At 56.0% G+C, this 54,647-nt stretch overlaps 1 protein-coding gene and 1 long non-coding RNA gene across 2 annotated transcripts; both read left to right on the forward strand.

Moving 5' to 3' along the window:
- The first annotated feature begins 1,476 nt into the window (after positions 1 to 1,476).
- On the forward strand, positions 1,477 to 4,818 carry LOC128153813 (uncharacterized). Its single transcript, XR_008239110.1, has 2 exons — positions 1,477 to 3,386; positions 4,003 to 4,818. It is a non-coding gene; the product is annotated as an uncharacterized LOC128153813 (long non-coding RNA).
- A 4,070-nt stretch (positions 4,819 to 8,888) lies between these two features.
- SLC16A2 (solute carrier family 16 member 2) lies at positions 8,889 to 44,473 on the forward strand. Its single transcript, XM_052813537.1, has 6 exons — positions 8,889 to 9,269; positions 34,968 to 35,112; positions 39,226 to 39,688; positions 40,157 to 40,300; positions 40,881 to 41,109; positions 42,410 to 44,473. The coding sequence occupies exons 1-6, from the start codon at positions 8,909 to 8,911 to the stop codon at positions 42,628 to 42,630; spliced, it is 1,563 nt and encodes a 520-aa protein (XP_052669497.1). The 5' UTR covers positions 8,889 to 8,908; the 3' UTR covers positions 42,631 to 44,473.
- Positions 44,474 to 54,647: the final 10,174 nt, after the last annotated feature.

Genomic DNA, 54,647 nt, shown 5'->3' on the forward strand with positions numbered 1-54,647 from the left:
CACCCTTGGGGGTGGGGGGTGCCTGCCTGCAGCCTGCTTGTGGGGGTGCCCTGGGCTGGGGGGTTACCGGGGGGGGGGGCTCCAAACCCCAGGGAGGGCCCTGGGCTGGGTGGGGGGGCCATGCGTGGCAGGTGCCACCGGGCTTCTGCCCTGCTCGGCCCTGTCCCCTCCGCTTCCCCAGCCTCACACCAGGCTGCAGCCCCCCCCCCGTGCCCCCCCATTCCCCAGCCAGGGGGTGATGAGCCCTGCCCTACGCTGGCTATAGGTGCCTCTCCCTGCACAGGCGACCGCGGCCCCGGCTTATCGTCCACAATGATGTAAAAATGAAAAGCAGTGGTGGATCCTCCCTCCCCAAGATGCAAGGATGTAAAGTGATGCTCCCACCCGCCCCCCCTCAACGCAAGGGTGCAAAGCAGCCAGGTACCCCCCCTCTCCATGCAGGAATGCAAAATGACAGCACCCCCCCCGCCATGCAAAGGGGCCTGACCCCCCCTCCCTTGCAAGGTTGTAAAGCTGCTAGGATTCCACCTTACCAGAACGCCCCCCCCCGCCCCCCGTGCAAGGATGCAGAGGCCCAGAGCACCGCGATGCAAATGTGCAAAGTGCTTTGGGGACCCCCCCCTCCCTGATGAAAAGGTGCAAAGCAGCCTGACTCCCTCCCTTCCACGCAAAGGTGTAAAACGGTGGAGGACCCCCCCACACACCCGCCGATGAATAGGTGCAAAGTGAGGAGGACCCCCCCCCCCCAAGGATGCAAAGCGACACGGACTCCCCCCCCCCCCCCCCATGCACGAATGCAAAGCTATAGGGGACACCCCTGCAATACAGGGGTGCAAAGCAGCCCGGACCCCCCCCAACGCAGGGAAGCAAAGCGGTGGAGGACCCCCCCTCCATGCAGGACCCCCCCCTTCCATGCAAGGATGCAGAGCGGTGGGGGCTCCCCTCCCTGCAAGGATGCCCCCCCCCCCCATATGGGGGACCCCAATAAAAAGGCTGCAAAGCACCTCCCCGCCGCCCCGCGATGGTGTGTGATCCCCCCCCCAAGTGTGAGCTTGCATTTTGGGGGGGGGGGGGCGCGGGAAGACACCCCCCCCCCCTTCCCCCGTACCGCGTCATTCCCGCATCCCTCCCCCGCTCACCTCCGCCGGTTTTTTTTTGGGGGGGGGGGGGGGGAGCGGAACGGGACGGCGGCTTTGGCCGGGGGGGGGGTCTCTCTCTCGGCGGCGGCCCCCCGGGGCTGTGCAGGGCTGCGGCCGCCGCCGTCCCCGCTCCGCGCTTCTCCGCGCTTCTCCGCGCCGCTCCGCAGTGCGCGCACGGCGCATGTGCCCCCTCCGCCACCGCCTCCGCCCCGCTCCGCCCCGCTCCGCACGGTCGGCCCCGGTACGCGGGACCGACCGTGCGGACCCCAGCTCCCTCCCTTCTAATTTTTTCCTGTTTTAAATAAATACCGAAATTTTCCCTAGTTTCGCAACCCGGACTTGCCGCAAACCGCGATGGAAATCCTTCGGTGGGCGAGATTTAAGAGCTGAAAGGATGCTCCGGTACGAAGGGCAACGGTTTGGGCATCGCCTTCTCCGGTTTGGGCACCGCCGTGTTTTCGCTGCGCCCTGTGATATATCCTTGGGTCTCCCCGCGGTACTGGCAGGCAGAACGGCACGAGGGTGATGATCCGGTTGGTAGCCGAGCCCAAGAACCGGAGCGAGAAAACCCTCGTCCTCCCCAGCTCGCCACCACTACCAACTGGTATTGCCCGAGGATTTTTCGGTCCTCTCCTTGGTGGTGCCCCAGGGCCAGCGCTGGACCACGCTGAGATGCCATTTGGTGCGAACGCTCACAAGGGCTTCGTCTCACCGTTTGGGGGTCTCCGGCAGTGGGGCTGGAGGTCCGATGCTGCTACCTCCAAAACACCCCCCCCTCTTCCCACAGCCCATGGGTGCCCCTTAGTCTCAGACCAGGTCAAAGCCTTCAGCTGGAGCTAACAGAACCCAAGCCTGGGTGTCCAGAAACGACCCCACCTCAGGGCTCTGCCCTTCTCGGGCCACTCCAGCCCACGCAAACCCCTTGCCCGGGCTCTGTCCCCACTCCAGCCCCGGTGACCGGCAGGGATTTTCCAGGCCGGCCAAGGAAGGACATAAATGACTCGTTCAGGGGCTAGGACTGTGGGAAAACGGTACGGCTCTGCCCGTGCCGGCTGCGCCTCCGTGCCAGGGATGCCAGCGGAGCCAGGGCAGGTTCTGGTGTCCCTCTACCCCTTCCCACCCCCACGGCCGTGTCCCTGCCCAGCCGGGGCACCCAAGGGGCAGCTGAGGGCCGGAGGCTGGCAGTGCACCAGGGCAAGGCACTGCACAGAAAATGCACGTATTGCTGTAAATCCAGCTGCTACTAGAGGGCAGAGTGAGCCAGGCGAGACCGGTTTTTTAGCTGTGCGAGGAGCTGGGATGTGGGAAATCGTGTTTGCTTCCCCTTTCCCCTTCCACTGAGGCACGTGGGGAAAGAGGGAGAACTTCAGCAGGGCGAGGGATGATCTGTGACATGGTTTGAGGTTTGGAGTGGGATGACTCACGCTTTGATTTTTTTTTTTTACGGAGTGCTCCAGGGCTGGATTAAGCCGTGTTTCTAAGGAAGGCACCGCAGCGAGCACTGTGGAGGCAGCGGGGCTAAGCTCCCCGTTCCCCACCACATCGGGCTGCTGCGCCCCAGCCCTGACGCTGCTGCGACAGCTCCCCATCCTCGTCAAGAAGAGAAAACAAGAACAGACGCACGGCCAGTGCATCCCACAAGGGACAGCCGCTATCTCCTGCTAACTCACTAGGCTGGACGCAGGGGTCTGGCACGAGGCTTTGTCTTGTCCCAGTGCCCGTCTCCTTTGCAGGCAGCAGCGTAAGGGCAGCTTTGACGTGCTCGGGCAGGTCTGCAGCCTGCGCCAGCCCCGGCTGCTGCACCCTGGTGCCAACCCCACCTGCGGGTGTCCGCAGGGACCTTCCTCGAGCGGCCGGGACAGCTTGGCCGCTCAGGCCGGCTGCTTCGGATTCAGCCTGGACTTCCTTGGTGGGCTGTGCTGTCCCTGTGCTGCTGCACGAGCTGGTGCTACAGGAGGTGTTTTCATCTCAAAAAAATGAAGTAAAAGTTTTCCCTGACCTGAACAGGGCCAGAAGTGCAGCCGGTCGGGGCGAGACAGGCTGATGCTCCTCCCAGGACCGGCGCAGCCTGCGTCGGCACCACCTCGTCGCAGGGACAGGGATTCGGAGGACTCGCCTTCGGCCGGGAGGTGTGAGCAGCCCCTCTGCCCAAGAGCTGCCCGACCCTGCCTGCAGCCGTCGGTCACATCCAGCCCTTGCTTGAAGCAGCTCCGGGGCTCTTCGTGCTGCCAGAGCTGGCAGGAGCAGGTGAGTGTCATGAACCCGCAAACTGCCAGGAGCAAATCCGATGGGTGTCACAACCACCTCGGGCCTCAGCCCCAGGAGCCCCTGGACCACCTCCCGTCCGCCCGGGCGAGCGTGCTCACAGCCCCTGAGCTCGGAGGGCACAGGCGAGCGAGCGGGCAGCGTGCCCGGGGTGCCCCATGCAGCTCGGCCATCTGGTCCACACGCTGCGGGGACGGGCAGAGAAAGGCAGCACGCCGCTCCTAGCGCAGATAGATGGAGAGCCAGGGAGCAGCAGCTCCGCTTCTGTGCGCGGGGGGGGGGACCTGTGCTGTGTCACCGCAGCCTCAGGTGGTGGCCAGGCCACGTGCTAGGGGACATTTTGGCAGACGGTCGGTCGACGGAAGGTCCTTGCAGGTCTTCTCTGCCTCTTTACCGACTCTACAGGTTAGGAACTTCTCTTTCTTTGCCCGCCCCGGAGCTGTGGGAGGGGATGCTTTGTGCCTGGTGTCTGTGCCGGTACCAGGGGTGCTGCCACTGGGTTCAGGGAGGGTGCAGGCAGCCTCCGCCCAGGCTCTCCCTGGCTCTGCGCAGCAGGCGTGGGGTTTTTACCCAAGTTTTTTTCCTTTCCCACTTGCAGGTTGGGTCTTAGACCAGCAGTGCTCTCCTGCTCGAGCTCAGCTGCACAAACCAGCTGCACTGATGCTCCTCTGCTCCCGGAGCTGCTCTCCCTGGAGATGTTTGCCCTGGCTTTGCTCCGGGCCATGGGGCAGGAGCAGGCAGCCCTCCTGGCCACGCAGCTCTTGGAGATGCTCCCGGCTTGCCGCAAACAGCGTGGGGCCCACCTCGTGCCGTGCAGGATCTGGGATGTGCCCCCCAGCCTCCAAATTGAGGAGCTGATGGGGAATTTACTCTGTCCCCAGATAAACTATGCAATTACCAGTTACCACCACTAATTAATGTACCATGGGAACAGCTTATCCTGGGGGCACATCCACAAACTTCTCTGCTAGCGATGCCCGGAACACCTCGGGCTTTTAACCTACTTGGAGTCGACGATGGCTCCCGCATCAGTGGCACTGGGGACAAACAGGCGCGCGCTGGCACAGCGGTGCCGGGGTAAGCACCAGCCAAAAACCCCGCGACTCCAACCTCCATCACACTCAACTCAGCAAACCAAGCGCCGTGCATCTGGAGTCGGATGCCGGGAGGCTGCCAAAACTCGGCTGCTCTTTGGTTTGGGTCGCAGACCCCCAGCCGGCGCAGGAAAAGGTGCCGGGTGCCACGCCGCCGCCGCCGCGCACGCTCACCTCCCGCGCAGGCTGCTGCAAGGGGTGAGGTAATCCTGGGTAATTCCTGACTTCCATGGAAATGCCTCCAGGCCGTGATGATTATCGCTGTAATTAGCCTCTCTGATTTTTCTTGGTGTTCTATAAAATATTAATTTACAGCTGGATCCTTGCCTCCTTTGTGCGCCGGCTTGAGCTCTTCCCGTCAGCAGAGCATCTCTGGCACCTCTTGCCGAGGTCCTGCGGGGTTACACGGCAGAGCCGGGGCGGCCGCTGGCAGCTGGACGGTGGTTGGGGTTGGTGGCTCCGGCCAGGAGCTTCCACTTCTCTGCAGGAACATGCCCTCGTAGCTTCTATTTTAAAGGGAAGACTCAAAACCAGTGAAGCACTCTCAGAGAGTGCCTTCACACCTCTTCACCTGGACAGTGAAGGCGAGCAGGCAGCTAAACTGCTCCGGAAGCCCTTTAATACAACATAGATCCATCCCATTGCTCCGTTTGGGCCAGAAATAGTGTTTTTGCTCAACCGCGTGGTAAATCAGGTCGGGCAGCAGCACGGCTGAGCCGGACCACATTCCCCACCCAGCCTGCAGCCGCTGGAGTGAACACGGTGCTGCGATTTCCACCCCCAAAACGAAGCCAAACGCGGAGCTCGATGGCGCATCGTGCCCCGAAAACCCTCTGCTCACACCAGCACTTTTGGGTTGCCTCATTTTTCAGCCAAACCAAGCAGAATCGACTTTAATCTCGCTAACGAGGCGGAAAATGCCACCTCTAATATTTTGATCCCAAACATTGGGAAGGTCAGGCGGAGAAAGGATGCTACACCGTGCGTTTTGCCTTGGCTGGGTATAACAGGCGGCAGCCCCGTAGTGCTGCCCGCGGCCCGGCTGCCTGCCATCGGGGTTGCCCTCCTTTGAAGGCAGCGCCGGCAGCACCGCGAGCCCTGGAACTCTCGCTGCCTTCTCACCGTGACAAGGTTTGGGTGCTGGACCCCGTGTCCCAGCATCCCTGCCAGTGGGTGACCGCTGCCGTGTCCCTTCAGGCTGCTCCTGAGTTGTTTATTCCTCTGGGATGATGTATTTGGTGCCTCTGTCAGGCCAGATGTAACAGCTGTCTTAACTACGGCTGAAATCTAAAGAGAAATGTGTTGCTAATGACGGGAAAGGCTTGTGCCCAGCATGCCAATGTCTCTGCCGGGAGCTGCTCGTTACTGGAGCTGTTTTCCCGGCACTTTCAGCCAAGCAGCAGAGGTCGTCAGCGACTTTTTGTCCTCAGGACGGCCTCATGTGTCCCCACGCTGCTGTGCAACGCCCACCAAAACAAAGCCAGGTTGCAGAGCCGCCAGGAATTTGTATTCTCCTCCGAGGCCACATCCTGCCGCGACGCTTCCCAAGGTGTTTGCATAAGATATTTCCATTCGGTCACTCCTCCCCTTCTGCAAAACCAAACACACACATTTTGTAGCTGCCAATCCCTTTGGCAGAGGCGCTGACACCAAGTTTCGGAGACAAGCCACAAGCTGCTGACAGCCATGCTTTGCCCGGGCAACCGGAGGCCCGTCGGCCGCGACACGAGGTGCTGCCTGCCAGCTCTCCAGGGATGTCAGCTGTGGGTCCCCGAGAGCCCGGCTCGGCCGCAGCCATCCGTGCATCCCTTACCGAGCCGGCAGGCTGGGGGTTTGAGGAAAGCCGTGCTGCGGACGCAGAAGGGTATTTTATTGTCGAGTGCAACCAGGGAAGAGCAGCTTTATCTGTTTTTTCTCACAGTCTTTCGTTCAGCTTGTGGTTACAGAGCTGCAAACCCTCTGGGTACGATGCTCCAATCTAAATAAAAGCTGGTCTTACACCAGCGGGCAGAGCTGTTTCAGAACTTTCCAGGCTGCAGCTCCCTCCTGGTTGAAGCCTCCACTAGCTCACCCAGACCAACCCTTTACCCCATTAACCCACCCCCCTCTAATTTTACCCCCCAGCCCCAACTGGTGTTGTTCGGCCCAGCCCAGAAAGGCACAGTGACGCCCGGCACAGCCGGCACCAGAAAATGCTCCATCAAGACACGGTGCAGCCAACATCCAGGAGAGATGCTGCTCCGTGGGTTTTGTGCCCGGCTCAAGGTCCACGGTAATATTAACCCCCCGCTTCCCACTCCACGAGAGCCTTCTGCAGCTCCGGAGGGGAGAAGTCTCTGTGAGACGGCGTGTGCTACGGCAAAGGGCTCTCCCACCTCTCCCTCTGCTCTTTTTAATCCAGCCCCAGCTCCGCTGCTGCGGGGAATTAGCATTTTGGGGGGCAGCTCCCCCGCGCGCCTACCCCCCTGGGGTAGCCCGACCCAGATCTCCAGGGTTTAACAAAATAAACTCAGCGGGCCAGCAACCTCAGCTGGCCCTATGGAAAAATGGTTATTAAAATTCATCGCTGCGGCTCCTCGTGTCGGCAGAGGGCAGTGGAAGATGCTCCCAAACCTCCCAAGCCTCCCCCGGCCTCGCTGCGGAGACGGGGATCCGGGGAGGAGACTCTACCAGAGAGGAAGGGAAATAAAAATGCAGTTCCTCCAGCAGCGAGGCTGACCCCAGCGTGGCGTTACCGCCGGGCACCCCGCCGGCTAAAGGGGATTTGGGGCCATCGATCGGCGCGGCGGCCGAGCGGAAAGGCGAGGGCAGAAGGCCGCGTCGCCCACCGTCGCGCCCCTCCGGCTCGGGTCTCGCCGACGCACACGCGGGCTGCTCGAAGCCCGGGAGAACCACTGCTCCTCATCCCTTGGGTGGGAGAGGAAGCGGATGGCGATGGAGCAGTCCTTGGAGCCGGCGGCGATTTGCAGTCAGGAGCGGGCGGGCAGGCCGAGGAGAGGTTTTTCTGGCCGTAGCGATGACCCAGAGGGTCTTCGCCAAACCCGGCGAGCCGTAGCACGTAGGCAAACGCGTTCCCAGCCCGCCTGCCCGTGGCCGGGTGCTGTTCTCCGGCGGCGGGGAGAAGCGGGGAGACGGTGTTGGCGGTGCGGGCCTGCCTGCCGGCTCCCTGCCGGCTCCGCACCCTGCCCTGCTGCCTCGCCAGGCGTTTGTAATTAATACCCCTGAAGGTAAAGAAAGAGCAGCGTGAGGTTGGGATGTATTATTTTACTCTGATAGGCATCTGACACTGACACAGCCATTAGGGTAAAGAAAGAATAATAACTCAGACTTGGCATCTATTAAAGTGTAAATACCTTCAGCGTGTGAAAAGACAGGCTTTAATATATTGGTGGGTTTGTAATTATTTATTGAAAGAAGAGAAAAGGCAGAGCTCGTCGCGAAACAAGGGAGAGGCGAGAGAGCAGCTCCCCGCCGGGTTCGGATCGCCCCGCTCGGTGAACCCCAGCGCCGGGGCGATGCGGGGTGACCCGGGTCCCCCGGGAACATCCCGCAGCGGGGATCAAGCGGCAGGCTCCTCGCCTCGCCGCCCGGCAGCAAGAAGCCTCCCCGGGTGACGTGTTCCAAAAACGCCCCCGAAACTTTTCGGGGTGGGGGATGCCGGCGAGCCCCAAAAATCCACCCAACCCCTCCCCGGGCGTGAAATGAAATGAGTCCCCTCGCCGGGGCTGCGTTTTGCCACCCGCTCGGCCCCCTCCCGCTGCTTGATTTCCCTCGGCGGGGGCACACGGGAGGCACCGGCATCGGCCCACCGCGGCCATCGAGGACCCCCCCCTCGTGTCCCCCCCCATCCTCAGCGCTTCCCCACCGGGCGGTCTCCCCCCCCCCCCCCCCCGCCCTCCGCGGGATGCTCCCGCAGCCGGGGAACGGGGCCGGGGGGGGGGGGGTGAGACGAGACCCGGGACTGTCCCGAACCGGACCGGGGGGGTGTGTGCGGGGGTGTGGGGGGGGCAGCCGGTGTCTCCCTCGCCCCGGCCGGGCCCCGCGGGGGGCGGTACCGGCGGCGGCCCGCCCCGGGGCTGTGCCCGCCGTAGGATGCGGCGGCGGCGGCGGCGGCGGCCCGGCGGGCGATGCGGGGCCGCGGCCGGGCCCGGGGCCGCCTTTAAGCCCCGGGGGCGAGCGGCGAACGGGGTGGACGTCGGGGAAACGCCGCCCGCGGGTGGCCGGGGAGGGGAAGGGGTGGGTTAAGGGAGGTGGGGGGGGGGGAGTGCGGGCCGCAGGTAGGGAGCTGGGGGCCGAGCGGCGAGATGGAGGAGGAGGATGGAGGAGGAGGAGGAGGGGGGGAGGCGGGGAGTGAGGCTGCGGCAGGAGGGGGCGGGCGGGGGGGCCGGCCGGGGGGGGGGGGCGGCGGGCATGTGGGACCGGCTGCGGGGCAGTCGGGCGGCGGGCGGCGGCCGGAGCGCGGCCGCGATGGCGCAGCGCGGAGAGAAGGGGCCGGCGGCGGCGGGGGAGGGCGAGCCCCGCACCGGGGCCGGGGCCGGGGCCGGGGCCGGGACCGCGACCGGGACCGCGACCGGGGCCGAGCGGGGAGCGAGCGGAGCCGCCGCGCCTTTCCAGCCCCCCGAAGGCGGCTTCGGTTGGGTGGTGGTCTTCGCCGCCGCCTGGTGCAACGGCTCCATCTTCGGCATCCACAACTCCTTCGGGATCCTCTACATGATGCTGCAGAGCGACCTGGGAGAGGGGGAGAAGGACCCCGCGTTGGAGTTCAAAACAGGTACGGGCTCTCCGGTCCCTTCCCGGCCCGGGCAAGGGGGGGGGGGGAGCGGGTGGCCGCTCGGGGCTTCCCAGAAGCGGAGCGGGCAGCCCCGCCGAGCCGCCTGCGCCGGGGGGGGGGAACGGAGGGGGGGGCGGCTCGGCCGGCTCAGCCTCCCCGAACACACCGAGGAGGCGGCGGGGCTGGAAGCTCCTGCTCGGATGCGTCGAACCGCGATGGCTCCCTGCCCCCTCCATCCTTGTAGCCGTGGCTATATTTATCTGCGACGGCATCATGTGTTTCTAAGCTCCTGTGTACTCAATTAAAAGTAATTCATCTGAAAAGCATGCCCTTAGCTTGTCCCGCCTGGTGTGTTTTGGAGTAAGGAGGGCAACGCTGGTGAATCAGCTGGTGCGTGTGAGCCGCCCCCTTTATTTTTCATTATTATTATTGTCGTTTTGTTACGGGTTTTTCAAGCTGTCTGCCTTATCTGCCGGATCGCGCTCGGGGGGGGCTGCGGGAGAGCATCTGCCTCGCCGACACGCTTCCTCCGAGTCGTATCCGTTCGGTGGGAAAGCCTACGTAGGGCAGGTCTGGCAGTGCCACCTGCACCGTCACACCGAGGGCAGCGCGGGGTCTCGAGTGGGTAACATCCGTTAATAGCAAGACCCGCAATCTGCGCCCAGTTGTGTGTTTTGGTAGGACCTACAGGGCTCGGCCAGGACGAAGACTGTGTAGCGTTAGCACGGAGAAAAGGGACGTTTCTCGCTGCAAAGACCCCGCTCTCCAGGTAGACTTGGCAGAGGGACACCAGCCTGCCGGGGTGACATCCCAGCGGGTCCGTGACGGACACTGGTTTCGGGAGGCCCAGCCTTGTCCCAGGTCTTGGTATCCTCCCCGAGAAGGCCATATCCATCCCCGCGGTGGACACCCATGGCCCACCTTGCTTTTATCTGGCGGATAGGGACAAGCACTTGGCGTTGAGGGAACCTGCTTGTGGTGGTGTCCTGACTCTGGATGGGAGGTGGGCAGCAGTCAGCAACCGAAGCGGGAGCGTGCTGCGGAGAGAGGCAGTGCTGGGGGGCGGGCGAGGACCTTAAAGTCTTATTTTGGGGACAAGTGTTGCCCGTGTTCCCTCCGCTCAGCTGACGCGTGACCGGTGATCACGGCGCTGAGCGCGCCAGGATGAAACGCATTACGAGATACACCACATCTACAGATCACAAATTAACTCCGTGATACTGTTACTGGAGAAAGGATGTGATGGTGTAATTACGGGCAGTAACGGAGTGCCACAGAGAGCTGTGGACGTGTGGCCGGTTGTAATTAGGGTGATTGATGGGCTGTATGAGCGTGCGTGTGATTGCTAGGAAGCTCATCTCGTAGCTCTCTGTTTCCTGCTCCCTGTGATTGTATCTAGAAAGCCTAAGGCAGAGCTCTAAAGGTAGAAGCGGTAACAAAAGAAATTAAATACTGCAAGTTCTGGTGGTTTAAAGGCTCCGTGCCCAAGACAGAGGTTGTAGGAGTCAGCATCTGCCTCTTGTTCCTGCGATCTATTTATTTATGGCTATGACCGCACAGAGGCCTCGAAAAAGAAAGGCGTGTGGGTGTGCGAGGTGAACCCGGGCTCGGTAATTAAATTGCCCGGCTGACGAATATATGCATTTTGGTCCGGGCGCTTAATGAAGAGGCCGTTAATAACCCCTGCGCTGCGCGACGCGCCGGCTGAGTGCTGCCTCTGCGCCGGGAGGTTGCGGTGCAGGGGCTCCGGCGGCGGCGGAGGGGCGAGGGGGCCGTGATGGAGCCCATCTGCCGCGGGGAGCGCGGTACCTCGGGGGCTGCAGCCGCGTCGTCTGGGGCCGAGGGCAGTGGGGTGCAGCGTGGGGGTCCCCTCCAGCCCTTCCTCCCTCGCTCCCACCCCTCCCCGCGCCGGGTTGCATAATTTCCCCGCGGCGCTCGTTTGCGTGCAAACATAATCAGGAAAATATCGTAGCTCCTTTCCAAGCGCTAAGTGATACGGCCTTCCTGAAAAGACCGGTGCTGTCTGTTTGTCCTCCGACGTCGGTCTGCTCCTGCCGGCTGCAAGCAATAGCCGGATCGTGGGGTCCCCCGTCCCCCTTGTCCCCCGCCAACCGGGAGCAGGTCGGGGGGATGAGGACCCACTCCCCGCTCCAACACCGGCATTCGGCACGGCCGTGGGCGCATCGCTTAGCCTTTTGGCTCTGCTCTTGCATCTCCTCTCCGTTCTCGGGAAGGTGGGTTTCTGTCAAAGAGGGGGTTTGGAGGCAAAATGGGGAGAAATGTTGTAAACTGGTCAGGCATCCCTTTAAAAATAGGGTTATGTTTATGCTAAAGCGGGTACTAGTGTGCACTAAACAATAGCCGCCCCAGCACATGGCTATAATTATCAAGGTTTATTTCTTGTTTGCATTGGTCACGTTTTCTCGCGTTTGATCTTGAGAAACGCAGGATCCGCGGAGTTCAGATTTGGGGTCAGGCTTTGAAAACAAACCCTCTCGCAACAATGCATCGAATGCATAGGCTCCTTTGTTTAAAGAAATATACTGCGCCGCGTATGTCAACAAGCAGCGCCGGGCTGAGGCGGGCTGGCTGCTGGGACCACCGCGTGCCCCTTCACGGCGGGACACCAGAGCCGGGACTTTTGCAAGGCACACTCTGTGCTTTCGGGTTTGTTTTCTTTCGGGGGGAGCGGAGGGCTGGGGGGGAACGCTGAGACTGGAATTAAAAAAAATAATATACATGCGAGCACTCAGCCAGGAAAAAGAAAATCAGTCTCCTCTGCCGGAGAGGTGTTGAGTGATGCTTGAAAGCATTTGCTGGGAGATGAATGGTAGTGTTTCCCTCCGGTTGTACAAGGCTCGTTCTGGTGCCAAGGGATCCGCGGGGCACGGCCGCTCCGGTGCCGGCCCTGCCAGGTGCAAGCTGACGCTGAGCCGAGGGACAGATGAGCCATCTCGGCACGCTCGTCTTCCCCAGCTCCAAAAGCCAATTTGAGTGGCAGAACAGTCCTGGTAAGCATTAACTGAGCATTGACCCTCTTAAATCGATGTCTGCTCTTCCGCTGCTTGGATGCTCTCCCAAGCTCGGGAGAGGTGAGCCGGTCCCCGGCCAGGGCTCTGCCCTCAGCTGAGGAGGTCCCGCTTGCACCCAAGGCACCCGAGGGTCCCGGCGGGGTGCTGTGGCTACCCGGGTAGGGCCGGGAGGGTGGCACTTCTCGGTGCGTCTTGTTCCTCCAAACGCATCCTTGCTGCCATGCTTGGGGGTCTGGCAAGCGCTGGTGGGGCAGCCTGGAGAGGCACATTGATTTTTTTTTTTTTTTTTTAAAGTTTATTTATCTTTTTCTTCTCCCCTCCTCCGCTTTGTGTCAATATCCCAGGTATAGATTAACTCTCTTTGCTTAATATTTAATGTTTCGGTTGCTGGAAACGGGAGCTGCAAGCACTTGGAGAGATGGCCTGAGGAGCTGGTCTGGTTTGGCCGCAGCTCCTCCAAGTTTGTCCGTGTGTCCGGCAGCGTCCTCTGGTCTGTGTGTGGGAACTTGGGGAGCAGCTTCCCCCCCTTTAGTCCAGCCCCAGCTGCGGAGCAGAGGCTGCCGGAGCGCCCCGTGCCCGGGGAAGCCGGGCCGGTGCATGGACCATAGCCCTTGGCTTATCGTACCTCATTGTGCCCACGAGGCCAAGGCAGAGATGATGTCAGCCAAGGCATAGCTGATGTCATCTTTATACCTGAATTCCCTTCTGTTTTGGTGAGGAACTTCTTCGTGAGCACTGATTTCACATCCTTAGCACAGGTGAGCTTAGCTGAAAAAGGCTATTTTTACTCCAGCATCGTAACAGAGGCTTGGTAAGAAAGAGTGAGTTTGTTTCTTGGAGAAAATAAAGGATTTCAGTGCTAATAGTCATAGTGAAAGATGGGGAGGAGAAGCCATGGACCCCTCTCTGGGCTGAGGAAGAGTCCCAGGGCGGGTGAGCGTGGCTGGAGCACTAGGACCCGAGAAGGGAAACCCCCAGGAGAGTGTAAATCGCAAGAGGTAATTCTTGGAAATGGTCCCAACTAAATTTCAGCAATACTCCATGGCCCGGGTGAGGCCAAATGGGGGTGGCTGCCACAAAACTGCACTTTATTTAGTCTGCAACAATGGAAGACATCTACCCCAGGTGTTAGGTTTGGGCTTTGGGAAGGGTGAGGGCACTCTTACCGACACTCTTAAATACAAATTACCAACCGGTGATAGATCCGAGACCTGCGATGGGTGTTATCGCCCAGTGCTGGTGCTTGGGAGGCTTCCATCTCCTGAAGGTGATACTGTGGTTATTACCTTCTTACCCAAATCCGCAGGATTTGGTGGTTTTATTAATTGCCAGGGAGCTGCGCTGGCCCCATTTCACAGATGCGTTGGCCGAGGGCGCTCTGGACCTCGGCATTCCTGGGGTTTTCCCCACATCCATTGGGGTTTCCAGCCCTCCTCCGCATTTCCTAACCCCATGGAGGGATGTGCTGTCATGAACAATATTTGCATAGCCTGGATGGGGATGTAAATCTGGCAAAAAAAGCCAAAAAAAGCCTTTTATCACCCAGCCCTGCTAGCTGGGGAGTGCAAAGGGCAGCGCGGAGCTTTCCCAGCTTTACTGGGGGTTTCCCGCAGTGGGGTGCTGGTGTGCCAGCGCCGGGCTCTTCCCCAGCTCAGCTCCCACCATTTTGGGAGCTGGAGCTTGTGATCGCAGGGGAATGGGGGCAAATTTCGGAGGAACTGGATTTTCATCTCTTGAGCTGAGTGCAAGCTGCCGTGTGAGATAAAGCAGCCTGAAAAGCAAACAAAACACAGTCATGTCATTACACCTGGTTCTTGGGGCCCGTCGGGAGCAATTAAGGTTATTAGGAGGCCAGAGCACCGTTTCTAGGGCAGGTTCTAGGTTCTAGTTTTTAAAGACTGCAGGGGTCCTCTCAGCCAGCACACTTGCCATTTTAGTGGGTTTTAATTTATTTTTAAGTGTCCTCCACTAGCCAGCCAAGGAGATGCTCCAGTCTCGGTTGTATTTTCCAGCGGCCGTCGTCCTCGAGTGGTGGCAGCCCCCATGACCTTGCTGTGGTATATGAAGAAGCAGCACATGGGGTTGTGCAGTTGGTTTGGGAGGTTTTGTTTTTTTTTTTTTGGTCCTTTCAGTTACAACAAAACAAACCGCCCCACCTTGCGGGGATTTGATTGTAGTTTAAACTTTGAAGGCGCCGGGTTTCGAGACTGGGCTGGGAGGAGGAGGGGGGAATCGCGGGGCTGATGCTGCAGGGTGCGGGGCCGGGAGGGACGATGGGGTACGATGCGGTGCAACGTCGCGGGGCTTGGGGGGGGGGGGTGTCAGCAGCAAAGAAGCAGTTTCGTTTCCCCTTTTGGGGAGAAATCCGGGAGTTTGACAAGTCACCCTTTAATCCCCTTAAAAACCCCCAGCAGCTGGAAGCCGACCATCAGCTGGGGCGGTTGACATCCAGCACCTTAAAATAGACCTAACCCATCAGGTTGGGCGAAACCCCGTAGCCAGAAGGCGCCGGTGACCTCGCTGGCAGTGCCCGTCGGGCCGGCTGCGCATAGCTGGCGCGGGCGTTGTCACCGGCATCCTGCCTCGTGTCCCCGGGGCAGCTCCTCTGCCTCCCTCCCGCCTTATCCCGGGTGTTACGGACACGTTCTGTTCACGGGGTTCATCCCTCTTGCGGGGCGGCACCGTCAGGCACCCCGTCCCACCGTGTACCGGGCGAGCGGTGGGAGAAATCGTCTTCCCAAAAATCCGGTGGTGTGATGGGAGACCACTGGGTTGGGTGGACGTGGAGCCGGGGCTGCCGGATTCCCCGTGGGGTTTGTAGGGCTGTTTGGGGAAGGAGGAATAACCTGGGTTTCCACCATCCCAAGGCTGGTTTTGCGCCCTGCAGTGCGTGGGGAGAAATTCCCGCTGGGGGCATGGGTGGCCATAAACAAGCCCTGCTCCTGCCGTGCTAACGGGACGCTAATCCCGGGAGGACGGGGGCACCGGTACCCGCTGCACCCAGGGGGATTTGGATCAGTCGGCACCGTCTCGATATAGGGCCTGGGTAACCTTTTGCTTTTTTATCCCGGTGACTCCTTGGGACCTCTGCCAAAGCAGCGTGGCGTGCGTGCCAGCAGTGGAGTGACAGTGTGGCTGGGCAAAGTGATGTGCGGGCTGACGGGGACCTCGGCGGCATTTGGGTCGGTGCCACGTGCGCTCGCTCTCGCCCGCCGCTCCCCACGTGAGCTCCCAAAGCAATCCCCCCTTGCTGGAAACAGCTGAGGCTTCACCCCGGCTCAGTAGTTGGAGTTTTGCCCACTTTTGGCTGGCGTCCGGGTGCCATAGGGAATTTTCTGGCACATCACCAAATACCTCGGTCTCTCCCACTCACTTTTTTGGGGATGATGACCCCTCAGGGGTTTCCTACGAGCCGGGCAGGGCACCGAGGAGGATGCCAGCATTTCCCGACTGGGACACTGGCCGTGCACCCACGTCTTGCAGCCAGTGGTTTCCCTGGGGAATCGCTTTTCCCCAGCTTTCCGCAACCACGAGCCCGTGTGTCCATGGCATCACCATACCTGCTCTGGCAACGAGGGGCAAGGGGACTGGGTACCCCCCCCGTACGCCGATATAACACGCGTGCAAAAATGCTGCGGCGCCCATTACGGCCGGGATTTGTTGGGTTTTCCCTTCCTCTTCCTCAAAGGATAGATTGTTCCCTATTGCAAGGGAAGGAGATGCTGCCTTTTGGCATTTATCCCTGCGGAAAAAGGCCTGGTGGAGGGATGTGCGCCAGGCTGGGCATCACCCGGGGGCCCTGCCCGGCTCCCGCGCCGGGGCGTTGCCCGTGCCCGCCGTGGGTGCTGGGGAGCTCGGTTCACTCCGGGCTCTTTCCATTCATCCACCCCGAGACAGTTGGGGTTGGGGCGGTTGCAAAACCCACATGACGTGCGCTGGGAATTGCTGCAACACGCTCGCAGGCGCGAGCCGTCCCAGGCACCTCGTACAACAGGTCCTGCCAGCTGCTGGGGCAGGCAGCATGCGGGGCTGCCCGCAGCACCCTGCCTGCACCGCTGCCCGCCCGCGGCACGGACCGCGGGCAGCAAAGCTCCTGCCGCTGCCTTCGTCCCCCGTCAAGCGCGCCCCGCGGGGCAGGGGTGCAGCCGTGGAGGGTGGCACAGCCCTGGGTTCCATTAGCGCATTTTCAGGCTTTTTTTTTTTTTTTTTTCCTCCTTTGCCCTTTTATTTGTAGATCCCTACAATATTACCTGATGCAACAGCTTCCCCCCTGCTCCCAGCTCATCCCTGGAGAGCTGGAGTGGGGCAAAGTGCGGCAGGGGGGGAAAGCCCTCGGGAACGGCTGCCAGGTCACAGCCCTGTGCCCGTGGCGAGTTGCTTCGCTGGGACTCGTCTTGGGCACGCCTGGCAGCCGTGCCGTGCCGTGCCGTGCCGCCCGCTGCCCTCCGTGCGAGGAGCAGCTCGGGGTGCTCCCAGCAACCTCCTGGCCTCGTATGGGACCGGCGGGAGGACGGCGGTGGCACGCTGGCAGCTCGGCCCCATCGGCCCTTTGCACCTTTGCTTTGCACACCCCAAGGGAGCTCCAGCCCGGAGATATCCCGTACCTACATCCCTGCATCCCGCAGGGCACAGACAGAAGAGCATCGCACCACGCTGTTGTAATAGAAGCTCCCGGCGCTGTGTCCCGGTGCAGGCACCTCGGTGAGAGATGGAGACGGTATTTTGGGGTCGGCGCTGCCGGCGGCGTGGCTTTGCGAGCATCTGGTCTGCAGAACCCTACGGTGGAGGAGGCGAGCTCACCGGCCACTGTTTCTCCCAGTCTTTGGGGGTTTTTTTGGCTCTGGGTTTGGATTTAGCAGCACGGTGATGGTTTTTAGCTTGCTTTCCCTGATGCAGAGAGCAGGACCGGCAGCCGACCTTCCCGGGATGGGGAAGCCCCGCGTGCTGCATGGGCTGACTTGTTGGGGTTCGCCCCGGGCAAACACCGGAGCCCTTCTTGGGGAGGAGAAACAACCCTCCCGCAGCGCCTGCAGCCAAGGAACCTGCTTTGAGCTCCCACCCATCACCCCATCCCTGGGGACCAGCTGGGACGGGGACCCCCAGGGCACACAGCCCCCCCTCCCCGGCCCTACCCAGCGGCATCCCCAAAAGCCCCTTTCTTGGCCATCTCGCATCAGGCACCAAAACAAAGCTTTTGTTTCGAGCTCTTGGCCTTAATCTGTCCGCCTGCAGATCTTGTGCGTAAAAGGGAGGTGAAATCCTTCCCTCTCGGGGGGATGTTGCGCGAGCGGGTGTGTTGGTGCTTGCCAAGGAGTCGGGCGTTTCGGCCGGAGGGTTTGTACAAACCCCGCGCGAAGCAGTGGGAGCTCGCTTAATAAAGCTGGAGCCCGCCGAGGTGGAAATCAAATCTAATGGCAGCTCCTTAAGTGAGGCTTGTGCCTCCTGTGCACCGTCTGAATCGGGTCCGATGGAAAAAAATCATCTGTGATTAAAGATTGACGGTAATTACATAATGGGTATGCACCAGATGATGCCCAGACAAGCTCCCTCCTGGGATTTCCCAACTTTTGGAGTGTTTAACTTTGCAATCATCCTAAAGTGTTTCTACCATGGGGGGTAATTATTGATATTACGGCAGCACCCGGCGCGATTGCACAAGGCTCAGCAGCGGCACCGCGGCCCCTGGAGCCGGGCTCGTGGGTGAGCTTGCCACCTCTGATAGCCGGGGCAGCTCTGGGGCACGCTCAGGCACTAGAGGTGGATCTCCCCATTCCATACCCAGCATTGCAATGGCAGAAAAGAATAAAAAATAGTAAGAGAGAAAAGCTGCTTTTTGGGTCTGTCAGCGAAGCGAGCGGGGCAGCCGGGGACGTGTGCTTGCTCCGTGGCCGACCGGTGGCGAAGAGGCAACGTCAAGACGTTCTCGATGGCGGGCCAGCTATTAATCCATGTATTTTAGCAAAACCCCGTTTATTTCTTAAGGTTTGTGTAAGCAATGGAAGCGGGGAGCACTGGGGGTGGGGGGAGCTTGTCTGGGATTAAACTCGCCTGAAAGCCAAGCACGCCAAGCTCGCGAGCCCGGGGAGAGCTTAATTAAAGTCAAAGGAGAAGCGTTTCCAAGAAAATAATACGGGGTATTTAAACGGGATATTTTTGTTCTGGGCCCAGAATGTCTCCTTTCCCTCTTCGGTGTCAGCTTTAATAAAACAAAATGAGATCTCCAAGAAAAACAAATTGGAGGTCTTAAAAGGCGCTGCGGAGATAAAAATCAGTAACACTGTTGCTGGTAACACCTTGGGTTATTAAAACGGAAAGAATGCTAACGATGCGATTTGCATCGGCCTTTCTTGTGGCTGCACCCGGGCGGGAGCCCGCTCGCCCTGGGAGGGGGGCACGGGCATGGCACGGCCCTGACACCCCTCACCGTGGCCTCTGGGCTGGGGTGGGGGTGCAGGGAGCGGGCAGCTTCGCTGGCTGGGCGGATTGGGGCGTATTTGGGAACCGTCACGCGGGCTGGATTTCGGAGGGCTTTGTTTTTCTTTCCTAAGGCCGGGGAATACTGCTCGGCCGAAAGCTCGCGGGGTCGGGAGCGGCGCTGAGGTCAAATACTAAAAGACTTGAAAAAATGGCAAGAGTGAGGATTCAGGGGACACCAAACTTAAAAAAAACCAAATCAGGTCAGGGCTGATCTTGTTGGAAAGGATGCCGTAGCCCATCAGAGCTCTTTCAGAAGCGACAAACGTGTGGGTGAAAATACCAAGCTGGACTTACGGCCTGAGAGCTGCCCGGTGCGGCTTTGCTTGGCACGCCGAGACGCCGGGCTGGGGAACTGGGGTCCCCTCCTCTAAAACCAGTGCCCCGATCCGGCTGGTACGGCTGAGCGTGCCGAATCTTGCACTGAAGGGCTGCTCTCAAAGCGCTCCGGCCGCTGGCAGGCTCTCCCGGCTGCGTGGCCACCGGTTGCTCCCCGGGATGCTGAAGCAGGGATGTGGGGAGGGCTGGGGAGCAGCCGGTGACGTGGTTTTGCACTTTGGTCCCTCAACCATCTGCTTCTACCTTCCCGCAGGAAGAGTGGATTAAAAGCTGCCCCTATTTTTCCACGTGCTTCCATCCTGGCCAGAGCTGACCATCTCCCGGTCGGAAGGTGGCAGAGGCCACCGGTGCCTTCCCTGGGTACCACCCGCGGTCTGCGGGGATGGAAGCGGGGTACGGGCAGGCACGGGGGTGATGCTGCTGACCCAGGTTCGTGGCGAGGAAGCCCCCCCAGCGTTTCCCCGGTGGGGTCCTGTCTGTCCGTCTCGTCTGCCAAACAGGAGGATGCTTTTGGAGAGGGTGGCTTTAAAATGCCTGGCGTGATGCCGTCCGCCCCGTAACCCAACCTGTCCCTGCCAGCGGGACGGGGCTGCAGAGGCCAGCTCCTGCCTCGCTGCCGTGCCTGGCTCCATCAGATAAGGCTATTATAGCTTTATCGCTTAATTGCAGAGTATAATAATAGCAAGAGCGTTACTGAGATAGGACGTTGCCAAGGGGTGAATATTGGCGGTGTTGGGGTTTTGGTTGTTTTTTTTTTTTTCTTTTTTCAAAATAAACTCGGCAGGGCCTGGGCGCTGCTGGAGGTGTGAGGTCTTTGCGGGGCTCCTCCTCTCTGTACCCCACCGCGTCCCTTGCCCGCGGGGAAATTCAGCATCAAATAAAAGCTGTGCCGACCTCCCCGATGCCAGGGAAGCTCACCCGCCGTCGGCGAGAAACCAGCCTGGGAAGGGAAAGGGTGAGGACCCACAGGGGTGTTGGCGACCACTTTCTGGACGCCTTTTCCCTTACACCTTGGGAATGCGGTTTCCATCCCTTGCAGGTTTTTCCTGTCCTGCTTGGCAGGGTACGGGGTGCATGTTCGCTGCTGCACGCGGGCATCGAGCTAACGCTGGGTAGCCGGGTGCCCTCGGGAGGGAGAGCCTGGTGTGCATCCGAAAACCCTCGCAATAGCCTTTTCCACTCTCGGCGTCCTGTGTAAAATGCTCGACCGGTGCCCCTGCGCCGAGATGGGCAAAGGAAAATTTCATATTTGGCAACTTTTTCTCAGCTTGCTGGGGCTGGTGTGGGGGAGGTGAGCGGGGCATCGGCCCCGATACCCGGAGCTCTGCTTGTCCCCGACCCACGCGGTCCCGGTTTTCCACGGTCCCCATGGAACCCTGCGGCCGTCGAGGTGGCTGTGCGCTCCCGGCGTTGGGATTTGGGGCATTTCCCTGCCCAGACTGGCCTCACTGGGGATTTTCTGCCTTGAAAATGGGGATTTTTGAGACAGATACTGGTGCGGGGCGGGTTTCTCACCAAGAGCTGAAGTTTTGCCGTCTTTGTCCTGATGTCTGCAAGGTAGGGTGATAAAAACTCAGGACGTCTGGGGACAAGGGATGGTGCCACAGGCTTTTAGCTGGGAGAGCCTGGCCCTTGGGATCTGCATTTTGGGAGAGGGCCTTCATTAAGGGAGTTTCATATAAAATCAAATGTGTTGCCCAAAGCTAAGAAATCACAGCAGATTTATTTTTTTTTTTTAAGCTGTTAAACTCTGCCCTGCTTCAGTTCATCAACCAAAGCGTGAACCAAACAGCCCAGGAGTGGAGGTACTTCAGGTCCTGATTTGACCTCTGTGCCTGGCTGTTAACTCTCGCTGGCCCATCCTAAACTACACCCAGAGATAAGATTAGCCCCAATCTGGATTTCAGAGCTTGTTTCCCTCCCTTGGGACAACATCCCCCCATCCCCAGGTTTTCCAGCCACCCCATCTGCAGCCTCCCCCTGCCTTGGTTTGTGCCCCACTGGTCTCATAAAACACCACACACTGCAGAAAAAAGCAGAAAGCAGTCTTTACGGCAGGGTGGCGGAGAGTTTTTCTCCTCAGTGAAGGCAGTTGCTTAGATTTTTATCGCAGGATGAAGAGGGAAGGAGGAAAAAACAAACCCCCAAAAGCTTTTGGGAAGATGATGCCAGGCAGAGCAGCACGAAAAGCAACGTCTTTGGGGGTTTTAATGTTTCCTCTGCTTCCGAAGCAGGAATTAGCTCTTGCAAAATGTCAGGCATGGCCGGGGGCTGTTGGCCCCGTGGCCACAGGCTGACACTTCTTGCAGCGGATAGCCCTTTCTTTTATCACCCGGCTATGCCGGGGCAAAGCTCAGGCTTTGTCCGAGCATTTGAATTTGGGAAGATGATGAAGAGCCGAAAAAGCAGGATGCCAGGGCTGGTGTGCAAGCGGCAGGTTGTTGGCTGGTTTCCCCATTAGTCAGGACTGGTGACGAGTCGATCTCCTTTTCCATTTTCTTCTGAATGAATCAGTTTTGGCTCAGCCCGATGGTCAGACTGGTTAAGCGAGAAGCAGCTGGTATTAGTCTCAGACAGAAGCGAGCCTCTCCCCGGCTCTGCAAATGTCAAAGCCCACAGCCGCCGTCTCGGTGCCCGGTGGGACTGGCGGCAGTGCGGGACCCCCGTGAGCCCCGACTTGGGGGGGGGTCAGCTTCTCCATCACCTCTTTCCCTTACACCTCCGTGCACCTCCCGGCTCCTCGACGCACTGAAGCTTCGTGGCCAGGTCAAACCAAGTGGTCATGCAAACGGGGATCTGCATCCCGTGCTTTCTGCTGTCTTGGTGCGTTTGTCCTTGGTCAGTGCTGCAGCACAGATTTTTTGGGGGGGGGGGGGGTGGAGTGGAATTTCAGCTTCAGGTTGCCTGCGGTTCCTGCTGCTCAGCTGCGGCCTGGGAGCACGGCTCGGCTGCATTTACCGTTCCAGTCCCAAGGCAGCCCCAGTTCAGAGTTGGTCCTGGGCCAGCAAAAAGGGCTTAACATTTTGCCGTGACTTCGGCTGTGGCGGTTGGGTTTCGGGAGCCCTTCCCGCCCCGGGGAAGGCAATCTGCGGGCTGCCTCCTCTCCGCTGCCTGGCTGCGGACCCCGGGGTGCAGATTTACCCCGGTCCCACCAGTCTTGCCTTCGTTGCTGGCACACGGCACAGACACTTGGTCCCGCGGCGGCGTTTGGCATCCCTGCCCCGCTCCGCTCATCCCTAACGCCACCGCCACGCGCGTGCACCAGCTCGCCGCGGCCAGGCAGGGCTTGGGAAGGGAGAGCCCCGTGTCGGGGTCGTTGCAGAGGCTGAGCAATCTGACGGTGCTTCGGGGAACAGATCATCCCCAGCGCTGTCACGGAGCGGCTGGTGGGCTGGTGTCCTCCGGCAGATCTCCACGGTCCGGTCCTGGGGCGAGCGGTGGGGTTAGATCCACCCCGCGCTCGGGGCTTTGCGTCTCGGGGCTGCCTGTGGCACCTCGCATCCCTCCTTACCCCAAAATCCCGGGAGGCTTCAGCTCTACGCTGCTGAAGCTGCTTGGCCCCTGCTCTTCCCTTTGCCTCTGGGCATGGATGGGCTTCATGGGAGAAATTGGAGCTCAGGTGCTTGAAAACGAGCCCGGGGACTGCGGCGGGTGTTGCCTACAGCAATCCCACACCTGGCACCTCTGGGAACAGGGTAATTTTGATGCCTGCTCCTACCCCAAAATGCAGTATTTCCATGGAGAGGAAGAGGAGGCTCCCTGGCCATGGAGGTGGGATGTATGGTTTTTAAACCTGAATTGCAGGAGGACCAAAACTAACCCAGTAACTGATAGAAACCTTCATTAACCCGCCCTGTTATTTATTCCAATTTCAAAGCCCTTGATGCAGCAAAAAGTGAAGGCATTTCTCCGGGGAAGCGCATTAATGTTTCACTGGCCTTCGAAGCACTTTGCTGCCGAGGCACTTTAAATGGTACGGGCTGTCCCCGATTCCCCTCGGTCTCGTTAAATATTGCGTGGCTCCGAGGAAGCCACGGCGCGGCTCTGCCTGCAGCCGTCATGTGGGCTAAAGCCCTCCGGAGGTTGCTTTTTTAATATATATGTATATGTGTGTGTATACAGAGATGCACACAGGCATATAGGTATGCACATATATGTATATGTGTGTGTGTATGTATTATGGATCCCCATTCAAGGTGCGTCAGCAGGAGCTGGAGGGCTCGGGGCTGGGTTGCTGAGATGCTAATGGGGAACACGGGGCTGGGTACCGTCCCGCGCAGGAAACCCCGACGCCTCGGCCGTGGCTTTTCTCCACCCGCCTGGAGCATCAAAGGGCAGGGCTGGCCCTTCCCCGCACTGCGGGGCGGCTGCCGAAGCCACCCGGCGTCTGAAAAACTTTCAAATGAGAGCAGGTCAGCCAAAAGTAACAGCCCATTGGCAAAGGGGTATAACCTGTTTTTTGTTGGGGGGAAAAAAAAAAAAAATATTGCTGTTCTTCAGTTTCCTTTAGCTACCGGATTTGCTTAATTACAGCATGGTCTATTTTTCTGAGGTATCCAGTTGTTCCAAATGTGTGCTTTAATGTAAGGAAACTCCAAGAGATTAAAATTACATGGATATTTTACCCCTCTTTTGGCCTCTGGGTGTTTGGTTTGATGATGATACACAAGTTTGGGGATTTTTTTCCCCATCAATAGGCTTCAGGAGCACTATCCAAAGGCATTAGTGTCTCTGTGCTGGAGACCCAGGGTAAGCTCTCCAGCACCGGAGAAGGAAATGATTTCCCGATGGCCATCAGGAGAAGAGCCCAGATCTTCCACCGTGGAGCCGTTTTGCTGCACAGACACGGCCGGGGCAGCCCGGGATGTTGCCCTGGCTGTCTGCCCGCTCAAGGGCTCTGCTCGACCTGCTTCCAAACAGCTTTTCTTCCTTTATTTTGATTTTTAAAGATACTTGCTCAACGGAAGAGACTCCCCAATGGATCCCCCAATGCGGTCAGTCATCACCTTGCGCTATTCCTCACGCCGCGGGAGGGTTTGGGCTGGGACAGGGAACGGCCGGTGTGGTGGAAGAGCCCCGATGGAAGAGGCCATTGCAGGAAGGTGTTATCATCTCCTCTGTGAACAAAGCTCGAGGGCAAAACAACTTAAAAGCCGACTGGTGCAGCCTGGAGAGGGGCCTCCCTTCAAAAAGCGCTGCTGCATAGATTTTCCCTTTCATATTTCTAGCCCCGTATATAGTCTGGTATTGAGCGGACTTTGTCTTCGGGGAAACTGGGGCCTTGTTGGGTGTAAGCAAATAAGTAACATAACTGAAATATTTTGATAATATTCGGGCGGGCGGCTCTGCTCGAGTGCCGTAGGGAGGCATCGCTGCCGCCCCAGCGCTCTCCGTCTCGGGGTGCTTGCCCCAGCGGGGGCTCAGGCTGAGGTTGCCGCAGCGTTTTTTTGCCTCGGAGCTTGGAGGGGGCTCTGGTGGGCTCTGCTGAGCACCACACACCGGGAAAGGGTTGGGCCGACTGGGAGATGTGGAGGAGAGGAGGGGGAACGATGTGCAGCGCTGAAGCCTGGGCTGGGGTTGTTCCTGCTAGAGGAGGGAAGGTGCATCGCTGCCTTCAGCTCCTTAAAAAGTTGCAAAAAAGGTAATAAGCTGTTCCCTCCGTCCGGTGAGGGACAGGTTGCAAAGCGACGCTTCGAAATTTTGCAGCAAGGAAGGTGTTGGTTGGGAGAAATACTTGGAGTGCAAGAAGACCAGCCTTTGTCTAGGGGAAGGCTGGAGATGCCCATCACCAGAAGGTTTGGAGAAGAGGCTGGGCATAAGTCTGCCAGGGCTGGGAGGAGACCGCAGATGTCCTGCAATGGCACCTATTTGTCTGAAAAATGGTGTTTTAAGTGTCTGGGCTGGGTGGAGGAGCTGTGGCCAGGGCTCCTGGGTTTGGTCTCAAGCGCGCTGTGACTCTCCCCTTAATGGTCAGGGCTGGCAAAGGGCTGGAAATATTTTTCTTTCTGAGTATCCCTTAATTAACTGAAAGGGAAGGCTGTCAAGTACCCAACCAGGAGGGAAAAAAGATCTTCATGAGTCTGTGACCAGCCCCACATTTCGCCTCCATTTATGTTCCCCGGCCTCTTTGTTTTCCCTTTGAAAAAAGGGTGTTTTTCCCTCTATTTAACTGCTATTTATTTGCTGGTAAGTGGAAGGAATTCAGCTGGGATCAGCCCGGCTCCTGCCAGCAACTGGAGTTGAAAAGTTTCCGTGGCAGAGATGTAAGAGCAGAGCAGGGGGGTTGTTTTCCACCCGCCGCCGGTCCTCGCTCTGGGGGTCCCTGCGTCATGGCCAGCCAGGTTGGGTGGGTTTAATTCTCCTTTTGTTACTGGGATGTTGACAAGTGCCCGTGGGAGTTGCAGTGGGAGGAGCACGGACCCCAGCCAGAGGGTTTCTTCTCGCCATTAATGGGAAACAGAAGATGGCTTGGGAGAAATTTGGCAAAGAAGGAAACTTTTCTGTCTCTTCCAGCTCGGAAAAAAGCATCCTTTCTCACCCCAGCCTCCCCGCAGAAGGCGAAGGGTTCCCAAACACAGCCCAGGCGGGTTTTGCCAGAGGCGGGGAGCGGAGACAGAAAGCGCCCGGTGATTTCACAAGGGATGGAGCAGTCTTGGGCCACCAGCCGCGTTTCGGGAGGAGTACCCAACCTGCCTCCCGTCAGGGGCAGGGAGCCGTCCCGTCTTCTCCCTGAGGCATCAGGGGGTTGGGGTGCCCCAGGTACTTTCAATCTGGAGTAACGTCGGGAATTTTGGGGGTCCTGCAGCCGTGCCTGGGGTATAATATCACCACGTAGCTGGAGATGCGATGCCAGCTGCGGTGGTGGGTTTGCGCTGGGCGCAGGCACCCGCAGGGATGCACGCGGATGCTTTGCCTGGCTGGGAGATGAACCACTGACCTTGGTGTAAAAAGCCCTGTTGGCATTGCCCCCTCGGCCCCGTCCGTGAGCCATGGCACTGCTTTGCCGTCTGCTCTGACGTGTGCTGGCCGGGAGCCACGACCCCTGCATCCCGGCAGCATAGCGCAAAGCCAGCCGAGCTGCTCCGAGCCAGGGAAATGCCATAACAGCCACGTGTGTGGGATGGCTGGCTGGGTGCTGGGGTGCAGGTAAGCGTGGGGCAGGGGATGAGGTGCCCCCAGAGTCCCCCTCCTGCCCTTTTGGGGTTTCAGGTGTCCCCCCAAAAGCAGCAGTGCTCATCTGGGTCCCAAGGTGGGAAGCAGTGGCCGGCGCCGTCGGCCGTGTGCCCCGGTGCTGCTGGCCCAGTCCTGGTGCTGGTGCCAGGCTGGGACGGGCTGGCAGGCTGCCCCTCGCGCGGCTCGTGTCCTCGCAGGCGCCCACCCCCTTGCATCCTGCCTGCCCTGTTTGCAAACGTGATGTTTTTGCCTTGGATGGATGAACAAGTCTTGCAGAGCGGTCTCTTGGTGCTGGGGGTCTCCCAAGGGAGATAAAGTGGTGGGGTGAATTCCTGAAGCTCCACCACCCCCGTCCCCCAGCTGCAGTGTCCTCCCAGTTGTCTGTGTGCTGCAGGAACTGGTTACCAGTACGAGTCTGCCAGTTACAAGAAGTGGCCACGGTGGGGCTTCAGAGGAGATGACATGTTTTTGGGCTGGGGGAAGAGGAAGGGTGTCACCACCGCCCTGTTGGGGACGGGAGGATGGCCGTGGCAGGGCACGAGTGCTGACCTGTTCACGCGCTTGTACAAGTGACTGGAGGCGGTTAATCGTAGTCAAAGCCCAGTGAAGTTTGGTCAGGTCACGGCTTTTCCAAAGGCTTTTTCGGACGTGCAGCACCTGGCACCCGGGGCCACGGCTGACCCACACCGTCCCGCCGGGGTTAATCATTGCCATCGGCTCTGGGACCTGCCTGGCTCCAGCAATAAGAAAGAACTGTTTCCCCCAAAACAGGGGATGAGGAGCCAGCACATGGGGCCTGGAGGAAACTCCAACCTGCCAGGGTGTATTGGGCTGGGGAGAGCCAGAACCCCTAACCCTGACCCTGATCATAACCCTGACGCAAATCCAAACCCTAACTCAAACCCTAATCCTGACTCAGACCCTAACCCAGACCCTAATCCTGACCCTGACCTTGACCCTGACCCTAACGCTAATCCAAACCCTAACTCTGACCCTGACCCGTTGCTCTCCCTTTCATTTTAGAAGGCAGATATTGTGTGTATTGCCCCGTTGGAAGCAATGTGGTCACCCAGAGCGGGGCAACCTGGAGCGGCTGCTGGCAGCCCCTCGGGAGCCCCCCGCTCTCACCGCTCGCCCCGATGGGCCCCGTGCTGCCGTCTGCGCTTGGGGCTGGATGGGGAGGAAGGACTTGGTCTGCTTTGGTCACCCAGTCCCAACTGGGAGGTCCCTGGGGGCTGCTGGTCCAGCCCCGAGCTGCTACGCTAGGAGATGTGGCCGCTGCATGCCAGGAGCGTGTAAATCCCAGATCACTCCAAATTAAGCCCGGGAATCATGAAACTTGGGGTCTGGTCCCCATCTGCCTGCCTTGCTGAGGGTGGGTTCTCCAAAATGGGGCTGGGGGCTATTGGTGGTTTCCCCACCGTGTTTTCCCCACCCTCCTGCTGCAGAGCTGCCAAATAAACAGAGGGGCTCCCGTCCTTCGGGCGAGTGCGCTGCATTGCAGGGGAGATATCCAAGGGGCATCACAGCTGGGAAGAAAAATTATATTAAAAAAAAAAAAAGGAAAAAATCAAGAGGAAGGACTCCTGGGTTTGGTACCGTGTGTTTGGGCGAGTGCTGGGAGCTGTCGGGGCAGCCGGACCCCGGGCCGGTGCCTGCAGGGCTGCACTCGCTGCTGGTGTTCCTGACACTGGAAGAGGTTTTTTTATATATATATATAAAAATACTTTCTTCTCCCCGTGGGTGTGTTTTGAAAAGGGGCTTGGGAACAATGAGGATTAACAAGCAGATAGAGAATTAAATGCAGGGTTTGAGTCTTCAAATGTGTGCACATTTCAGAGCGCGTGTTTGTGCCAAGATAAACTCTGTCAGGAATAAACATCGTTTTACATGAAAGGCTAATTACAGATTGGCGCTCCGTGGGTGGGAGGAGGGAATTTTCACCAATTAAAATGGCACTTTTCTGTTTTTCATGAAATTGCTGGATTAAAACGCAGCCAGGGGCTGGTGAGGTGTTTGACAGCGCAGTTGAAGGAGGGGATGCTCGCCCTCGGGACGTGCTTCCCCCCCCCCCCAGTACTGAAGAGGCTCTGCCAGTTCACGCAGGCAGGAGCTGCGTGAGGGCACTGGTTTTGCCCAACAGCAGTTGAACCCCAAGAGCTGCCCTCCGGGCATGCAGCCCTCCGGTCTCACCCGGGGAGATGCGACACGGGTAAACTTGGTCCAATCCCGCATCCCTTGGAGTCACCCAACATCAGGAGAGATTGGAGTAACGAGATCCCCAGCCTCCCTGAGGGTGTAAGTCATGGAAAGATGTCGGGATGGGACGTGGTGGATGGGAGCCTGTGTTGAGATGAAGTTGCTGCGACCGTAGCTCCTATTTATTGGGTAACTTCAGTGTGCGGTAGGTGAATCATCTCCCAAAAATTGTAAGCCAGAAGGCAACACGGAGAAGAAAAACCTTCCTGGCCTGGAAGGGGAAGGGCTGGGGAGAAAAATCCAGCCTAGGCACATGGTGGGTTTCAGCTGCAGAGCACATGCTGCCTTGTTGCTTTTGGATGGATTTCACTAGAATTTGCATTTCTGGACCGGCTCTGGAGCCTCCGAGGCCAAGCAGGAGCCAGGCTGCAGACAGGGAGGACGTGATGCGGCTCAGACACGAGCTCAAACACCATATTGCTCTAACCAGGGTCAAATTCTATGGTTTTGGAATGAAACGATGCAAAATGTGGCTGGGGCTGAGTTTGTCCAAGACATTCAGCGCACGAACCTCAGGCAAACACTCTGCGCCTGCTGCTTGCCAAGCGAAACCACAGATTTGCCTCCATCTCTACTTAATGTGGCCACAGGGCAGCTAATATTGGGACTTTTCTCTCACATAAGCTGATATCTGTCACTTAGTGGTTACAGGAGGTGGCCTGCATATCGTCTCTTAAAAGTTCCCTGCATCCTTGAGAGTGAGGGAAGGCGGAGAGGCCCGATCAGGGGAGATGTGGTGGGTTTTTAAAAGCAAAGTACATTCCCAGCCTGCTCTGCTCCAGTGCCCTGTGCTCCTGAACGAGTTAAAAATTGATTTTTTTAAAAGTCTCCTATGGCAAAGACTGGATGGACGCTTGCTGGGTCTGGTCTGTGAGAAGCTGTTGTGTTATCCATGGTCATGAGACTATGCCTTGATGACGGTAGCTGCCACTTCTCCTACGATATTCACATTTTTCCTTAGTCTGTCCTAATACCACCACGAACAGGACACTAAAAGGGTCTTTAGTCCAACCTGGCCTTGATTAATTCCTCTGAGTAATTCCATTTATTCCCATTTTCAGGCTGTGATGGAATTGTTTTCGAAAGAAGGGAGGGGGGGAGAAGTCAGCCAAACCTGATAAAGGAGGACTTTGTTCTGAAGCTTTGGGGTATGGTACCAAGCAGGGCTTGCTATACAATTAATGAGTTTATCTGGCTTTTAGCTGCACGTGATGCACGGTGGCTGCCACCGCGCCGCCCCACCACCACCTCCCGTCCAGAGGAGCCCGGCTGCTCCTCAGCTTCGCTTTGCTGCTCTTTAGCTTAGTTTCCCTTCCCGCCGTGCATCGCGGTGGCCTCCTCAGATGTGACTTTGCGTCTGCCTTTATTTAAGCCTTGACCAACCCTCCCTGGGATGGGCTCGCTCCGCGGGGGGTGTTGAGCACATGGGGCTTTGCTTTGAGCGAGCAAGACGATGACGCAAATGGCTTTTTAAGGGCACAAGATAAAACAGCTGCTTCATTTTCACTGCAGATGTGCTGTGGGTGGCACGCATTAGCTCCGCAGAGCGGGGGGTTACAGCTGTCCGCTTCCCCATAGTGACTGCGTGGGCAGGGCCACCAGGTTGCTTGGCCTCCCAGGCCACCCAAAAAGGGAGCCAGGTAGGGCTGGGACAGGCTTTGGAGATGTGTGATGAGGTTTGTCGTGCCAGCACAGCTTCCCTGTCCCTGGAAAACACGAGTCAAGAAACTACTTTTGTCTTGGAGTCTAGGTGCAGATGGGGAGATGGAGGTGAATTCCCTTCGGCTGCCCCATCTCTCCTCCGAGAAACGCCGAGGGCCCGGGGAAGGTGACCCTCGGCAGCATGTCGCCGTACCCGCCGGCGGCCGCCCTGTCCCGGCTGCGCGGCGCAAGCGGGAGAAGCCGCGGGAAGCGAGGGAAGACACTTCCTCCAGCGGCGGATCTGAGCTCACCTCCTGGCCCTTGATCCCTCCAGCCCGGGGTATTTGGGTCAGCGGGGAAGCACGTCTGAGAGCGACATCCCTTCCTTCTCTCTCCCTGGAGATTCATTTTTAAAGGAACAAATACTACGCAGTACGATTTTTTAATGATGTTTTTTGGAACAATAGCTAAATACCGGGGGGGTTCGGATCTGCGTCTCCCCGTGGTGATGTTTTCCCCTGTTGTTTCTCGCCTTCCTGCGCCCACCTTGCTCTGCTCCGCCGTGCCCAGAAACCTTTTTCTGCTCAGGAAAATACCGGCAAGGAAGGAGCTTTTCGTCCTTTTGGGACGGCTTTGCTGGAAAGAAAGCTGATCTGGTGTCCGGCATGTGGGACCCACCCGGACCGGCCCCGGGGGCCCTGCCCACCTCTCGCTGCCGTGAACATGCGGACACGGTGCTCACAGCCCTCCCTGGCCCCTCGGCATCGCCAGCCCCATTGCAGGTCCTGACCCCCACGTGCCAGTCCTCCGCTGCCGCAGGGTCCCCGCTGGCGTTGTCACCCGCTGGCAGGAGGAGGAGCTGGTGGCCGAGGCATACGTGGTCCCGGAGCTCCTCCGTCATGGGCACGGCTTGATGATGTTGGGCTGGTGGGCGAATGGGTCACCTCCCCAGTTTTTACTCCGTCTTGAGCCCAGAGCGAGCGGCGCTGGGGAGGACAGCTCGGCTTGGCCGTGTTACCCACATCTACACTCCCTGGAGATCTTCAGCCACTGTGTTCTTCTGTCCTGTTGAAGGCCACATTGCTTTGGACCTACCACGGGCCGACAGTTTGGCTGTCTTTGTTAAATCAAGGTGGGGAGGAGCAATTTGTGGACCTTTAGCTGGAGCTTTACCCTGTGTGATCACGTTGCGGGTGGGCTGCTGGTGGGATGCTCTCCTTGGTCAACCTCTCTGCTCCAGCAAAGGGGCTCCAGCCCCACGCTGGGCTCTTCCCATACCCCAGAGCATCCCCAGGACCACCGGGAAGGTCCCATCAGCTTTGGAGGAAGCCGGGGCTGTGGGTGGCCTGGGTTCGGGTGGCAGCTCTGGCTGCTGCTGTCCCCCACTCCGCTGCCGTCCCTGCCGGAGCAAGCAGTGAGGAGTGGGGTACGTGCACCCGGGGGGGTCACTGCTCCCCGGCTGCTGTTTTATTGCCTTCAGGAGGGGCTGCGGGTGGGAGCAGGGTGGCACGGACGTGGCTAGTCTCGGCGTAACTCGCAGTGCCAAGCAGGGTCAGCGGAGAGGTGGCTATCGGGGAGGGACAGCATGCATTAAGCCACCTCCTAATATTGCCAGCCCCCAAATCAGAAGTCATCTCCGCTCCCCCTTGCAAAAGGAGAGTGCTTTAAACCCGCCCCCCCTCCCCTTTTTTTTTCTTAACTAAATAAGCGGTTTCTGAAGCATTTGGTGTTTCTGTAAAGGCATCCCTCAGAGAGGGGCTTTCTTGGCCATCGCCAGCCAGGTCCCCTTGCAGCACCCAGCCGGGCAGCTCCGAATCCAGCTCCTTCAGCCGGTGCTCCCAGGAGGTGGTTGGACTCACGGCACCTTGAGGCTCAATCAAGTCTTAACCCGACTCCTGTCCAAGTTCTGTGCAGCTCTTGAGCTCCTTCCAGCCCTGTCCTCAGCTGGATTCGGTCCATCGTTTCTTTTAGGATCTGCTTGATCGCACTGCGCCGCTGATAAGGCTTCGCGCCTCTTGTGGGGGCTTGTCTTTGTGTGTTTCGATATCTCGCCCAGGTTATCAGCCACAGAGGGTTGTGAGGTGTGGCTGGGCTAGGAATTAACCATCTCATCCAAACCCCGTGGAAATCAGAAGCAAAGATTCCCCCCCCCTCTTTTTTTTTTTTTCCCGTGGGCTTTAAATCAAGTCGTAACTTCTCCAGCATCGGAGGAGCTGCCGAAGGGAAGCCCTGACTCAGGCTGGTTAAGCCCTGTCTGGTTTCCACCGGAGGAATGGCTGCCTCTGCCCTTCATGTCCAGGAAAGGCTAGGAGAACCTTCGATACCGCGTTACACAGATTGCCAAAAATAAACCCTCCATCCCCTGGACCGGATCCAGGGAGTCCGGTTCCGTGTCCGGAGGGGCAAGTTTGGGGCTACGCTTCACCTGAACCCTGTTTTTTTCCCAGCCCGTGGTTTTCTGCTGTGGCTTTCCTCTAGCCTTGCCCTGACCCGGGTGAAAGGAGATCACCACCGTCGTGCTGGGGATAAAACAGGGGGGTAAATTGTGCAACCTGCTCTCCGGGGGCTATTTTGGTGTGAATCACGCCAGGACCGAGGCAGCTTTCTCCTGCCCCCGGATTTTGCCGAGGTTTCTCTCCAGCGCTGGAGCTCGCCCAGCCCTCCCGGCTTCCCGGGGCTTCGCTGGGAAGCGCTGGGAAGACAAAACCCCGCTCTGGAAGTGAGGCTATTGTTCTTACTAATTTTAACTTGATGTTCTTCCCCCAGCCTATTTTTATTCATTGCTTGTGGTAAGCCCTTTCTCTAAGGTAGAGCAATTTGCCACGGGACTCTTTTTTTGTGTTTACCGATTTTAATTGAGCGATATCTCCTTTTTACAAACCCAAAGCTGGAGGAGCTTTTAAGCGCCCGTTGCTGAGCCTCTCGCCCCGGGTTTGCTTTGATCTCTGCAGGTGAGTGTGCATTTTTGGGGCCAGAGATTGATACTGCTTATTTGCATGTAAATCTCCGGGTTATTAAGATCAGAATCTGGCCCTTTAAATTTAATACTTTGCTTTATGCTTTTATTTCCGCGTTTCTTAAAGTAATTTCCAAAAATAACAAACTTCAAACATGACGGGGCCATCTAACGTTTTACTGCCTTGGCTGGAGTAGAAGGAACATTTCTGGAAGTATATTATCCAATTTAACGAGCCTTTCCCATCTTGGCTTTGCTCCCACCCCTCACCCCCTCTTGGAGTTGTTTTGGACGGCTCTTTGGAGCCGTGCCACCTAATCCTATTAGAAGGACTTTCATTACACTGTGCCTTGTGTTTATAACCAAGAAAATCAGCCGGAGAGGGGGGTCCTCTCCCTCACCCTTTTGCATTTTGCCTGGTGTCGAGACGAGAGCCTGGCGAGTCCCACGAGGTTCCCGCGCAGCCCTTGCTTTTCTTTTTATTGCTCTGCTCTGCATTTATTAAGGAAGACTTCGGAGTAAATTGGGTCCTTGCAAACTTATAATTAATTTGGAAGGGTCAGTTCTTCCCAGGCTAGCGAGGGCTTCTTTGTGTGGTCCTTTTTGAAAGGCAGAGGTTGGAGAGGCTGTTATGTAGCTGGGATTTGCTTTTAATAGGAACCTGGCTATTTTCTGAAAATCTCACGGCTCTTGAAAGACGGGTTGTTATTGTGCAGGGCTGTGCTAAAAGGGTTTGCAGAGCGCTCAGTTTGGATGCAAAAAAAAACCCCCAACACAAAAAAAAGGAATAAAAAAAGCAAGGATCACATGTCCTGGGGTCTGTGCAGGGCAGATTGCGCTCGGCAGCCCAGAGCCAGCACCTGAAGCTGGGAGATGCTCCAGGAGGTCCCCCCGCTTGGGTGCTGGGTAGGGCTGGGGGCTCCTTGTCCATCCGTCTGTCCTGCCCTGCCCTGCGCCCCGCCAACGGGACTTCTTGCTTCTCCTCAGAGCTAGTAGACTGAGAATTTCTTTCCTTACCACATGGCTTTTCTTGAAAGCCTGCCTTTCCTCCCCAAAATAGTCACAGAAACCATTAAAGAGGGAAGATAGAGGGCAGGAAGAAGATGATGGGCTGAAATAATCTGCGAATAATAAAAGTTTCTGAAAAAAGACAGCCAGACAGTGGTTTTCTCCAGAGGTGGGTCGGAAGGAGACATGAGATCACGGTCCCGCTTGGGCATCGCCTGGCAGGGCCAGGGCTGTAACCTAACCTGGCACAAACCGCGTGTCTCCCATCAGCTCAGCTGCAACGAGAAATCCCCGCTGAACGTGGGGCGAGGGGGAGGTGAGGCAGTCCTGGCTCTGGGGAGTGGGGAGCAGTGATGGATGAGCGTGGTACCTGGAAACCCAGAGCTATAACTCAGGGTATGAAACTCTTCATAGCCAAAGCCAGGGAGCAGAGGGCTCTGAGGAGCTTGGGGGGCTTTTGGCCATGGAGATGTCCCCTGTGGAAGTGACATCAGTGGAGACGTCATTACCTGCACAGCAAGGGCCATTAGAAAAAAGCGTTAAAAGCTCAGTGCCTTCCCTAGGAGGGGCATAAAACCTGGCCGTGCCTCCATTACATGGGCAGACAGCGAGACGCTGCAGGTTGTGCCCCGGCCGTGACACCGGCGGGCAGCACGGGTGGTAACCGTGTTATTTATGAGCCGCACTGTTAATTAACGGTGTGATGGGTCTCTGCCGAGACCACCTTCAAAGCTGGAGTCGGTCCCTGGTTGTTCCCCTCCTGGCCCCCGTTTGATGTCCCACCCTGACCATCTCCTTTCTTCTCTCTTTCCCTAGCATGGGTCGGCTCCTTGGCCATGGGCATGATTTTTTTCTGCTCTCCCATCGTCAGCATCTTCACCGACCGGCTCGGCTGCAGGACCACGGCAGCCTCGGGAGCTGCCATCGCCTTCATCGGACTCCTCTCCAGCTCCTTCACCAAGTAAGGCTGCAGAGGGGCCGTCCAGCTCCTCGGCGAGCTCCTCTTCCTCACTGTTCCCTTCAACGCCCCCCGCCTACACATTGCTGCTGCCTTTTGGGGCAAAGCAGGTGATTTCCATCCAGATGAAAGGTCTCGTGGCACCCCTACAGCCCATATGCAGCCTAAGTGCGCACAGCCTGTTTCTCTCCAAATTGAACCGAGTTGCTCTTTTGTCCTTATATAACAAGAGAGTGAATTTTACCTGAGCGAGGGACTTTTTGTTTTATGGGATTTCAGCCCTCAGGTCCTTCATTTGATCTTTAAAACAGGCAGGCAGAAGTTGGCGTGCCTCTTGCGGGCAGCTCCGAAGAGATGCTCGTGGACAAAACCCGTCTCCTTTGCAACCAATTTCACATTTGGTACTGAAAGTAAATTAATGCTTAAAATAATATTTGATGGGTTACACCTGGCAAGAGGGAGTTTCCATGCCGGGCAGACGGGGATGAGGACGCAGACGGGGTTTGGACCAGTTTGTGCTGTTCCCGCATCAGCTCGGGCATTTGCGGCAGCACGGGGCGATGGCTGCTCCTCGTTTTCCACGGCTGATCCCATGCCATGAATTTCTGCTGGCAGGGGCTTGCCCATGGGCGTTTGGATGGCAGGTAAACCTGAGTCGATGTGAGAGTCTTTCCAACCCAAGACATTTGCATCTTTATGGGAGCAAAAAGAGGTCACCTCTGGGGTCCTTTATGCAGCACTTGTTAAATGGAGTCTCAACGGCACCATGGAAACACCCTCCAAAACATCATTTGCCCCAGTTTTTCTGAATAAAAACATCGCTTGGGGTTGGATTTCAGTTAAAATCAGTATTGTTTTAATTAAAATGCTTCAAGAAGTGGGGGGTTTTAAAGCAAACACACACTAGTTTCCCAGAGGGCGACTTGCCTGCGCTGTGCTTCTCCCTGCCCGTGCGGGGCAGCAGGATGCCAGCTCCTTTCTACCTTGGACAACGAGACCCTTGTGCTCGTCCCAGCCCTGGTTCCCTGTGGATACGTGCCGTGTGATGGGTCCCCAGCTGCAGGACCCCCCCCATCATGCTGGGAGGGGGGAAGCAGCTTCTGAGCCTCCCGGCAAAGTCCTAGGGACTGGGGCCAGTTGCAGCCGGGGGACTTGGGATGCTAAAACCATCTCAGGCAGCAGCACGGGCAGCGGCGTGGAAGGAACTACCCTCTGCAACTTCCTCCGCAGATGCCACCCCTTTGTATTTCAAAAGATAGTAGTAATCGGAGAAAGCGCAGTCGGTCCTGAGGGAAGGTATGCCCAGGCTCCTGGCAGCGCAGATCGCAGGCGCTTCCCATGTAATCTTGCTTTCCTGCTAATCAACGAAGCTTGGACTTTTTTTTTCTCCCCCCCCTATTGTAAAATGTTCGTGCAAAGAAAAGAGCTCTTGGGACCACATCTCTGCCAGTGGCTTGTTGTGTTGGGCTTAAAAAAAAAAAATCAAACAGTACAGGCAGAGAAGAATATTATTTCCAGGAGAGCTCCAGAGCTGAAATCCCCATTTCCTGCCTTCTCACTCTCGGTTCACATTCCTTTGGCTGCCTTTTAAGGGAGAAAGAAGCCCCTTTGCAGCTGGACCGCAGTGAGGCAATCTGCCTTCGGCACAGCCGAGCCGGAGCCAGAGGAAGAGCAGCGGGGCTGCAGGATTTGGCAGCACTCCATCTGGATGGCGAAAGCTGGTCCCGAAATTCGGAGCTAGTGGCTCCTGCTCACCCAGAACAATGGAGAAGGGGGTTGGTTTTGGGTCTTTTTTTTTTTTTTTTTTTTTTTTTGGTCCCCCTTGCCAGCTCCTTGCAGCTGGAGATGACCCACCCAGCGCCAGCTGGGCTACATGCACCGGTGCAAAGGGAGCTGCTGCCCTAAAGGGAGACGCAGCCTGGGTTTGGTGGGCTCAGCAGGGCTGGATCAAGGCTAATCCACCCTTTATCTCCTGGTTTCTCTAAAATGCGTTTGCTTTGTCCAAACAGAGGAGCAGCGGTTCCCAGCACTGCACCGAGCCGATCCAAAAACCCACTCAGCCACCAAGCCTGCACGGCAGGACCTCAGCGCCCAGCTCACGCTCAGTGCCTCCTACTCTCACAATATTGGGAACTTTGTACAAAAACCAGTAAATAAACAAAATATGTTGAAAAGCAGAGCTCTGGGGAAGGCTGAAGATTTTTGGATGGGGCCAAGGTGAGGGTTTTCCTCGCTTTGCCACCTTGCACCGGAGTGTCTCCTGCACTCGTAATCACCTCGAGCCACCACAGATCTTATGCGCCCTCAAGAAGAGAGAAATCCCAGTTGCGTTAAGACTTCACCTTCCCTCCGGTTTTAAGGAGGATGTTTTAGTGTGAGGAATGGGAAATGATGGCCAGTTCAGCAAGGCTGTCTTCATATGCCCCCCAATGCCCTCCCAGCCCTCCTCTTCTGCACTGTTAAGCATCTCGTGGTGGGGTTTGAATCCCTTTTCATCTGCCTCTCCTTCCCCTCCGCAATTTCTGCCCAGTTTCTCCTGCAGCGAGAAATCCCCCAAACCTCTGCCAGCGGGGCTGAACGAGGGCCGTTCCCATCGTGAGCTGTGAGTGAGAGGCGGCCGTTGGAGGGAGACCTCCTTGGCCCAGGAGATGTCATTATCCACGGGAGACCTCGTTATCCAAGGGAGACGATGCCACCCTTTCCACCGGAGAGCAGCTGGCTGATTCCCAGGGAGTGGGGTGGGAAATCCTGGCTAAGAAGCATGGTTGAAAGGAGCCCCTGCTCATGTGGGGTGTCTTAGCGTCAACGGGGAGCAGATGGGAGCCGCGGCATTTGTCTCCACTTATCCAACACGTCAGCTTAGCTGCAGTACCAAAGCTGGTGTGACCCAGCTGAGATGGCCGCGGCTGGTGCGTGGGAGGTCGGAGACAGCCTGCGTAGCCCAGCTGCTTGCCTGGCTCCTACAGAGGGGATTTCTGATGTGGCTTCATTCTGGAGTAGCTGGAAATTGCCTTTCATGACAGTCATTTGTCTTTGAGCCGTTGGGTACAGCAAACATGTTCTGCTTTCTGCTTGGCTAGCTAGAGAGGAGCGTGTAATGGAAGAAATGATGTGCTTGTAAACGTTTTCTCAACTTCAAACTGCTCCATTAGATCTGGGCTGCTGTCTTCTCACTTGCTTCATGAGCAGCACTCGGTATTTCACATGAGTCGTTCTGAGTGTTGGAGTAAAGACCCTGTTTTTGCAGCATCACTTGCCCGGTGAGCTGCCCAAATGTTTCCATTGCATTCTCCTCCCATGCAGTATTTCGTGGCAGACTTTTGCAGCTGAATGTATTGCATGGGGATGAAGAAAAAAAATCCTTCATCTGGAGAGAAACACAATGGGTTATTTGCACTGCCTAACTTTAAGCTCCTTTCTCAGCTGCTTCTTTTGGGAAAACCAGGCTGGCAATTGGGAAACAGCTCCTTCCAAGGGCTCTCAGGACTTTCCACCTGTTCTGTAGAGCAGCCACTTTGCTTCCTCCTCGAGTGCAGCCACCAATGTAAGGTACAAACGAGACCTATTAATTGTCTAATTGAAGCTCCCAGAGGAGCTTAAAAAAGAAGAACTTAATTAACCAGCCTGGAGCCTGGCAGAAACGCAATGTTTCTGTCCTAAGTGCCTAATAACCAGCAGGGTTGGTGCCTTCTGCTTTCAAACACTGGGTGCAGAATGTTTTCAATTAGTCCTTTCAGTGAAAAAAAAATGGATTTCTAGCTAAAAATAATCCACCTTGCCTACCTTAGAAAATCTTGCTTGCTGTAATTTAAAAACCATTCAAGTTAGGTCAGCTTCCCAAGGAGGGGAGGTTGGCTGCTGCCTTCTCTTCTTTGCAGAAAGCACTCCCCAGCTAGACTTCATTTTCCCGAAGATTTAACATGCCAGCTGTGAAATGAGGATAATCCTTGCTTTGGCTAAGCAATAAGCTCCTCGAGGTCAGACTGTCTGTGTAGCACCTGTGGTATGTGAGATCTGGATTTTGACTCCAGGTTTTGCAGGACCGTGGGGGAGAAGGCTTCCTTACCTCTGCGTAACGTAACCACCTCGATGTGTTTTTTTTTTTTTTCTCACTAGGTCTCTGGAAGTTCGTTATTTCACGTACGGGATCCTCTTCGGCTGCGGCAGCTCCTTCGCCTTCCAGCCCTCGCTGGTCATCCTTGGTCACTACTTCAAGCGCCGTCTTGGCTTGGCCAACGGCATCGTGGCCGGCGGCAGCTGCCTCATCTCCGTGCCGCTCCCCTTCTTCCTGAAGATGGTTGGGAAGGCTATTGGGCTGGCGCATACTTTCCAAGTACTCAGTGCCTTAATGCTCATCCAGATATTCTTGTCCCTGACCTATCGGCCCATCTTGCCACCTTCTTGTGACTCTCAGCAAGATGGGCAGGACAAGTTGGGCAGCCGGAGCATGCGGCAGCAGTGCTGGTCCCAGACGCGCAAGTATTTCAACTTGAGGGTTTTCCGGAGAAAGACCTATCGGATTTGGGCTTTTGGGATCGCTACTGCTGTCCTGGGATACCTCGTACCTTACATGAACCTGGTAAGAGCCTAGGCTGGGACTGGAAGGGGAGGGTGGTCCCATTGCCCGGAGTGAAAGGGCTCCTCCGTGCAGGCGAGGAGGAGGTGGGAAGGTGGAGATGGGCAGTAAGGACTGAGCCATCAAAAGCCTCAAAGCTAAGAAACTGCTGCAGGCACGTCCTGTAAATAGGAATAGTGATGGGAGGAGACAGCTTTTGAATGCTCCTATGTATCCTCTGTGCCAGGGTGGGCAGAGCTGTCGCTTCCCGCAGCTCCCAAGGACAAGCATCGGTAGCAGGAGAGACGAGGGGGCTGTTGGGTTTGGGGTGGGCAGAGATGGTGTGTGCAGGTCAGCGTGGTGCAGACATGAGGGTCACACAACCACCCCCAAAGCCACGAGCCCTCTGCAGGAAGTCTCGTCCGTTTCTGGGATCTGAGAAGGATTAACTTCCTGAGGATTCACGTCTTTGTATCCTTCCCTCCATCCTAGGTAAAATACGTGGAGAAGCGATTTCAAGAAACCAAAAAGGACTGGATCCTCCTGGTTTGCCTCGGAGCCATGTCAGGGCTGGGGCGCTTGGTTTCAGGCCGCATTGGTGATTGCATTCCCGGGCTGAAGAAGATTTATCTGCAGGTATGTTGTGTCTGACCCTCCGCATAGCTGCTGGCTAACCACTGCGGGTCAGGGGATAGCATCTCTACCTCCGTATTGATAGTCTGCTTAGTAACTGTCAACCACGGACTGCAAATCCTTTACCGACCATTACCTAACACATCTGTCTGCTGTTAGGGGAGAAAATTTATTAGAGAAAGGTGTACAGAGAAGTTACACACTTGATCTGAGGTCTTGGTGTCCGTGCAGCAATCAAACTCTGTGGTCCCAACTCTTCCCAAACTGCTGGCCACCCTCTCACCTTCTTGTAGTTTTTGAAAAACAAACCGCTGAAATCTAGCAGCTAATCCAGCAGATAATCCTACCTAAAGCTTCTTAAAAGGTTATTCTTAAGGGCCTCTCTGAGAGGAGAGCAGAGGATGGCTGGCACCGCTGGGTCCAGAGGAGGCGATGTCGTTGACGTATTCAGCGTCGCCTTCATGACACTTCCTGCTGCCCGTCCCCACTCATGCTGCACCCCAATAACATAGAATCATAGAACCATTGAGGTTGGAAAAGACCTTCAAGGTCATCGAGTCCATGCCCGCTTTTGTCTCCCCAGGTTGCGTCCTTTGTGCTGTTGGGCATCCTGTGCATGATGATCCCCCAGTGCCGAGGGTTCGAGGGCGTCATCGTCATCTGCCTCTTCCTCGGTCTTTGCGATGGCTTCTTCACCACCATCATGGCCCCCATCGCCTTCGAGCTGGTGGGGCCCATGCAGGCGTCCCAGGCCATAGGGTACCTCATGGGGCTGATGGCTGTGCCCATGACGGCGGGTACGCCGATAGCAGGTTGGTAGCACCGCGGTGCCGGACCTGGACCCGGCTGCCGAGAGGGAGCAGATGCTTGTAGCGGCTTTCAACCCGTGGTGATATTTGGGCGTGAGACCAGACATACGGTTTTGAATTTTCTGGCTTAGCGTGTCGCATGGGGGTTGAAGTACGGCTGTAGCATCACTCCGTGCTACGTCCCGTAGCATCTCAGGGCCTTTCTCTGGGCTGATGAAAGGTGTCCAGCAGGGGAACAGTGAGAGTGGCCCAAGATCACATTAACTGCTTTCTGTTTGAAGCTAAGAAATTGGCAAATGTCAGTTTTCTAGAAGTCCTTTTAGATATCTGGGGACTGATTGCTAATTGCTAAGTACAGGCCCTGGACTGTTGAATCAAAGTTAGTGATGGAGACAGCCGCAGCTCTGTCCTCCCAAGACTTGGGTATGTGTTTAAGCATAGTAATAACCACAACGTCCTTAACAGCGAGCACTTTGTCAAAGCTGGCCCTTGAACAGCAGAACATCTGCATCAGCAATCGCTAAGCTAAAGCTGTAGAAATGCCTCTGATCTTTCTGGTTCTGGCGGCGAAATTCAGTTTAACGCCCTCGTGAAGGAACGTGGGGTTTGCAGATGTCTCACTGTTAGGGTGCTGCTGCAGAACCCCTGCATCGGGCTGGCTAGGCACAGGGCTGGGTGAAGGGGCTCATTTAATGGACGTGATCCCCAGGCAAGTGTCTACGTAGAAGAAAACTCAGAGGGATTTTCCAGTGCCAATAAATGGCAATGGGTTATCCTCCAAGGCTGCCTGGCTGTGTCAGAGCTTGCTGAACCTCATTGGTTTTTAAGTGATTGGTTATTGTTTGTAACTGGCAGCATGTATTTTTCAGCTGACATCCCCATGTAGATAAAATATCCCTAAGCAAAGCAGGGCTTCCAGGTGGAGGCAACCTGCAGAGGAACAGCTCCTGTCTGCTTTTCCTATTACCTCCTGGCCAGCAAGGCGCTAGGAAGAGCCACCTGAAAAGTTTGGTTGTTTAACACTGTCTCAGCTTGCATTTGGGATTGTTTGGAATGTGTCCTGTTCTGGTTAGATGGCTGAGGCTTTCCTTCTTGGCTTCCTTGCTACCCAATGTTGGCTGTGCACATCCTTTAATCCAGGGCATAATAACTCCTAGGAATGCAATGGAAAAAAAGATCGTTTTATAAACCCAAATCTCCCCAAATCTGGTGGTTGAAGTGAGCTGCAGCTCTCACTCGAGGGAGGAGACAAGTCAGTCATTAGACTGATGTGGCTATAACCGCTGTTGTTCTTCTCTTTCAGGATACCTCAATGACTATTTTGAGAATTACGATGCAGCCTTTTATTTTGCCGGAGTCCCCCCCATCATCGGCGGCTTGGTGCTCGCCGTCGTCCCTCTGGTCCATCAGAGGATGCTGAAGAAGCAGCGACTGGATTCTGGCAAAGACAAGATGCTGGTCTCGGAGGCGGTGGTGAACGGGGAGCTGCTGCCGGGCTGTCCTGCCTCCGAAGCACACATGTAACGCCTCCGCTCGCCGACACTCGCTGTCGCCACCAGCAGCCTCTCCATAGCCCAAGCACAGGCCCTTTTCTAGATGGACCGTTAATTCTCAATGATCGCAGATGCACTATGTTTGTAAAGGAAAAAAAAAAAAACCCACAAAAAGTTCTTCTAGTTAAAGGCTTTTAACTAGCAGAAACGCTCTTTTTCGGGACGGTTTTGATTTTTTGATTTCAAAGCCACCTTTGTTTTTTTCCCCCCTCTAACCATTTTTCTAAGGAGAACTCTCACCAGGATTCAAACTTGATTGATCTCCCGCTCCTCGCCCCAGTTTTCTATACGTCACGGCAGAGGTTTACAGCTAATAAATGCCTTTTTAAAGCAGGCCACAGATGGAGCTTGCTGAACCTTGCAGCTGTCCATCCTTCTCCTCTGGTGTCACGTCCGAGCGAGACAGCCCCCTTCCCGTCCAGCACCAGAGGCTGATTTGGAGCCAGCAGATCTGAAGGAGGAAAAGCTGCTTCAGTCCGATGCACAAACCAAATAAATGGTCGGCGAGTCCCGCTTTAATCTTCTTCTCTCCTCCTTTTTCGCTGCTCTCCCACACACCCAGGGAGCTGCAGCTGGGACGATGGGGAGTTCGGCCAGCTCCGGTCCTGCCGCCCTCGTGGAACTGAGCCGCGCGGGAGCACCCCCTTCCTGCAAAATATGCCTTAAAAACGCATGGACAAGACCAGCAGGTCCCTCAGCCGCTTTCCGCCTCTGTTTTCTCACCCAGCGACTAATGATCGGGCTTTCGAGGTGCAAAAGAGAGGGGCAGCTCCCAGCGCGGCCCACGGCGGCTGGCTCTGCAAGGCGAAAAACCGTGGGCAAGCCGCCGAGACGGGGACTTCGGAGGTGCCGAGGCACGCAGGGTCGGGACAGAGCCCCACGTGTCACGGGTTCGCTCCGTGCCGGGAGGTCGCTTCCCTGCGCCCAGGGATGCAGGGATGCGGCTGGCTCGGGGCACAGGGGCACCCGCGGGTGCGGGGATGCAGCCGGCTCGGGGCACAGGGTGCCACCGCTCTTTTTTGGGGGGCCGGTTGTGTATTATGCAGCAATAACCATAAGTCAGTATTGGCAGGGGAAGCCCGGTGTTTCCAAAGGGTTGAAAAGCCCTGGCAGCGTTTAACTCGTAGCCCGTGCGTTGCTGTGCAGAGCCGGTGCGGGGTCAGTGCCGTCCCCGGGGGGAGAGGGAGAGAGCTCAAGAAAATAGTACAGCCCATGGGTACCCACCACACAGAGCAAAGGCAGAGCTCAGCCTTGCGTAGAAATTCATCATCTCCAGGCATCGCTAATGAGCGTGGTACAGAGCAAGGGAAGGCCTCTTGCCCCGCTGGGTCCCCATATGAACGAGGTACCGGCTGCGACCAGGGTACCTTTTCCTGGGAATAATAATCCCAGGAGAGAGCAAGAAACAAAGCTCGCATTTATCCTGGCTGCAAAACCATCCTGTATTGGATTTTCATTTTATTCACTTGCCGTTAAAAAAAAATGAGAAGCCTAAAGAGGGTTGTGTGCCATGGGAAGCATCCCTCGGTCCCCGGGCGAGTGTGGGGGTTTGTAACACCAAGACAAATCTTTGCTGTGGAAACTTGGTTTCAGTGGAGGACCCCTCCCGCGGGCAGCGGCGGGACCTTTGTATATAGGCTCAGGATCCTGCATGCCCCTCTGGCCCTGTTTTTAATCCACGTTGGCTAATGCATTATAAGGTCTTGTGGTCTTGTAGCCCTTCTGTCCCCGTACGAGCTGAAAAATTAACTGGTGTGTTGTGACATGTCTGTTTATGACTATAAAACGAGATGTCCGTTTGTCTCTTTCTTCGATATGCTCTCCTGTGACTGTTATTACCCTTCATTGCCCGTATTGTATCGTCTGCTACGGCTCTGCGGACCCATAGCCGGGTTTAGGAAGCCACAGGAGGCAGCAGGAGCCGCATCGGCAGGCAGGGCATGCGTACACCCGTGCGTTGGTGGGAGCCGAACCACCTCGCTCCGGCTGCGGTGGGATCTGCCAGGCTTAGCCTAGGGCAGGGCATTAAAGTGACGCTTTCCAGGTGGGAGCGTTGGCAGTGGGGCATCCAAAGCCATCTGACGGCTGAAGGAAAGAAAGACATTGCCTCGTAACTCTGTAACTCCTTTGGTGAGTTTTGGGGCTTTTATTCACATCGGAGTTCAATGAAGTTCTTTAAATCGCATTTTTGACCTTAATGTGACCGAAGGAGAGCTTACGAGGGATTTAAATTCAAGAAGTAGCTTCTTCAGAGCAACAAGAGGATGAGCAGAGCTGCCTCAAACCCACGTCTGGCCTGAGCAAGCGGCTGCACGGCAGAGCCCACCGAGGACCACCCAGCTTTGCGTGAGACTTTGTTGGGGTAAAACCTCTCTGGCTTATAAAGCGATTTATGCTTCAAATCCCAAATTTCTACAGATTTCCACTTGCCTTAAATGCTCCATCTGCCTGCAAAGGTCTTTGCCCCGGGAGGAGCCTGCATTCGGCGCAATGGGTGCTTAACGCTGCAGCGGCATCAGACCAGCTCTGTGTCAGCCGGGAGCCAGCGCCTCCATTCCCAGGAGGGATGCTGGTACCCACGTTCATCCCCCCTAAAGTTTGGTCTTTGCCCACAGCTCTTATTATCGACCCTCTAGGAGATTTCGAGTGACGAGGTGCATTCATGGACCATCCAAGTTTGGTCGAAGGAATCCACCCCTCATCCTATCCTGGAGCAATGTCTGGTACCAGGCTCCCAAAACCACTCTCGGCATCTTTGTCTGGTCGAGATCCTGCCCTTGGTCAAGAAGAGGGCAAATTCTGCAGCGGGGAAGGCATGTTTGAGCAACAGCAATGAAAGGTTCGCCTCGTCTGCAAACACAGATGGGAACAGGAAGGGCAAAGGTTGGCGTAGTCTGTCAACATAAAGGGGAGTATTTGGGGGTGGGTTTGTCAGCTAAATGCTGCTGCTGTGCGTCTAGTCTGTCCCTTGAGTATCGGGCAGCTTGCAAGAATTTTTGCAGATTTGCGGCGTGTGAGAGGTGGGATTGTGGCGACCTGAGCATCTATAAACAGGGAGAAATTGCACTGGTCTCCAAAACGTCCTTTTAACCTGTTGTAGTCTGGTGCTGTGACGCCCAATAGGTCCCTACCTGTTGCAAAAAGCTTCATCCTAAAACCCCTCCTGTTTCTTCCCCTGAGGATCTGCTCGTCCTAGCCCAGCACATCCATGTCCTCCGCTGGGTGGGCGAGGGCTGAATGGGAGGCAGCGTTCACAGCAAAAACTACCTTTTACTCAGTTTTCTAATTAAAAAAAACCCTGCAAGTGCCGGGCTGTGATTCCTGCCCTGCTCTCTTGCTCCGGGAGGGGAAGGTGGAGCCCGACACTCCAGGCTCAGGCATTTTGGGAACCAGTGAAGGCACGGGAGTGGGTCGAGTCCCTCGGGTGGGAAAAGGGTGGAAGGGAGCGGGAAGGGAGCAGCTTTGCTCCGTGCCCGGGGTGTTTGGAGAGCTGCAGGCGTGCGCGTAGCCTTATGTAAGTGTACAGCAAGCGCGGGACGTGTCCCAGCAGCGCCCTGCTCGGGGCTTGGCTGGGGCTGCTTTTCTAAATCTTTAGCTTGAGGGTGTTCAAAAAGGAGTTGTTGTCTTTTCTTCTTTTTTTCTTTTTTTTTTTTTTGCTGCTGCAGAGGAGTGAGGCACTGGGTTTAACTCCTCTCGCTCTGGCTGAGGGATGGAGCGGGACAGCCGAGCTGGAAGGGCTCGGAGGGGAGATTGTGTTTTCAGCCTTTTGGGGCTGCCCCGGTGATGGGAAGGCTGGCAGGGCAGCGGCTGCAGGAGCTACCCGGGAAGTGCCATGATTCATGGCTTAGAGCTTTTTCGAGTTGTGAAACAAAGCTGGAACCATCTGCGGGAGTTGCTGCATTACAGCGTGCCCTGCCCTAAGGTCCTGTGGCCAGGGAAATACACGTTTCTAAGTCGCACAGCTTAAATTTAACAAATTCTGGCCACTCGTTGGCTGGCGTTGAGGTTTCCTAACATTTCCGAGCTGTGGGAAGGCCACATCCTAATTGCCATCAAAGCTTGAGGGCTTTTGCAGGTCTGCTGCGGTACCGTGGGGTTTGGAGACCCCCAGTTTCAAGACGTTTTGGCTCTGCCTCCCACCATCGTGGTGCTTTGGGGCTGCCAGTTTGGCTACGCCAGCAGTCGAGGAGCTTCGTAACCCTCCGGGCTGCGCTGCCTGGTCCGGAGAATCCGGGAGAGGGAGGTAGCCTGCAGCTGGGCAAGGACATTCCTGCCCTTCCGTGCAGGATTGTGCCGCAGGAGCATTTTGCACGGCGATAGAGGGTCTCTTTTGGCGTCGGTACGTTGGTGCTAAGAGCGATTTGCTCTGAGCAGTCTGATTTGGTGCTGAGGATCTCGTCTATGCTTGCTCAGATCACTCCGGTTTAGCATCTCGGGAGGCTTAGGGTGAATTTTAACCCTGGCTGACATCTGCGTCTATATGTGGCCACACAGTCCTCAGAGTAACAACCTGCATAAAGGTGAACTTGGACCAAATCCTCTGGATGCAGAGGAGGACAGATCCAGCCGAGAGCCTTGCCGTCCCTCCATCCTTCACTGCAAACTGTTACCCGGCTTTTACGTGCCTCTGTACCCAACAGTTTTGTTTGGGGGTTACCTTGGTTATTTTAGCTTCAATAATTTTCATGCTGGCGGAGTTTGCTTCTCCTTATCCAGCTGGAAGCAGAAAACTAGAACTACTTTGAAAGCCCTGGCTCCTTTGCCATGGCAAGCCGATCCTGCCGCTGGAGCCGCTGCCTTTCTGCTGCAAAAACCTGCACTCGGGCAGCTTTTGCAGGCTTGTTTAAGTCTCAGCCGCCCTCATAACCTTTGGGGAGAATGACGTGATTGACAAGCGCTCCTTAAATACTCCAACATCCTCTACGTAACACCGGTGGGGATGGAGCTGGCACCGTAGAGGGGCTCCACCGGCAGGCAACGAACCGAAAAAAAGCTATTTAGCTTCTTTTCGAGAGCCCTCGGCAGGAAAGCAGACATGGGGATGGATGGAGCTGCCGAGTGGGCTTTGCGGCTGAGCCCCAGGGACGGCTGCAGGGGTGACCTTCCCCATAGCCGGGGGGCGAGCATCGCTCCGGGAGCTTTATCAGCTTGGCACGGCGGCTCCGCGGACTTTAGTCCCGGTGACAGCGAGGTTATCGCCGGGCTTTGGCGGGCTCATCCTGCACAACAAGCCCTTTCAGGCGCCGTTTTGTTGTTTTAGTTTTGCAAATGTTGCAATGCCCTTAGTGCTCCCACCAAGGACGGAGGCTGCGAGTGCCCCCGGTCTCCTCTTCCCACCGCGACCGTGTCACCGTGGCGGCAGGCAAGGCAGGAGAGGAAAGACACAGTCCCTCCCGTTTTCTGCAAAACATGGCTTTGGAAGGAGGTTTTGTACCTCCAAAGTTTCTCCTCTTTTTTGTAACATACTTCCCAACGCTCACCCTACATCCACTTCTGACCGGCAAGGCAAGCGTAGCTCTTAACTGTAGCATTAGAGGCAAGATTTAGTGTCTATTTTACTAAGGAATGAAGCTTTTTTTTTTTTTGTACATTTTTAATCATGGCGTGTAAGACGAGTTGTTTACTGGAGCAGGTTTTTGCGTAGTGTCGACGCTCTGCTTCTGGTTGGTGATGGCCAGATTGCCTGAATGCAGTTGGGTTTTTGGCTGCCGAGTGCATTCAATCAAAACATTTTGGGAAAGAACACGACTTCTCGAGGACTGAACTTTCCCAGCATATCCTGTTTCAGCCATTTGAACCCATTAAAGCCGGAGACAGGACTTTTTGGGGGAGGCTGAGGTCAATTAGGAAATTACCCCACTCTCCCTCCCCTGCCCTGAAATCCAGCAGGATGAAGCCAAATATTTGCTTTCAGATGGATGGATTTTGGAGCCGACTCCACGTAGGAGCACTGGGGCAGAGGCTAAAATTTTGGCCATTTTGGGTAACTCATGAGACAGCTTGTTTTTAAAGCAGGACCTCCAAGCCTGCTGCCATCACCCCCGGTTAGTGGATCCCGATGCCGTGCCTTTCTCCAGCCCTGCCGCTGTCTGGAGCCGTTGCAGTCGGTGTTCCATGACTGTTGAAAAAAATCCTGCCCAGGCTTTTTGGGGGTGGGATGCATTGCTTTGCTCTGCAGTGTGCTGGTAACACTTGCCCTCGTGGTGTCTGTACCCACTAAAAGACTCAGTAAAAGGCTGCAAGCACCGTCGGTAGCTTTGCAATCCCATTTTTTTTCCACTGTGCTCCCAGCTCTGGCTCAGCAGGAGCCGTGCACGGCTCCGAACCAGGTCCTGTGAGGTGCCCGGGGCTGCTGGGCAAACCAGCAGCGCCAGTGGCCTGAAAGCAGCCGCTCAATTCGATGCCGAAGTCCGACCTGAAGTCTAAACTTATTCTTTTTTTTGGACATCTGCTCCTTGTAAGCGGTTTATATTCCCTTAAAATTTTGTATCTGGAAGTAAAGTATTTGAATGTGTGTCTTAAAAGTATGACTATCCTTTCAAAATGTGAATTCCTGATTGTTGGTCTACAAAAAAAAAAAACAAACAACAAACCTACTCCATATTAGCACATTTTTGTAATTAATGTTTTATGAATGTTGTTTAAAAAAATTGTGTAGAATAAAACCAGTTTAAAAATAAAAAGGGTCCATGCCTGTGTCTTGCCAGGTTTCCTCTCCCCCTGGCCGGTCGTGGGCATTGGTCCCGCAGCAGCTTTCCCGGCTGCTGCCGACTCTCCGCCCGGCACCTGCCTGGGATATCAAAAGAAAAGGGGCTGGAGAGGTGGCAGTTTAACATGGGAATTATTTTTATCAAGTCTTTCATATACCTGGAAGAAAAGCTATGCTGAGGTCTTGGTACTTAATGGGGGAAGAGGCACCTGATGCGATGCAGAAGGGTGGAAGCTGGAGGTGGTGTCGGTGGGTGGAGGATGGTCCTTGCCCCACCCGAGGCATCGAAAACTAAAAATAATAAAGAAAGAAATCCCTGAGAGCATCTTGGTGCCCACACTGGTGTCAGTGCTCAGGGTGAGCCCCCAGTGACCCGAAAGGGTTTTCTCTGGGCACAGCTTTGGGTCTGGCTTTCATCAACCAGCATCTTCAGGGGGTTCTCGCACAGAGAGAGCACCAGCGCTTTTAAAAAATTATTATTAGTAGTAGTATTTCTTCCTTTTGGCAGTGGTTTGGGGGCACGGTGAGGCCTCCCGGATATTAGCGCTGGTCATGGGAGAGCTAATCTTTTTTGTCAATAAGAGCAGTTATGGGAAGGTTGAGGGCGGGAAAGACCGGAGATGATTATTCATAAGTGAGGTTACGGTGGCTGTGAGACACTGAAAGCAAGGCTTTTATCAAGGGCTTTATATTAACGACTTGTTTATGCTAGGTGCTTTAATTGACATTAGATGAAAGCTGACATATGCGTTAGTTTTATATAGCTCAGGCTTTTTTTTTTTTTTTTTTTTAATGTGCATCTCAACCCTTTTTCAAGTCGGGGATATTTACTGCAAATAGCATTTTAAAAAAAACCCACCAGGAGATAAGTGATGGTAAATAGAGCTTCAAAGGGAATGAGACTACGGCAATGAGCTCTTCCAGAGGACTTCGTGTCGTGCATGCAGGGACAGAGCAAGGAGAGGAAATTCTGCATCCCATTCCTGGGAGCAGAAAGTGCTGTGTGAACACACGGAGCTGCACGGCGCTTCATTTACAGGTAGCAAAAAACCCAATGCTAGCCTAAAATTACAACGATCTTCTTGGGATGGCTGCAAATCGGGGGGGGGGGGGGGCCTGGGGTGTTTGATAAAAGTGGGCTGCGTGCCCATGGGTACACCCAGAGAGGCAATGGGGGGGGGGAGAGCCCCTGCCCGGCTGCTCCCAGCCCACCCCCAGGAGCATCAGCTCATCACAGCATATCTCCACAAGCTCCATATAAATAAATATAGACATATATATATATATCTATCTCTGTAGGTGTGTTTGTGCACGTGCCCGCTGGGAATCCCCGCTGAGCCCCGCTGCTGGCTGAGCCCAGGGCACGGAGCAGCAGCCGCCTCCCCCTGCACTGCCGGATCTGGCCCTAAGACATGGAAAGTTGAAAAAGTGGGAGAAAAAGTATTTTGGATCAGAGCAAAACCCTGAGTTTTTCAATAGAAAGGCTGCAAACTAGAAAAGACCAAACAACAGAAAAGCCTGTTTTCATTACTATAACGCAGTAGGTGTTAAGTATTTATTTATTCATATAGTAAAATTGAAATATCATGGATTGAAACAAGCTGATTATATATAATAGTTTATGTTTGCACTTACAAAATGCAAAATTTACACGTTTTCTATATTAAATATGAACCACATGTCAATGTTTTAATATTAGTTTAATAGTTATAAATTACATGTTTTAGAGCTATATATATGCTAATGGCATATATGAGATCTATAGTTACATTTAGTGTATTTTTTTAATTTATGCATGTATACACACACACATATATGTATATACGTGTGCAGTGTGTACACGCTGCTGTCGGGTGAGGCTGACCACCTGCAAGTGGTTACTGGGCCTTTGGAGGCCGCAGGCGCGTGCTGTGCCCAGCCACTCCTCCGCTCCTCTCCCCGTGGGCTCCGCGCTGGGCTTGTTTTCTTTCATTGTCTTCTTCTCCATCTGCTTTCTTTTTGCAGGACTTAAATATTATAATCCTTAAACAAAAAAAAAAAAACCAAACCCAACCCCCCAAAAAACCCCATCTGCAAGTGCCTTTGAAGGACTTGAAGGATGCGGCAGGAGTGGCAGGAGCTTTTTTTTTTTTTTTTTTTAATCATCTCTGCCTCTAAATGCGAATCTTTCCTAGAGCTGTTGCTTTGCTGTCGTTATTTAAAGCAATAATTTGGAAAAGATCCCTTCCCAAGGTGTTCAGCCGCACCCACGCTCGGCTCCCGCTGTTGCTCCGGCAGCTGCAGGAGGGCATCCAGCCGGGGGGTCGTGGGACCCTCCGTCCCCGGAGCGGGGTGCCCAGCACCCGTGCCCGGGTACCAGGATGCGTCACCCAAGGGGAAAGGAGAACACGCAGAGCGCAGCTGGGATGGGGGTGAGCACCGGGGTCAGCTCAGGATGAGCTCGCTTTCCTTCGGGTTGGGTTGTAGGGGCTTTTTTTTTAAATGCAATACGGGAAACCGCTTAATACTGGCAGCAGGGCAAAGCAAGGGAGGAAAAAAAGAATATATGCTTACACCTAAAGCATACACAGCACAGGGGAGGGGGGGAAAAGAAGGAGGAGAGGGGAAAAAGAGAGCAAGAAGGTGTGTGTGGCTGGGAGGGAGGGGAGAGACGAGGTTCCCCGTGGTCCCGGTGGCGGGGAACGACCCACCGACACCAACCGGCAGCACCCCTGCGGCGGGAGGGAGCCCCAGCCCACCCCGCCGGTGCGGGAACAGAGAAACACGTTGGGCTGCAAGAAGCGCTGATTGCTTTTGGACCCGTTCGCTTGTGCATGCTTTATCCTGGCCGAGGCTTCGGGGTATGCTTTTTTTTTTAATCTCTTTTTTTTTTTTTTTTTAATTTTTGGCAAAAGAGCTGCACTAAACAAGTCTCTCCCAATCACCTGCAGCCCTGCTCGATCCCGCATTGGAAACACAAGGAGCGTTCGGGGGCTTTTTCGGCAGGGTTGTGTAAACAGCCCCTCCTGCGGCTGCGGGGTGGGGTGCGAGCGGGGCCCCGTGTGTGTCCCCCCGCCGCCCTCGCGGGCTCCAGCTATTGTTCTGGCATGCACCTCTTCCGCCCAGGATCAGGATTTTACGGTTATAAATTTGTTGCCGTCTCATCTGGAGTGTTGTTCAGGCTGGACCGGCCCCAGCGTACGTGGCCAACACCACATCACCCCCAGCAGTGCCTGCCGCCCTCCCGCGCAGCCCCCCACGACCCCCGTCCCCAGTTTTCTTCTTCTGGACCTGCTCTGCGTCCTCACAACCAGACCCTGAGGATCCCCGCGGTTTTGCTCCCACCCGTATTCTTCTTCCACCTGTGTTGATGTTTTTTACCAGTCCCACTCAGACGAGCACAGTTCAAAAGCCTTTTCTTTTTTTACCCTTCCTTGCTATCCCTTCCCCTCCTCTGTCCTTCATCCCTTTCCATCATTTCCCACCCCTCGCCTTTCCCTCCTGGCCACACCATGCGTGCAGGGAAGATGGGCGAGCAGCACTGCCCGGACGCCAGCCGACAGCAATCAGCCTTCAGGGGCGGTTCCCAGCCTCCCCCCTCTCCCCCAAGTATTTCAGTTTATTTAGATCCATCTTTACAAATTAAAGACAGATCATCCCAAATGTGCCAGCAGCAAAGACCGAGTAATTTCCAAGTTTATTTAGGATTTATTTAATTTAGAAGTCAGCAGTACTTACAGAGATTGAACTCTTTCCTCCACTGCTTATTTTCCTGCCTTTCACCTGCCTGGAGCTGCCTTCCCCTCGGCCGGCAGCGAGCGGTGCTCAGGGCAGGCATGCAGCAGTCCCACCTCCGTTCATATCTTGGCATGGATCCCTGCTCTGGGGTCAGGAGATGAACCCTCTGGGCTCCTGAAACAGCTTCGTTTTAAGTGCTTTCACACCCATAACACCCTCCAGTACCAGCAAAACCACCCGCCAGCCTGCAGGCAAGGTCTGGCTTTGCAGACGCAGGGCAAAACGTGGGGTTTCGGTCTGGGGTGGAAAGACTGGAGTGGGTATTACAGCCAAGAAACCAAGCCAGGCACTTTGTGCTTTATGGCATTTCGTACAGGACCCATGACCATGAGCAAAGCTGCTGCTCCAGAGCAAAAAAACCACTGGCCTCAAACTTTCAGCCTGGAGAAATCACATTCTGCAAATCCACCCTGAAAAATCAAACCAGTGCAAAACTAATCATCTCTGCTGGCAACGAGGAGCCCGGCCGGCTCCTCTGCTAATGCTGCACAAGGCATCGCTGTGCCGGCTGCCGGAGCCATGGGGAACCCGCCGCAGCCCCTGTCCAGACTCCCGGGATGCTATCGCAAGGATGCTGCTTCGTAAGCTTTTTCCTTGAAAACCCAGGACCCTGCTGGCGTAGGGTGCCAAAACTCAAGAAACCCTCAGCAAATATGGGATGACTCCTATTTTATGAAGTCATTGTTGAGGGGACTTGACGCCTGGATTTTCACATGCTTGGCTTAACAGGGGATTTATTCAGAGGAACAGTTGGAGCATGCAGCATCAGCATCTCATTAGCATCGGAGACAATGCCCCTCCAGTTTAAGACTAAAAAGTGGGTTTAGTTTTCCCTATATAACTTTATTGTAAGGGTTTAGGGAGCCACAACAGAGCTGAGTTTAGATTCATTATATTAAAAGCCCCGAAACAGGTTCAATCAAACTTGAAACAGCTGGGAAGGGCAAGCGAGCAGCAGCCAGCCTGTGCTTTTCTCCCTGCTTCTGTATTTCCAAACTCTCAGGAGCGGTCAGAAGAGCCCTTTTGGATGTGAGAAGCCCCCGAATGCGTGGTTATTCCTGCACCCCCGTCGCTCTGGGATGGCCAGGTTTGCCAAACACAACCTTTCTCCTCCCACCCAGCAGCAGGACCAGCAAAGCGGCCAAACACATTCCCCTGTGAAGGTCTGGATCTGCCACGGGAATAGACCCTGAAGGGAGGAGTAGGACAATGTAAAAGGTTACAGGGTTTAAGCACCGAGAGGGAGGAACAAGGTTATATAAAGTTTTACAGGCCAGAACAAAGACCTTGAAAATATTAACGAAAAACAAACATAGGGATGAAGTCAGCCACGCACGTGCTCCAAGGCTGGTTTGGACGATTTAAGCAATTTGGGGGTTGATTGACAGTTTTTAAGGAACAAATACAGGGCTACCCAAACCAAATGACTTCCTATGGGGAGATGCGAGGCTGGAGTCGGCAACCTGGCAAAGAGCTCCTGGTACAGAAAGCGTGGGAACCAC

Source organism: Harpia harpyja, chromosome 18 (genome assembly GCF_026419915.1).
Source record: "Harpia harpyja isolate bHarHar1 chromosome 18, bHarHar1 primary haplotype, whole genome shotgun sequence".
Lineage (NCBI taxonomy): Eukaryota > Metazoa > Chordata > Aves > Accipitriformes > Accipitridae > Harpia > Harpia harpyja.

What these genes read in the sequence shown, in the direction of transcription:
- SLC16A2 (XM_052813537.1), top strand. Translation starts at nt 8,909, where the DNA reads ATGTGGGACCGGCTGCGGGGCAGTCGGGCGGCGGGCGGCGGCCGGAGC. An exon ending in TCGTACCTTACATGAACCTG is followed by an intron (nt 39,689 to 40,156) that starts GTAAGAGCCTAG and finishes CCTCCATCCTAG; the next exon opens with GTAAAATACGTGGAGAAGCG. An exon ending in TGAAGAAGATTTATCTGCAG is followed by an intron (nt 40,301 to 40,880) that starts GTATGTTGTGTC and finishes TTGTCTCCCCAG; the next exon opens with GTTGCGTCCTTTGTGCTGTT.